This window comes from Sciurus carolinensis, chromosome X (genome assembly GCF_902686445.1).
Source record: "Sciurus carolinensis chromosome X, mSciCar1.2, whole genome shotgun sequence".
In the NCBI taxonomy this organism is placed as follows: domain Eukaryota; kingdom Metazoa; phylum Chordata; class Mammalia; order Rodentia; family Sciuridae; genus Sciurus; species Sciurus carolinensis.
Window position 1 is genome coordinate 28196565 of NC_062232.1, and position 72089 is coordinate 28268653.

The 72089-nt window shown below is 36.5% G+C and overlaps 1 protein-coding gene across 1 annotated transcript; it reads right to left on the reverse strand.

Moving 5' to 3' along the window:
• Positions 1-7793: 7793 nt before the first annotated feature.
• Positions 7794-35803, reverse strand: Tmem47 (transmembrane protein 47). Its single transcript, XM_047537154.1, has 3 exons — positions 35307-35803; positions 20814-20954; positions 7794-11185 (listed from the first exon to the last, which is right to left on the reverse strand). The coding sequence occupies exons 1-3, from the start codon at positions 35530-35532 to the stop codon at positions 11007-11009; spliced, it is 546 nt and encodes a 181-aa protein (XP_047393110.1). The 5' UTR covers positions 35533-35803; the 3' UTR covers positions 7794-11006.
• Between the last annotated feature and the right edge of the window lie 36286 nt (positions 35804-72089).

A 72089-nucleotide genomic window follows, 5' to 3' on the forward strand; every position in this document is an offset into this window, starting at 1 on the left:
ATGTCATTTTCCTGATGAAAGAGTCAGGAATGCAAAATTATTTTGCCCAGCATTGTTAGATCCAAATAAGAATGGAAAATAACAAGGCATGCATTTTCCCTTGACCCAGGAAATGTGACAATTGCCTGGTATTTGAAAAACAAATGGGTCTTGTTGCTCAGTTACAGAAAAGGAATGTGCTAAAGGATTGGAGTTTTTGTTAAATAAATCCAAGGATCTTTAAAGGCCTTGATAAATTTAAATAAATGAGAAAATGATGGTGTAGAGTATTTAGTAGTATTGAATACTAAAAGAACTAAAATGACTCAGAGGTCGCCCCCCCATATTGCTGAAATCTTTCATAAATTAAGTCTTAAGGGATTCTTTTTGAAGTCACAACAGTTGTCAGAACTGCTGTTCTGTCTCATGTGCTGAGTATTTGTGGCTTCTCTACACAATTTGAAGATATTGTACCCAAAAATGCAGGGATAGTGAATTACACCATTGGATGCTTCTGGTGATGAATCAATTAATCTTATGGCCATCTGCTGTCACACAGAATCAAAGAAAAATGTCTGTTGATACTGAAATTCACATCAATCAATTGAACTTTTTTAAATTAAATAGGATAAAATAAAACCTCTTAAAGTAGATTCTTTACTTAGTCCATGAATGAAAACTGCAGAAACGACAGATAATTTGACTGTCTATAATATTTGTAATAGGAATTAAATCACCTAACATATCATTCAACACTTATTTTTTTGTTTCATTACAGAATGAACAGTCCTTCCATTTTAAGGTGTTTACCTGTCATGATTGCACCTACGTTTGACATATATATTGCACATGTGAATTTTCATGAACAAGTCATGATATTTTATTTTAAAAATCAAATAGGTTTACCTTTAGGAGAACACAACAGCACAAAGTGGAGAATTTTACTTCACATGCTTTGTTTAACCCTAGGTTAAGATGTAAACACAAATATACAGAGGATTAAGTCCTTCACCTTTGGTTCAGGCCAAAGGATAATGCAAGAATAGTTGTAGCTAGGCATGGTGGCACACACCTATAATCCAAGTGACTTGGGAGGCTGAGTCAGGAGGATCCCAAGTTTGAGGCCATTCTCATCAACTTAGTGAGATCCTGTCTCAAAAACAATTTTTTATAAAAGGGGCCCTAGGGTTCAATCTCCCAGTGCCGAGGAGAGAGGAGAGAGAGAGAGAGAGAGAGAGAGAGAGAGAGAGAGAGAGAGAGAGAGAGAGAGAGAGAGAGAGAGAGAGAGAGAGAAAGGGATTATAACTGTTAGATCAACTTGTTTAAGCAAACATGTAGTTCAAGTCTCCAGGGGAGTTGAATGGATAGAACACTTCATCATAGTCAACAAATCTGTTCCCTCATATTTGATTCTCTCTGGGCATGATTCACTTGAGCCTAAAGCAGCACTGGAGTGAAGGCAATAGAAACCTCAGTTGATAGTGTTGTATGTGTGAGATATTGGTGTTCCAGAGAAGTCATTAAGTACAATGAAACTGGAGCTACATCAGATAGAGCACTAATCTCCAGAATATGTAGAGAACTCAAAAAATTTAACACCAAATAAGCAAATAACCCAATCAATAAATGGGCTAAGGAACTGAACAGACACTTCACAGAAGAAATACAATCAATCAACAAATATATGAAAAAATGTTCAACATTTCTAGTAATAAGAGAAATGCAAATCAAAACTACCCTAAGATTTCATCTCACTCCAGTCAGAATGGCAATTATCAAGCAACAATAGGTGTTGGTGAGGATGTGGGGGAAAAGGTACACTCATACATTGCTGGTGGGACTGCAAATTGGTGCAACCACTCTGGAAAGCTGTGTGGAGATTCCTCAGAAAGCTTGGAATGGAACCACCATTTGACCCAGCTATTCCACTCCTCGGTCTATACCCAAAGGACTTAAAATCAACATGTTACAGAGATACAGCCATGTCACTGTTTATAGCAGCTCAATTCAAAATTGCCAAACTCTGGAACCAACCTAGATGCCCTTCAGAGATGAATGGGTATTAGAAACTGTGTTATACATACAATGGAATATTACCCTTAAAGAAGAATGAAATTATGCCATTTGCAGGTAAATGGATGAAGCTGGGAGAATATCATGCTAAGTGAAATGAGCCAATTCCAAAAAACCAAAGGCCAAATATTTTCTCCATATGCAGATGCTGATCCATAATGGGGTCAGAGGTGGGGGCAAGGGAAGAATGTAGGAACTTTAGATTGGGCAGAGGGGAGTGAGTGGAGGGGAGGGGGATGGGGATAGGAAAGATGGTGGAATGAGACGGACATTATTACCCTGTATACATGTACGATTGCACAAAAGGTGTGACTCTGCACCGTGTATAACCAGAGAAATGAAAAGCTGTGCTCCATTTGTGTACAATGAGTTGAAATGCATTCTGCTGTCATATATAACTAAGTGGAACAAATAAAAAAATAGGAAAAAAAGGAACTGGTGCTACTTTAGGAGCTAAGGCAAAATGCTAATGTATCCTGGAGGTAAGATCTGGGATATCTTTCACACAATTTGATAATTATTGATCTTTCCCCTTAGCACATGACTTTGATTCTGGGAAAAATATACATAGAAGGAAGAGTTAACACAAAAATATTTTCATGTAGTTATATTTTAATGTGAATGAGGTAACTGGGAGTAGGATGGGAGACTATAGAGTGTTGAACACCCTGGAATGGGATAGGAAGTGTGTCAAGAAATCTTTACTTCCTTATTCTTTTTTTGGTGCCAGGGATTGAACCCAGGGATAATTTACCACTGAGCCACATCCCCAGCCCTTTTCATATTTAATTTAGAGACAGGGTCTGGCTGAGTTGCTTAGTGCCTTCATAAATTGCTGAGGCTGGCTTTGAACTTACCATCCACCTGCCTCAGTCTCCCAAGACTCTGGGATTATAGGCATGTGCCACTGCAATAGGCTACTTCCTTATTCTTTTTTGGAGAGTCAGTGCAACTTGAATATTGAGCCCTCTGTTGGAAAGATTTTTGTTAAGGTTCTCTTTTGTCCAACTGAAACTGACTTAATCAAAACAGGAAATTATTGGAAAGACACAGGAGTATTTCATAAGGCAGCTTGACCTTGTTAGTAACTAAGACTACCTCTTCTTTCTCTTTGGGTCCTACATGGCTCCTCTTGCTACTTCTCTCTATGTATCTGTTTTGTTCCTTTTTTCTTTGTTGTTTGTCTTCTTGCATCTGTGCACACGCTCCAAACCCCATAGTTTATGCATTTTATTACTAGCTACATGCAGAGACCAATTTCAAATTAATGGGCAAGAAAAACAGAGGGGGCTAGCTTGAGGCAGAAACCATCTCTGCTCTAATCATCTCTGACCAGGGGTTCAGGGATAGGTAGTGTAAATATGGCTTCCTGCCAAGTCCTCTATTGTTCTCAAAGAAATATTGTGGGTGGAACATAAATTCCAAAACTAATCAATGACAGCAACTGTTCAGATTGCCACTCTCTCATACCTACTGTCTTATAACATGCAGTTATGGCTAACTGGCAACTTTTGAAAGTCAACTGTTTGATCTACTTTTCCTGTAGTAATTTTCCCCAATCCTTATTCTGACTTCAACTTTGTATTTTCACAAACTGTAAACAATTCTAAAAATGTTCCAAATCCAAAACAGATACTACACAAACCAGTCTAACTACACACACACATAGAATTTATATATATTTATACACATAAACCAAAACCAGGCCAACTTTAGGAAAACAACATATTACATGCGTTTTCCCCATCCAAGCAGCACAGAAGTCAAACAAGCCTAACTGAAGCCAGTCTTTTTGTTCTGAATGGGCATAAAAAGCTTTGTCTCTCTTTTTTTTTTTTTTTTGGTCCTGGGGATTGAGTCCAGGAGCTCTTTACCACTGAGCCACATCCCCAGTCCTTTTTATTTTTCATTTTGAGACAGGACCTCACTAAGTCACTGAGGCTGGGTTTGAACTTGTGATCTTCCTGCCTCAGCCTCCTGAGTCACTGGGATTATAGGTATTTGCTACTGTGCTTGGTAGGATTTTTATACACACATACTCACCTGTGCAATAATAATAATTTTTGATAAACATATACAGTATTGACAGCATTTGAAATTATAGGGATTTTTTGCATTTTCCTAATAGCAATGGTGTTGAGCATCTTTTGAGTACATTTTTTTTTTTTTTGGTAGTGGGGATTGAATTCAGGGGCGCTTAACCACTGGGCCACATTTCCAGCTCTTTTCTAAAATTTATTTAGAGACAGGGTCTCACCAAGTTGCTGAGGTGGGCTTTGAACTCACGTTCCTCCTGCCTCGGCCTCCTGAGCCACTAGGATTACAGTTGTGTGCCACTGCGCTTGGCCTTTTAGAGCATTTCTGGCTGCAATCATTGGGAGAAGTAGGTTACTGTATTTTGAATCATACTTGAACATTTCAAAACTCATGTGCCTGGCTAAATATGTACTGTTTATTGACTTTTTGAGAGTGATAGGGAAGAAAAGTATTTCATGGCTTGCAAGTTGGCTGGAAAGATAAGTGCCAAGTATTGAGGCTTTCACAAAGACTGAGCAATGGATTTTCCAAAATTCTTTATTATGAAGAATTTTTAAATATCAAGGTCTTCAGGGAATGTAACCAAAAATTACATATGTAACTTTGTCACTGTAAGATTTCTGTACTATGTCAAATTTATGCCAACTATGTTATGATGATAAATATCATTCATAGCTTGGAGTCAAATGAGAAACTTGTTTTTTATAATTATGTTAAATGTTTATTTCAATTCCTTGTTTTGTGCCATTCACAAAGACCATATGTCTCAAGTAATTAACACAATCATGAGAACTAGAAAATGTTTAGAGGGATGTAACACCTAAAAGTTAATAATTAGAAAACTTGTGCTACGTGTCAGGAGTTGCCACACTCTCCTCAGCAGTGATATGGACAAAAGGGTACTTAGTCTTCCCAGATGCTCTGATACAGCAGAAATTTCCCTGGGAGAAGTTGCCAATCATGATAGCGCCATCGACAGTATCAAAGACCAGCAAAGTTGTATTTCTTCTCCACTTAACCCTTAAAATTTAACTTCTTATTCACAACAATCTCAGGAGAAATGGTTCCTGCTCAGGTTTAAAAGAATTTCTTTGAAGTCTTCCTTGGGAACTATACTTTTATTTAAATATTAAATATTCTCTGAATGATTGATATAAATTTCTTATTCCACCTTTATGATGATAAATTCAAAGCAAACTGAGGGACAGTTTTCAGTACCATTATCTTATACAGAAAATGTTTTACATTAACTCCATGCCTGGCTGCCTCTCAGCTACAGTAGAAATGAGGTCTTCTACAGATACATCCTCATCCATGCAAAAACTTGATATATATATATATATATATACATATATAAAATACACATGTATTTTATACACATATATGTATATATGGCAGGATCTTGTTCACTAATCCTCATTGCATGCAGGAATTGAAGTATTCAAGGTTTCCAGTGGTTTGATGACATGATTTTCCAGTACTTGTTCCAAGCTTCTTTTATAATCATTATTTCTATGAAGTCATTCAACTTGGAAATAATTGCTTGCCAAAACTGAGTTTCTCTGGTGAACCATTCAACACAGCTTTGGTTTTTACAAAGAACACCATTCTTTCTGTGCTGTTAATCTTGGCTTAGAAACTACATATTATCCTTTCCACTCGAACAGTTCAGCTCCTGTTCTTAGTTATACTTTGGAGCCATTAGATTTACTTCTGGAATATAAATGTGAGTCACCTACTTGGTGACTCTTTGAAAACACATTTCCTAAGTATAGCTATGTGGAACCTCTTCCCATTTAGTAGTTGGTAGAAATGTGAGGGCTCCCCAAACAGTTCCCAAACTCGCTTATGTAAGAAAGCTTCGCATTTTATTACATGGAGTTTTGTTACTTGGTCTCATTTTAAACTTTGTTTTTGGTACCAGGGATTGAACCTAGGGGGTCTTAATCAACTGAGCAACATCCCCAGCTTTTTTAATTTCTTTTAATTTTGATACAGGGTCTTGCTAAGTTGCTTAGAACCTCACTAAGTTGCCGAGGCTGGCTTTGAACTGGTGATCCTCCTGCCTCAGCCTCCTCCCAAGTTGCTGGGATAATAGGCATGTGCACTGGCACCCAGTTTCATTTTAACTTTTGAGATTAAGTTGCAATGATACCATGACCCAAAACTTGACATAGAAGCTAAATTATTAAAATTAGTAAATTAGTGCTTTTATTATTTTTATTATTAAATTAGTGCTTCCTATAAAAATACTAAACATTTAATTCTAATTTTTATTTGCTTTTTAATCTTACCTTATTTAATATTGCATTAACAGAATGTCATTAACAGAAAATCATAGCTTGAAAATTTGATAAAATAACTTAGGTAGCCAGTGGATTCATGTAAATACACAATAATTTCACTATCAATTTATTTTCTAAGTGACATGACTTAAAAATCTTTGAAATGAAACATTAATGATGTAGCATGGATTCAATAAAGCAGGCTGCTCACAGGCTGTATGTACATTATGGAAAAGGGAATTAAAATTGCTTTTTTGTTTTATGTTCACAATAAAATCTCTGAAGGTAAAGGATTTTCCTTTGTCAAATACTACTTTGTCAAATACTAGAAGCTATGTCTGCATGTCTTCCATCTTCAGAGAAACTGGGTCATGGATAATTACTAGGCAAAACATGTTTGTAAAGGTGATTTGCCCATAAGACTTCTCACATACTGAAAATGTATCAAATTCATGATGCTACTCCATCAAAATTGAATATAGGCCACTGGAAAGGGAAATGTTTAAAACAATAGAAAAGTTTATATAGAGGAGAGAGCATGATATTAAATACTCAGGTTTACAGGTGATTTACATTTTCTTCTTAACAGAAAAGATTAACTGAACCACTCAAAATTTGAAGGTTCATGAGATGAAAGAATGTCTTCATAACAAATGTATTTTATAATCAAACAGATTTTATCAATGCAAGAAAGTTTGCTCCCTTGCATATGCTTCTATTTATATCATCAAGAAAACTTTCTGGTATACATACAAATGAATTCTATTGCAGGTCTAATTTAAACTGCTTTCCAATGTACTTACCATTTATACACACCAAAGGGTGATGAGGAATTTTGATTTTATGATTTTTTTCACACACATACAAGCACACATATGTACATGTGCACAAGGACATGCGCTGAATTTTTAGTCTCTAAAATAGAATGCATGCCTGCTTTAACACTTGCAAACCCTGAAAACTACACAAGAACAATAAACACTATCAAATCCTTTTGCTACTCCTAATTGTGTGATTATAGAGTAGAAAAAAAGTCTATACTGCATCTCCTTTCTGTGCATTTTAAAACAGAAAGTTTAAAGAACTTTAATATTTAATATTCCTCACTTCTATCAATGATTGTTCATATAACTCAGGTGCAGAAAACAGTAGAGATCTTGGGGAAAAATTCAAACTTTTAAAAAATTCTAAATCCTGTTTTGGAGACTAGGGATGTAGCTGTAGTAGAGTGCTTGCACAGCATGTGTGAGTTCTTGGGTTTGATCTCTAGCACTTAAAAAAATTCTAAAAACAAAATAGATTTGTCACATATCCTGGGTTTTCTAAATACATTTTAAAGAGAAAAAGAACTGAAGACATGTAATTTAGAAGTCCTGTCTAAAGGGTTTACACAGTAGAGAAGACACAAACCAGACCACATCAGTGAAACCACTTTTATTTTTATTTTTTCCACATAGATAACTTCATGTCAACTACAAAAATCATGAAATGTACTGATCGTGAAACCGCAAACTCAAAATCACTGGAGTGATAAACAGGTTTCCCCCAGATGACTGTTAAAAAAAAGTAACCAGGATAACATAAATTCATATTTAAGTAGTAAACATGTCATATTTAAAAATAATAAATATAGAATAGCAGTAGAGAAATTAACAGCATAAACAGCATGAAGTATATTGTATTTTTTAAGACAGATGAAATTTCTAGGCACAGTTTTAGGCATTAAAGAGGACACAGAGGCATAGGTTAGTGTGCGCTGCTCTGTACAAAAATACAGTCTGAATAAATTACATTGCTAGCCATACAATTAGATATCACTTACCAGTCAATTCATTGCATGTTTAATAATATACAGGTACATGCTAATCCATATATATCATTTATATTTCAAACACATAGGTCTCTCTATTTATGACTTTAAAATTTACATGTTGAACTTACAAAAAGCTAAATACTTGTGCAAGAAATCCGAATAACTAGCCCTGCTGAGTACTTTTATGATATGCATGTGTGTATATATATTACTTCTCTAAGATAAACAATGGGTTTGTGGTTAACAATTTTGCTTATGAAAACATCAAACAAACCTAAAGCCACAAAGACATAATGTTAATGTAAGTGAAAACTTCACTCATGTTTATTCTGATAGACAAAATAGTTATTTCAGATGAGCGACAATTTTCTTGTTGTACTAAGCCTGTTAATAATGAAACACTCCCAAATATTAGTGATGGTAGAAATATAGCATAGGGCTATAGGGCTCTCACGAGGAAAGTAAAAAGTTACAGAAGAAATCTACTTTTCAATAAACAGCAATTATATATGCCTCAACCTATAACATAATTCTGTCACTATCCAGCCTGCCATACTGACAAGAGAATGAAAACTTGATTAGACTCTAAAAATGATATTGGTCTAACAGCACACTGCATCCTCCACTAGATCCAAGGAAAGTGCCTCATTGATGTCAGCACCGAAGTACTGTACTTCCATTATTCAGGAATAAAGACATCTCACAATAGAGCATGTTTAGTAGCTGAAATCCGTATCCAAATATATTTCTCATGCTGCTCTGACAATACACAATTAACTGCAAGACAGTCTGCCCCAGATTTTACTATTTCTCAAGAAAACTGCTTCAAAATACTTGATAATACTAATACCTTTCTGAAAATTTCATCTCATAGTTTCTTATGATTCTTTATAGAATCATATACTTTTATAAAGACTTCTCTCTAGGAAACATTTAATCACTTTTATCTATCACTACTAAACCTCATAATAATAAACCTGGTACTTCATATTTACTTTTTGATTCTATAGAAAATTCACAAGATGTGGCCTTTTGGCATTTGAATAATAAAATAGTTTTATTTGAAGGGAGGAGGGCTGTTATTTTGGCAGCCATTCTTAAGACAAGCTGAAAGCAGAACTCTGTTCTGGGAGGTAAAGCAAATTATTAAACACTATTGATGTGGTCCTACTTTTAATGGATTTTGCAATACAGTAGCACATAGGAACATTTTAAGTTTATTTTCCAATGCTTCTTTCTGCAAGAGGGCCAAACCAGAACATATTGTTTTAGTGTCTTTGTTAACAAAAATAATTATTTATAAGTTTTATAGTAGAATTGTATATTTTATATAAAAATAGGTTCATAATTAAACTATCCAAATTTGTATATTAAACAGAATTAACATAAGCTTGCAATGAGAGATTAGTTGCAAACTTAGTACCTAGTATTGATATTTCCTTCCCTTGAAATAGTCAGTAAATGATTCCCCTAACATAAACCCAATATAATTGTGTGCACAAATCAGTTAGCCCATCAGTTAATGTTAGAGGACCAGGTGAAAAATCAAACAAATTCTACTTCTCTATCAAGAAATTTATATAAATCTATCACTATTTTTTTAAATGAAGACATTTAAAATACTTGCAAAAAATAGCAGCCTTCTATTTTAATGAATTTTACACAAAGTGATCATTCTAATTGCTACTCTCTTTTAAACTACAGTGCTTACAGGAGAATCATTAATTTTGAGATCAACACCATTTCAATTTTTCTTCTTAGGCAATTCTATTAACACTTTCCAGTGAAACAGTACAGAACATAGAGCAAAAGCTTTAAGGTATATATAATTTTGTATGGTAAATAAGTGTGAATACCAATCTAAGCCTCTTAACAATGTGTACAAGGTTAGTGTTTCAATCCACTTCACTAGAGCAAATGTTAATTTTATGTGTAATTAGTAAATGTAGGTGGAGGGTTATGGAATAACTTATTACCATTTATACTAATGGTTCACGTTCTATAAAAATATTTAGGCTTGTTACATATACATAATTGTTTGCTGCAATGTTTGGTAAATGATTTAAAGGGTAAAAAAGCAACTCATGCATATTTCTTTCTGATTGTCCCAGGGAAAGCAGAGACCCTCGATTTCTTCCCATTCTAGATGGGGCTGAGGCACAATATCTAATCACATAATGAAAAGCATATGTCTCCAAGTCTTGACTTCCTTCCCAGGGAGATGCTAATTGCCAAAGCATAACCTCCCATTAAAAAGGTATTCTTGAAGGTGGAATGTGTACCATTAACCAGTTATATTCACAACTCCCATTAGATGCTGAAGGGCTTTCACTTTACAAGAGCTCACTCAAGCAAATAACCAACAGCCAATGTAATCATTGGGTGGGATAAGCAGGTGATAAGGACTCTAATAGTGGAATCCTTGTCAGCGCACAAAGGAACTTCTAAATGCTGTTTATGCCAGCTGCTCCCCTGCAGGCAATAGGAGATTCAGGCAATTCTCATTCCAACTAGTTTCTCACAATGGTTGCTGTCATACAGACCCTTCACTTTTCAAGAAAAATGACATGAACATATTGGAAGTTTGCAGCATTTGCCTACATCTAATCAGCTCTCTTAATTTGTGCAGGTCCCTAAAATGAATGTAAAAGCTGGTTATGATGTTGACAGCCAAAAGGCAAAGGATATTAAATCAACTGAGCAAACTGCTTGATGCTCCACAAGTGTTTTAGAAAATAGTGAGTTAGAAAAGATGCAGATGTAAATCTTTTGCTGGATGGTTGCTTTTTCTATTTTTTTTTTTAATCTGAGACTTGGTTTTAGTAGTAGTCTTCATAGTTCTTAGGGTTCAGGCAATAAAGAATGGCACCCCCAAATGAAAATATAGTTGCACCCCAAGCCAGGCCATAACCCCAGTTGAACTCATGGTAAATTTTCAAGCTCACAGTTTCAATGAACTTGATTGGGTAAAGGACCAGACTGCAAACCTGTAAAACAACTGAAAGAAAAGCAAATAAAAATTAGAAAATGTTACTTACAGGAAATAAAACAATATAAACATATAAATAGATACATGTATAATGACTACTTTTTAATCAAATAAATATAAAAGCCAAAACATTTAAAATACTGGTTATTCTACATGGTATACTTTAAAATATTAAGTTTTTTGTTTAAATACTCTTTCATAATACAGTAAGAATTACCCTATTAATAATTAGTGTATCATCATTAGTATTTGAAGATACAATTAGTACAATGTAATAATTTACCTGAGCATACAAAGTAGTGACTCTCTCCTTAAAAATACATATATAATTATCACTATAGTAGCAAGTAGTACTAGTTAAACTAAACTGTTCTACTATACAAAACCTGTAAATAGTACCCTAAGAACAGTGACCTCAATGCAAACTTAAACCTTTGTTATTTATGTATGTGCTTGAGGAACTAGGGAATCGAAATTCTCTTCCCCTGATTAATCAGTTACATTCATTCAGAATTCATCCAAGATGTGCCTCTGTTTTCATTGTTGCTTTGCATCCAACTCAGTCCAATACTCCAGAAAGTTCTACCTTGATGAGTTTCTTCCTATTACTTTGATCTGAAACTAGTTTCATTCTTTTCCTTTCATTTAGTTCATGCTTCTGATCTTTAAAAAAAGAGGCTCAAAAATCATCTTTGTCAAGAAACAACAACTAATTATACCCTTTCTGTTGGATCTAACAGATGATATTTACACATGTATTTCCCACCTACTTTCTGTCAGAGAATGCATAGAAGCTAATGTTACTGAAAACTTTGGATAATGATGGCTACTACAGAAGAGCACAAAATTTAGCCCTTATTTCCTAGTTAGCTCTTAGTTCCCAGCCAGGACCAAAGAGGAAATGTGATGAGTCATATCTAACAAAATAATATAAACAATTAATCAGGAATGGAAGGGAAGGAAAGTTTTATTTAAACTACCTAAAATTAAAATGGCATTTATCCTGTGGATATTTTTATATAGGAGATGCTGGATTATACAAGAGATGGTGTCATCTGTTTAAAATTCATAACTCCCTTTTGGATCCATTATTATATAATTTATATTTTATTTAAATTGATTTAATGAGAATTTATGGGCTGGATCTGCCTCATTCTCTAGTATATTATAGTTTTAACCCTCAAGAAATAGATAATCATCTCCTTAAAAATATAGGGTACTGTTATATATAATAGGGAATGGCAAACTACTAAATTTAGTCTAGTGCTTGATTTTTTAAAAAAAGATTTACTGGAGTATAGCCATGCTCATCCATTGATATTGATGTATTGTTCATATTACAATGGCAAAGCTGACTTGCAACAAAAATGAAATGGCCCATGAAGACAAAAAATATTTGTTTTCTGGACCTTCACACAAAAGGAAAGAGCTAACCCCTGATATATTAAGCAAATTTTTTAGCTAACATGAGTTTAATTTATCCTAAAAATGCTGTAAATTTCTCAAGTTCAAGAATAAAAATGTGAATAATTAAGGGAAAAATTAAGGAAAAAGAAAAAACAAATTCTGACATAGTTTTATACATATAAAACTATATATACATATATATAAAACAGATGGATATATCTTTTGAAATAGTTTATTAAACTTTTTTAAAAGAGCAGCAGTGTGGATAGCATGTTTAATAAAACTGAAATTTTATGCTTTATAATCTACTCTCATCAATTCTTAGGGCTTGTAAAGAATCATTTTGTCAATATGATTAACATTCCTAGAAAAAGCTACTTAACAAATATTGATCTCTGGCAGCATAAAACTGAGGAACTACAACAAATTCACAAGGACATGATTCCTCAAAAATATTACTTTCTATAAGAACCTGACTAGGAAATAAGGGGTCCATCTGGAACCAAATATATAATAATTCCAAACATCTTTGCCTTGTAGCTCAACATTGCTCTAAGCCCCTATCTGTCTGCCACACTTCCAAGTTACTACTGAGAGTGGATGGATAAATAGGTTCACATAAAAAGTGAATCTCTTGATATCCAAAATAGAAATCACATCCTGTTTTTAGCTTAAAAGTCTTAGAAACTAAATTTTAGGTCATTGTCAGGATTCAGTTGAGAGCATATTATATAACCCACACTTCACCTATTTCTAGTCATACAATCTATATTAATTTTAAAAAATCAGTTGGCTTTGTGCCTTTGTGAGGGAAAGAGAACTTTCCCATTTTAAATGCCTTAAAACTTACAAAAAGTCAACTGTTATTAACCATGAACTACAGAAAAAAAAATTCCAGTTACCAAGCACGTTTTTAAAAAGGCATTTCTCCTTTGGTTTCTATACTCTGATTATTAGTCAAATCATGGCTGATCCTTCTAGGATATGATTGAGATAGGAATGTGAGTTAGATATAGTAATTCATTTACTCATTCAACAAATTCATAATTCAATAAGTATCTGAATGTTTCTAAAGTGATACATTTAAAGGCATTATTGATAACAAAGGAGACAGATGCTATTGCCATGGGCAGGCAGCCCATTAGTATATAAATATTGATAACAATGGCAGGTACTGCTGGGAAGCGTGAAAATCCAAGTAGGACTAGACAGAGGGATGAGTGCTGCTCTTTTAGATCAATAAAGGACAAAGGGAAAAGGCCCCTCTGGGGAGGAACATTTTAGCATAGACCGGAATGAAATAAAATGGAGGCACAGGTCAATATAGCAAGAAGTGAGTGCTGCAGGTAGAGGGAACAGGCAGTGCCCAACTACCAACACAGCTGGTACACTGGAACAACAGGAAGGACACTGTGGTTGCAGTGCAGACCGAAAAAAGCCCCATGAGGGCCAGTGGGGTCACAAACAGCCTTGAGAACCATGGTTAGGGGGTCTGGATTTTATTCTAAATGTGACAGGCAATTGCTAGAGGAATCTGAGCACAGAAGTAGTAACTAAACTGAATTATATTCTAAAAGTATTACAATGCTTCTTTTGAGAACCAGCCAGTTCCTGAGGTAAGGAGTTTACCTATGCTGCATTTAATATTCATTTCAATGTGTTTTATTTAACCAATATTTGGCTTCCATGGTATAATATAATAATAACTTCCTTATAGTGAAAAAGCAGAAATACAACTGCATTAGTCTCCAGTGGCATACTTTCTTTTTCAGACCTTTATTGTGTTGAAGCCAGAAGAAAATTACCCTAAAATGTTTTATGCCTCTGAATTATTTTACTTTCTCTGGAATTAGAGAAAAATGCATGCAATAAAAAATACAATTCTGCATTGATAAATAATTTTCTCCATTTAATAAAATACATGGATGTAGTTAAAAATGCCTCCTTGTCTTTCATAAATTTTGCAAAGGGAACAGGGACTAGAGTTCAAAATTCAAGAAAATGCCATCAATACTAAATTTCTATTTTACCATGAATCAAAGAAACATAATAGGCACGGGCTGTGGTATTCTCTGTGTGTGGCCTCATAGATGACACAGGCAGTTATGAAAAATTTCAAAATTTAAAATGAATTTGGGGTTCATTCATGCTCTCCCTGGTTTTTTGAAAAGGGACAATGAAACTACTGGTTACAAAATTATATGGAGAGAAGCATGACAGGAACTTGAAGCTACTAATTCCTGTGTTTTTACGTGCATATTTTCAATATTAAAATATTCAAAACACTCAATATTGAAACACTCAATATTTTCTTCTATGGGAATATTTCAACAAACATTTATTAGGTGTCCACCATGCTTTAGGTGAAGAGAATGAAACAGAGAGGACCTGGTCCTTGACCTGGACATTTCACAATATGATAATGGGGACACACAGTTAAGTACAAATCAATGTGTTCAACAGCAGTAGTGGACATGTTTCTTTATAATCCATTCAACATACATCAACCAAGCTCCAATCCTGCTTAGAGAAGGGAGGGTTTCTGAGTGGAAGCACTGCTTGAAATGGCTCTGGAAGAACGGATAGGAACTGGTCAGAAGAGAAAGATGAAAAGACAACTAGGAAACAGAAGCAGTTTGCATGAAATCAGAGGTATAAGAGGGTGTACCTATAGATAATTCGTGTGGGTGGAATGAAGGATACATGCACAGTAATTTTTTGATTCAGATTATAAAAGCCTTAGTGTATCATAAAACAATAGACTTTTGTTTCTCCAGGGAGACATGTGAGATGTTATTTTAATTGTAAATGCTCTCACTACTTCAGTACATGCCATCCTGACTTCCAACTGTCAGCACTTAAATTTTTTTACTTAAGTTTCCTCTGGCCGCTAAAGCTACTTTGCCTGAGGGATGGATCAGAAGTTCTGGAAAATGAACACTGCTGTCCCTCAATTGCAACCAAGCCCCTTACCACGGACTCCCAGAATTTGGTGTACAAACAACCCTGCTCCCTAGTCCTCTACTGAGGTAACTTCTCCAGGAAGATTAAGCTCCAGCTGCTTCTGCTTTGAGTGACAACTGGCTTGGTAATGTTCCCTTTACTGGCTGCCTTTCCAACCCTGTTTCATTTTCCATATCCCTTACCATACCCCTCATTTTAATCTACCAAATAAAGTATTTACACTTGATCCCTTGTCTTGGGGATTGCTCTATGGAAACCAAAGTGGCAAATGACAAGACCAGATTTCAGAAATATATCAGGTGTTTTTGTGCAAGGCAAACTAAATAGGTAAGACACTAGAGAAGGAGGGACCCCTAGTGTGTCAGACAGTGCCTAGGTACCTGTGTATAGTGATTATTAAGGTGGCATCAATGGAAAAGTCAGGGAATATAAAGAGAGACTATAAGAAAGAAATGCAAAACTAAATTCTAGGAAAGGGAAAAGGAGTCACAGACATTTTAAGTCAGATATTAGTAGAGAAAAATAAAAGGAAGTAGGGGGAGACAAACTGAGATCTGAAATGTGTCATTTGAGGAACAGGTGTAGCTTCAACAAAGTCAATAATGGTGGTGTATAAAGACATGGTACAGACTTAAGAGAAAATTTTAAGGCAGAATTGACAGGCCTTTCCCGCCAGGTCCCTAAATATAGATTTACAAAAAGGAAATGATAATTTGAATAATAAAGAGATTTGTCCACAAAGCTATCTATTTCTTATAACTATTAAAAGTAGTAGTAGTTGTATGAAATTACTTATTGGGCAGTGATACCATAAATTGTACTAACCAAAGTATACCTTGATATTGGTACATGGAAAGCAAAATAGAATCTAAATATCTGTGAGTATAAATTCTCTAGAAGTTTGAAATCTAAGTTGGCCACTGACTTTTCTGCTAAAATCCAGACTTCAAGCGACTCTCGCCATCTTATATTAACTTATAGGATGGTAAGGAGGGGTGTGAGCACTTGCCTAGCATATGTGAGGCACTGGGTTTGCTCCTCAGCACCGCATGAAAATAAATAAATAAAATAAAGGTACTGTGTCCATTTACAACTAAAAATTTAAAAAGAAAAAGAAATAAGCTGCAGGATCCTGGAAAACAATGTCGCCATTCCACATAAATAATCATAGGAAGCTTTTACAGATACAACAAAAAGGAAGCATCTTTAATAATACAGTAATTGGAGATTATGTTATTAAAAATCTGAATCATAAAAGACTGAAAATATTCTGTAATTTGTATTAAAGGCTTTGGGGAAAAAGAAAACATCCTAAATCCTTGTGGGTTTTAAAAATGATCTCCAGTCAGTTCAAAACCAGACAATAAAAGAAGAGATCCAAGAAAGACAATCCCTCCAATTTTACCAAGTCTTTAGTAAAGAGAACTGGATGCCAGTTTTCAGAATCATGTCATATCCTGTCATTGACAGCTATTCTAAAAGAAAAATACTTTAGAGTAAACTATACTGGAAACACACAAAGCTTTCATTATGTACTATGGTTCAGTCCTGCTGCACTGATCAGATAGTCTTTGGACATCTCAAGTTGCTGACTTCCTTCAGGTGTTACTCCTGAGATGGAACAACTGGAGTTATAGGATGGACTCTATAGTACATAATTGGTAGCTGAATTTAAAATCAAGGGTGATTCTGCTCTGGTTTGTCTATATATGATACCCACCCAAGTAAAGATGACTGGTCAAAGGAAAAAAAAAAAAAAAGACTTGTCAATCTTTACTTGTGTTTTCAATTCAGATAGATGCCCTGAATGTAAACTGGTTCTCCAACTTACCAACTGGGTAACTCTGGGAAATTACTTCCCCTTTCTGAACTTGTTTCTTCATAGATAATATGGGAAAAGTAAGTACCTAATTTTAAGATTGTTATATCAAAAATAGCACATGTTAAAGTGTCTAACACTGTGGCATATGGTAGATGCTTAGTTTATTATTATCATAAGCATTATTATCATAGATAACATCTGGTTCTGAAATCTAGATTTCTAGGACTGGTAAGAGAGTTATAGAAAATGGGGCAATGGTTTAGATAGGCTATATGATGGTTTGCTCTTTCTCTACTAGGAACTTTTCAAGCAGCTAACAAGCTGCCCCTGCCCCACCCAACCCCTGCCACAATCAAGGACCTCAAGAACAAGAGGAGATAAAATCTTTAAAATTCCTTTGCCTGTCTTTATAAGATTCAGTCATCAGTTTTCAGGGGAAAAAAACCCTTAGAATTTATTATCTAATGTTAAGATATTATACTTGCATACTTTAGGTGCCTGACATTTGTTAATGAATGAATAAAATATTAAAAATAAAAAAAAATCTCTTTGATAACTATTATTTTTGAGATATTCTGGTACTTTCACATATGGTCATGTGAAAGTTGCTGCTTCATAAGTTCCAACAATAGAAATGGTTTTTAAAAACATGAATTACAGTTTGTTGTTTACATGTTTGTATTTCCCTACCAGATTATAAGTCACATGCCTTTGTCATTTTTTCAGCATTCATTCAGAAATGTTTTATCGAGTGCATCTGAGTACCAGGCACAGCACATGGTACAGGATTAAGTATGTAGCTTTTGGGCAGATGTTTCCAAGTGGCAGTGACATGTCTGTATTGAATTTATGTGCTATATGTCTCAGCAAAAGATGAAAAAAACATTTCTTTTTTGAGACAGAAATCATTCTCTATGTGTGTGACCACCAAAATAATGCTTGTTGTCACAAAGCTTGATGCTATTTGGAGACAAAAACATTTTGAAAAGAGAAGAGAAACAGACCATTTACAAATAGACCAAGATATGTAAAAGAGGAAAATGTTCCCAAATTCACATTCAGAAAGAATTATGTGTGTTTAATAAAAGGCAAAATTAAAAAAAAAAAAATAGACAACCATAACTTTAGCTGGCATTGTTTCAAGTAGGCAGATTTTCTAACTTTTCCCATCTTAAGCAGAAATCAATAATAGATTATTAAGCATAATGAATATTTTTCTTATCCAGAGATCAAATACAGGTAATTCTTTAATGCTCTTACAAATGGAAGAGAGAAAAATTTACATGACATGCTACAACAATCAGTTTTATCTTATATGTACCATGAACACTAAACTAATGGTTATTTCAAAATATGTCCATAGTCAGTGTCAAATGAGAAAGAGTAAATTAAACTCTCAGTACATGTACATTTTAAAAATGTAGTAATATAATGCTCATTTTAGGTCTCAGAGGGTAGAACAGCAATATATGAATTTTACTGTAGGAATTCCTCTCATCATTTTAAAAACAATACTATATGTAGCAGTTAGAGCTAAATCAAAATTTTTATTTTGGCCAAATCCATCACCTTTAACTTACATTCATTTACAATGTATTTTCTATTACACCCAGTACTTATTTTCATAACCTTTTCTATATTTGTAAAAACACACAGGTATTTAAAAAAAAATCTGAAAACTTCCAGTTAATATTCTAAACATGCTTATAATATGTGGTATCAACAATGAACTTTTTATAGATTGTGCATTTTCCATTATGCAGTAAATTATAGGTTAAATGGAACAGTAACTAGGTAACCACAATAATATTGGTATTTATAAAAGATTATAATATCTCTAATATTCTAAAATAAGAAATGTCTCCATATTCAAAAAATTATTTGAAACAGAATTCTAGTTTTAAAGAACTAGATATGAACTGAATTGACTTTATCATGAATACTATTATAACCAATTATCTAATCATTATGCTAATAAAGCCTAGCTGCAAAGACAAACTTATACTAAACTTGATAAATCTAAATTATTTCATTCTAAATAGAAAGCCATGTAAATCCATGAACCAAAAAATAGACTAGAGAATAGTGATGGCTCTTTAGGAGAATCTTCATGTTGTATTAAATCATTCACAATACACTTTCATTGCATGCCAGAGTAATAAAGTAATGATTACTATGGTCACTACCTAAATCTTAAAAATATTTCCCGAAATGATGCTTTTTAGGCTATTAGAAAGTATCTACAGTGATATTTTGGCCTATTTTACAGTTGTGTTAATACCATGTTTCCATAATAGGTACCCAAGAAATAGTTCAATGAATGCATGAGAGAGTCAGTAATGAATAAACCACTAGTTTAAGATTCACTAGTCTTCCAGCCCCAGCTCCGTCAGTAATTATTATGTGATCTTGAACAAGTCACTTAAATATATGAATCTGATGTAATTCTGAACTTCTTCAGCCCTTTGGGCCTTTGTTTTTATGACATCGACATTCTGACCATTCTTCATGTGTATAAGAAAATGAAGACAAACAGCAGGGGGCAGCAGAACACTTTGGATTTTACATTTTTAGCTCAAACTACCCTTTAAATATTCTGAGAAATTTCATCTATTCCAACCTTTAAACAGCTTTTAAAAATCCATCTAACAGTCTAGATGGTTTTGTCAGTGTCTTCAATATTGACAGCCAGAGGGGCTTATTTTTCAGTCTTCAAATCACATATGATTGACAGGGTAAATTGAAGGCACCACAAGAATCTCAGTTTGAGTCAAAAAGAATAATATATTCAAGGATATTATTATAAATGAAAATTAAAACTCATCAAGTAATGTACTGGGCTTTTAGTCCACAAGCCCCTTTTCTACACAGCTCTCTTGTCTTTTGGTTTACCTTGGTTGGTATTTCAATTCAAGCTACACTTCAGAGAAAGACGATTGTTAAATAGATGAACATAAAATTGACTTCATATAATTAACCTGTCTGATGGTTCAGGTTGTGTGGTGATTTTTCAGTATAACCATGGTTACTTCCAAAGAGGTGTATGCCTTTAAGGGTGCACATTTTGGAATTTTTTTTCCAGTTTCATGTCAGAAAAAAAATGATGCTGCCTTAAGATCACCAAGGGGGCAGTAGAAAGCGGAAAAAACTGGATGGAAAAAAGACTGTTGGTAAATACATCTAAGGCAATAGCCCTGACAAGATGTATTATTTATTCACATTTGAGTTCAAAGTTTAGAAATTACCACTGTGCTCTGTGAAATGCTTACCATGCTAAAAACTGATAATATGATAAGTCGTTGGCCAATTTACCTTAAAATATAACAAATGCTTCTCAATTTTTATGTCATATAGGAAACGTATACTGCTTCTATATGAGAAGAGATGATGGTAGAAAAGTTCATGAAACTTTAATACTGGTTTGAAAGTAATGAATATATTTACCTGCTGCAAAAAGCATGACAGCAACAGGTCTGTAGAAGCGCCTTCGAGATCCCACGCAGATAGAAATCAAACCCACCAGGAATGCAATGAGAATGATGGCAGCACCACCCAAGAGTAAAGCCAGAGTAGCAATCTGCCAGTCTGGAAGGAAAAAAAAGAAAGGCATTGCTTTTAAGCATTAAGTCCTCAAAGAATCAACAGAACTAACTTAGCAGACTTCACCTTGCTGCAGCTCAACAAATGTGATTTTATTGCACGCTAAGCATCCTCTGGGGTTTGAAATGTTTTGCAACAAAAATTAATATTAATGTCTTTATTCAGAAATGTCTCCTATGCTAAACTCAGCAGAGTTTTTAGATTAGGAGTTTGTCATGCTTTTTTTCTATGGACTCTACTAAGCGTTCATGTTAAAAAGAATGTCCCCTCCATGATCTATTTTCAGTATTAAGATTTAAATTTTTATTGATCTATAAAGCTCACGAATCTTAAGTCAAGAAAATAAGGATGAAGATTAGTAATATATAACAATGTAATGACCATCCAGATTAAGATCTTAAAGGACCAAGAAAGTTCCCTTGAGTCCCTTTCCAGCCAATAACTGCTATCCCACCTGGGTTAGTGATAACGTCTATTACCACGTATTAGTTTAGTTTGCCTGTTTATAAATAATGTTACAAACTCTTTTGTGTCTGGCTTTTAAGTCTCTGAAATTCATTCATGTGGTTGTGTGTGGCAGTAATACTTTCTTTTTTAGTGCTGTTCCTTCTTAGAAAGCTGCCTTTCACCTCATAAAAATTCTCCAAGTTTTTATTTGCCTTCCTGCAACCACTAAAACAATTCCCCAATTCAGGAGGATTTGTTGTTTGCTTGTTTGTTTGTTTCTCCTCTCTTTTATTCCATTCTTATCTCACTCTTAGATTTACTACCACAGGAATAGTTTCTGAAATTAAGTATTCCTCAGGAGCCAAAGTGGACTCTAAAATAGCTGCTCAACTGCTCTCTTCATGCATAGAAGAAACAGTAAGCCTATCTTGACCACTTACTATACGCAAGTCTCATGGATACATCAACTGAGTCACACACACACTTAGTAAAAAGTACACCTCAAATGAATGTTCTCATTTCTTATAAAAAATAAAGATGTAGTTATGGTATGACAGAAAACTGGCCCATTTTCCTAAGAAAGGTAGAATGTTCTATCAGAAGAAGCAATGTGAAACTATGAAAGCACTACACAAGTTAGCAAGCATCACATAAAATGATACTGTGCAAAGCAGCACACTGTACAGTGGTGGCTCTCAGTCTCAGCCTCCGTTCTTCTGGCCCTCAGTGTAATGTATATGCAGGAAATGCAAATAGATTTTAATCTATCGTTAAATTGCAACATCTTACAGTCAAAGTGCAGATTCATGATATTTTGATGCTTCCTTTTAAAATGATTCCTCTAGAAGTTTTCCCAAGTAGTCAGGCATGGTGGTGGGCTCCTATAATACCAGGTACTTGGGAGCTAAGACAGGAGGATCACAAGTTGAAGGGCAGCCTGGACAAATTAGTAAGATCCTGTTAGTACAGCTCAGTAGTAGAGTACTTCCCTAGCATGTGTGAAGCCCTGGAAGCACCAGTAGCACAGAGAGGGGATGGGGGGTGGCAGTGAAGGGAAAACTAACTGCCAAAGTATACTTTCCACATCCTTTCCTAAAAAATTCTGAATGTTTCACTAGCACTTAACTAGAACTTGCACAGCAACCAGGAAACAAATAAATAAGGAGAAAATAGAACAAATCCACACTTCTTAAAATATAAAGATGAATCACAAAAAAAGTAGAAAGCAGTTTTATGCCATCTATTTGTAAGAAAGCCATATAACTTCAAACAATCGTGTATCTGGCTTTCAACTAGAAGTTAAAAGGATAGCCATACTATGGTTTTTTTATTCCCTAACAGCATGTAGCTTTGAATTTAAAAAGCCAAAAGAATAATCCTTACACTTGGAAGTCTCTAAATTTCTTTGGAAGAGTTTATACATAGCACATTATTTAACATAATGGAAATTGTTCTGGAAAATTGTGTATAAGCTGAAATTTCTGAAAGAAAAAAATCAAAGTTTAATTATATCAAAGAATATAGGGTACAAAGAAAAGAATAAAATCTACCCATCCATCCATTCAGTGAAATTCCTGGAGAGTTTGGTTAAGAACACCTATGCTGGATACTTTTTTAATTAATACTATTACTTTTATAAAATGATTATCATTTTAACAACTTTCCATAAATTATTTTATGTAAATAAGACTTTTTAAAGAGTTAGTTTTTTTAAATCAATATAAAACCAAATACCCACCCATTTTAAAATATCTTAAGATAAAACTACCATAAGTTACTTTTTCCTGATGAGCTCTTTCTCATAACACAATATGCGTAAAATGTCATACATTTCATTATTTTCACTTCCAACCCCAAATCAGTTATAATTTTGGTCACTCTTCTCGATCTTAGAATAGACTCAAAGAATAGCTAAAACCATGATACACATTTGTTTTCAACTTACATAGCTAGACTAAGCAAAAAAATCATCAAACTTTCTCTATAAAGAGCCAAAAAATAAATAATTTTTGGCTTTTTTGGTCATGGTCTCTGTTGTACCTATTCTACTTTGCCATGTAGCATGAAAACAGCCATATACAATATGTAAACAAATTAACATTGCTGTGTTCCAATAAAAGTTTATCTACAAAAAACAGGTGGCAGGCTAGTTTTGACCACAGGCTAGGTTATTATTTGGTGCTTCCTGGTCAATACTTTCATTTTCAAATGTTCGACTTTTTTTCCCCAGGTAAAGGCCTCTCAAACAATAAAAACATCACATAATGAAGTCAATTTGGATAGATGAGTAATACAGAGTTACAAGGTGATGTTTACCCAAAATAGTAATGGAAAACAGCAAAAAATACATACTAATTTCACACAGTGTTGAATTTTCTCCAAATAGCAATACTTTATTTCATATGGAGACCCAATAAAATGCCACAGTAGAAAGCACCAGGAAAATAAAGTTATTAAAGGCACTAGAACCTTATTAGGAATCCCTTGCAGCACAGGAAATATTTCTAAAAAGTAGGTGAACACAAGCAGTTCGTGTTTTCTACTAAATGTTCTGTATTTTTAGTATTGAGATTGTGGCTAATGAGAAAGTCACTCTAGATACATCATCAACAAGAAAAGTCACCAGCATCATCACTGCTGTGGCACTGCTACCTACTCTTCCCTTTGATCTACAACCTGAGCTTCGGCTACTCAGAGAAGCTGTTTTATTTTCCGATAGAGACTAGAAATGGGCCATGAATGCCATCTCCTAGCCAGAAGTTGGGCTTAGACTGGAATACTGAGACTATATCACTAATGGACAGTGCTAAGTTTTAGAATTATTGTCATATACACTTGGAAGGACTCACTCAGGCTGGTTGTGCAGGACCAAAAGTTTAAATAGCTGCCCAGCTTAACCTCAATTAGAAAGTAAAGAATGTGGTTAAATAAGGCTATCATAGACAAGGAGGCCTAGGGTGCTTTTCAAGTTTCAGCCTGGGCATTTTGGAGCTGAGAACAGGGTTTGTGGCATCCTGTCTCTATCAGAATATAAACAGAATTCACTGTTCAAGCATTAGAGTCAGTCTGACAGGTGAACTAGAGTCAGAAACTGTGCAGATTGGATGGTTACCATTTTCCTCTTTCTTACTGAACAAAAGAAAAAAAAGTGAAAAATATTTTATAGACACCTAGTAATGGCCATAAAAATAATAGACTGAGCTTCCCATTACTCAACCAAAGCCCAATACTAGATTTAGCAAGAATATATACATATAAAATGTTTTGTTATATTCTATAGCACTTGGGGAATTTTACAGAAATATAATAATGACCAGAAAATGTATCTCTACCCAAAGGGATTCTCCATTAAGTTTTGCATGCCAGTATTTGCTACCTCATATTCAGTATTTGTAAAACAAATTAAAATGATATACAATTCTCAATTTTCACCCCCATTTCTTAAAAACGTCATGTATTTTAATTTCTCATAATCAATTCATTTCTGTATCAGTCGTAGTCCCCCAGTATTTAGTCAGATAAAGTGTTAAAGAGTCTTTACAGATTTATTATTCTGCATTAGTTTTCCATATTTCTTGTAAGTAATGTACTTACACTGTAGTAAAGCAGTAAACATAATCCAGTCTTGCAGAACATCAATGGCCATGGTGCTGTTTTGCAAACTGCAGTGTTCTGCACATTAAAACTGGCCATTGTTCAATGTTAGGCCAGCAGATTGGAAATCTAAATTTATCCAAGATGTAGGTGAAGAGGTGGTAATGAGTTCTGAGGAAATAAGATACTGCCTTGGTTTATAAGCTGGTGAGGGCTCGGAGGGGCAGGGTAGCAAGCATGTTTTAGATTTGGAAACCAAACCTGAAATGAGGCTGCCATATTACATGTCAGGTTCCCTCAAGATTATTTTGGCAAAACTGACACAGTATCACACCAGAGGCACTGGAACTGAACCTAGGGAAGCTGAGGTTAAAGATAAGTACATTTATAATATCATCCCACAATAACAAGACAAAAACCAGGCCATCCCTATATAACATTAAATTCAACATTAATATGCAACTCAGGAACTAAAGTAGAATCCTCTTTCCAGGTATTTGTATTAGCTGGCATAAGAGTTTTCAATGTCTGTAAATGTTTTAGTATTCTGCAGAATTAAGCTGGCTGACTTAGTATAATATGTGAGACTAGGTTGAAATAGCCACTGCATTATGAAAATTCTATGGGCTGCATTAAAAACTCTTTTTTCCTCAGGGAATTCAAAGTCAAAATTCACTCATTTTCGGGAAAGGCAAAAATCTTAATGAGGGTACATTTTCCACGTTTTGGAGTCAAGGTCAGAGTACCACACACCAGTGCCTAAAGCTTTTCTCCTCCATCCATCTCATTTCCAAACATTTAACTTATCAAACACTGGTTAATTTATTTATCTCTGTAGAATTGTTTATATGCTGAGATTAGTTCTGCTATATGTAAATCCCTAAGCACACAATTGATACTTCTTTTAGGAAATTAGATATAATTAAAAAGCAATGAAGACTTTTTTTAACCTATAAAAACAAGTTCCACTGTTTGGGTGGATGATATCCCTTCAGTGTATTCATGGTTTTAATGGCTGATTCTCATTTCTATAATTCCCATTACAAATCAAAACATGAATTAAAAAAAGTTTATAATCACATTCAAATTTGTCAGATAGGCACTTGTATCTTCATCTTTGACCCCCCTAAAGGAAATTACATTAATTAAAATGCTATTCATAACTGCAACTAAAATTATTCACTAGATCATCTCTACATATTATCTTGACACCACTCTTCATAAGTTATCCACAAATTCTCCCTAATTCACCTAACAAAATGGATAATTTTTACTCATTTCAAGAAAATATTCAGTTCTTCTAAATATCTTTATTCTCACATAGGACATATTTATAGCAAAACATTTCAATTTAATTGGTGAGAACTTAGAAAGCTAATTCTGTATTGCCAATCTGTTTCTATCATCAGGAACTGGAAATAATTAGGATGGTATTTGCTTAAGTCAGGGTGGGGGGAAGCTCAGTTACAGAATAATACTTCAGACTTAACATTCCCTAAGTTATCCATGTCTTTACTGAAGATCGTGTCTTTGTCCCAACCAGTCCATTTTGTCTAAAAGAATAGAATAGCATTTAATTATTTTTATCAAATGCAACAAGATTTTATTTTAGAATTAATGCTACATTAATTCTGATTTTGGATAGAAAGGTCATATACTCATGATAAATGAATCAAAATCAAGCTATTATTTTGTGTAAAAGAAGCTAACTATAGACTAACTCCAGAAGTATCAAACGATATACTTAACTTTTCCAAGTTAGTCTGAATGTGGCAAATGAAGTGGAAAACTGAATTACTAAGGCAGTTTAAATTTTGTTTTCTTGGTTAAGTTGCATTTAGACCTAAGTCCATCAATGTTACATTAATTTTCCACTATTTCATTATGTGGACACAAAGGCAGCCAAAAGAATTAGGATTTCAACTTTAATAATAATTAAAAGTCATCTCTTTTTTTCAAACAAATGATATCAAAATCACACTTTTTTCATACTAACAAATACTTAAGGCAAATAACTATTTGTATTTTATAAAATGGAAAACAATATGGATACCATATGCACTGGGCTACACAAAATGAAGTGGATTATTGTAAAAGCTGCTGCTTTAGATAACCACGTTAACCAAGTTGGCAACAATTTTCAGCTCTTCTCTTTAGGGCCATTCACAAACTAGGACTGCATCAAAAGTACAGTGTCAACCCGATTTTAAGCTATAAGGCAACCATTCAAATATGTGACAGAATAACTCTAATGACCAAAGTTCAGGTCAATTTTGCCAAACTTTGGGAAAATCCTTGCTGTTCAAAACTGCTAGACAGGGTACTAGTTTTTGACCCATAATAATTTCAAACCCTCCTTCACAGAATTCTATCGTAGAAAACTCAGTGGAAATGTAACATAAATACCATAACGTATTATCCTCCTCTGATAAAACTACTATATACAGAACTTAGCAAGGAACCTTGCCATTAAAGCATGTTATAATATTTAGACATAAAGAATACCATTGCTTCTAATGATTGTTGTTTCTTACCATGAATTATATTACAAAGCTTTCACTATCATGTAATGATAACATTACCTAATGGTACTGGTGTTTCTCTACAGTAATTTCAGATTATGGTATTTCTATAAGGTTGTGATGGGTTTGGCATATTGAAAATTGTTTCTTTCCCACTGGTTGGAAAAAACCCTAAGAGGGTTACAATGTGAAAAACTTGGTTATTGAGAAAAGCAGGAAGAAGAAAACCCACACCAGGAATAGTAGTGGGTGACCTTCCTCTAAGTAACTAAGATTTTGTGATGGGTATAGGACAGCTAATAATAATCAAAAGGGTAGATTGCCAGAGAGCCACCTACAGTCAGTATTAAGACACCCCTTTAGGAAATATGGAAGGATAAAACTGTCAAGCATGCCAGCTCCTTCTTAAACTTCTCTAAAGAAGTAAAACTTCTATTGCCTCCTTTTAGTATTTTGTACATTTATTTCATTAATTTGTTTACAAGATAATATTTGTTTCATTCATCCCCTTACTCTCACCACCCCACAGAACCTGGCACACAGACTGATGAGCTGGCTGTGTACCAGGATCATGTCTACCTGTTGCCAGAAAATTAATGTGTTTCAATGAAAGTAACTTCCTGGGTACATGTGAGAAGACAGGCAAATGGAGAGGAGAAGTCATTTCTATTTATGTCACCGGGTGGTGCTAAGAATAGATTCCAGGTTTCATTCACAGATCACTATGGCAGTGTTATGGTGCATGTTTGGCTTAGGGATCTTAAAAATGAGGGTAATACAATTTTTTTTAATAAAAACTTGTGTTTTGGGTGGGTGTCCCTTTTTTGTACAGAAAATGTGATTTGTGGGTCTCAACTTCTATTTTTCCTACATTATTTTATCTAATAAACATACATTCGAATGCACAATACCAATATTTGTGACATTATCATAAAACATGGCTCTTTAAACTATCATTTTAAGCCTCATAGTAGTTAATAAGCAGATAGAAACCAAGATGATCTACATGCTTTTTCTTGGTTCTCTGGGAGACCATGGTTGTCTTGCTGTTGTATTTTTTAAACAGCAGTCTGTGGTGCCCAAGGCAAGCTTAGAATAGGATAGAAAATTGATGATCTACTAGGGTCTCCAGATCCCACATAAACTTGGAAGCAAAAAGGCTAAGGAGAAATGTCTTTGTCTAAATTTCAAGGGAGATGACCCAATAATTTGCAAAGATTGGTAAAATTTATCTGTCAGTGCTTTTGACATGTAAGGCTGAAATTCTGCTTAAAAAAAAATCAATCTCTTTTGATAAATTACTATATATTTTTAATAAAGCCAGAATGCAATAAGTTGTCAAATGAAAATTTATAATCACTTCATCAATTCAGGATACTTACATGACTGACTTTAACATACTTGTAGAATTAATTTTCAAGTGAAAATGAAGCTGCTGTTTTACAGTACCCCATCATGGAGAAATTTAAAGTAAAAGAGTGCTTATTAAAGGATTAGTCAAAATAAAAAATTAAATCTGATGATAAAACATATAAATCTAACTGATTTGTCAACATATGCAACTGTACTTATATCTATTTGAAGACTCCTTAAATGCTATTTTAAATTCTTTAATTCTATTTTCATGTGAAATCAAAATATGGCTAATAATATTATTAAAAAGTAGATATTTCACAAATAGTCTTTAACATTTTCATCCAAAATTCCACACATGACAGTATTCAATGGTCCTTCAAACACCAAGAGATAGTTATCTGCAATATTACAGAAAAAAATGTGAAAACTGACCCTGTAAAAATACTATGGCTAAGTGCAATCTGTCTGTTGAGTCTTTAACACTGATGGAAAATAACGTTTTCCTTATTGATCCAATACATGTGATTTGATTAAATTATTTTAAAACTCCTTTCTACTCTGTGCTATGATTCTGCAATTCAATACACAGCAATTATCAAGAGAAGAACTGTGCTATTAAAACAAAAAGGAAGCAAACAAAACCAACTCTGCAGCTTCAATATCTCTAAAGCACAGCAAAACTTGACTTTTGTCGGGAATTTTAACGTTTTAGTCCTCCTGTACCAAGCACCTCATCAGACACATGCAAGACTTTCTTTAAAAAATGTAAAATGTTATCACACAACATGAAGAAACAGATTACAGTACAGATTATCTTTGTCACTGTCTGTCTGTACTTGTGGACAGGTTACATTGAGTTCATTTCATCCCAAATCCAAGTGATCCCTTGCAAGTAACCAATCACTAAAGCCATGTACTGGCTGAGGGTAGAAATTATGTGGAGGTTTTCTTTCTTCAGAGGTAATAAAGAATGCAGATTTGCAGCTAGACTCAGTGTCAGACAGACAGTAGGGATGGTACATTCCACAGACGGGTGAAGTCCAATTCCCCTCCCCCTTGAAACTGAGCTGGCTACAGGGCTCCTTCAAAATCAACAGAATGTGGTGAAAGAGATGCGTGATTTCCCAGGCTAGTTCAATGGGGCAGGTTCTCTTAGGACTCTTGTTCTGGGGAATATAACTCATCTTGTAAGTCTAACAATTCTCAGATCCCCATGTTAGAAAGAACACCTGTAGCTGCTCCAGCCAGAGTTCCAGTTGAGGCTACCACCACAGTTATTTCTACCAAGGTGACAAATCTCTGAGTAAAACTACTTGGAAAAGGTTTCTATGTTTCCAGATGTTCCATTCCTACACCACTAAAGTCATTCTTAGGAATGGCTGTGGACATCCTGGATCAGAGACAAACCATCTTTATTATGCCCTATCTGAATTCTTGACCCACCATAATTCATGAGCATAACAAAATGATTATTTTACAATACTAACTTTCATTATGGTTAGTTTCCTATCATTAGTAATTGGAACACTCTTGGTAACTCTTATCTCTATGGTCAATCAGTTGAGACCTTAGTAAATTTATAAAAAATCCCGGGTATTCTCAACAGTGTTTAGGGATTACATTAGCCACTATGCAAATTTATGACATTGGGAATAATCACAGTATGTGGGTAGAAATGGATAATGGTTTTGTGATCATGACATACCAAGAATATTATTAAATGCTAGGTAATACATATTGATATTTAAATTTGAAATTAAATGCAATGCAAAGAAATTTTACTACCTAAAGGGGGAAAGTCCTCCCATTAGGAAAAAAAAAACAGAGTCAATTTTTCTAAATAGATGATATGAAATAAATACACTGCTTCATATTTTAATCTTCATGACAAAACATTTGAGGACTTATATAAGTTATAGTAAGTCACATGATTGTTAAGTGGTCAAGTTCAGATCAGTTAGAACCCAAAGTCTCATGTATTCACCACAATAATACTCTCTGCCCTGCCACAGGATTATGTTATGATTTAGCACAGTTCATATAGAAGTTTACTGTAGTATTTAGGTAATCAAGGGACTTATTTTGAAACATCTACAATGATTTTCAATAATATATCTAGTAGTACTGGTTGTATCTATGGTCTCTCTACGGGTCTTACCATTAAACAGAAACAAAGAAATTCCTCCAATGTATTACTGACAGCAGATAAAATTTACTGCTTGAAATATGCTTTTGTTTGTTTTTGTTTTGATATGTTTTATTAAAGGCCAGGATTTTCGCACACCCATCAAATCCCTTTGCTGCCAAAGACTGATCTAAGTGGTTCCCTGGGGATTACAATCCTTCTATGAATGTGAGCAAAAGAGGAATTATATTTGCCCACAAATTAAAATGTCCTTTGTAAACGTAAATCTGAGGAATGTGAAATTCTAGAAGATATTTTTTTGTAAAAAATGAAGATCTTGAAATAAGTTACACTTAGTTTTCCCTTATATATTAGTTGAGAAAGTTTGGGTACTAACTAGTACTGCTAATTTTTCACCATCTGCGCTGTACAGGTTTAATGAAATTGCATGTGTCCTACTTGTGTTCTTTCAGAGGAAGTCAGAAGGAGGTTTAACTGCAGTGACTTCCAGGTTTGCTGAGCTATGTGTAAACATTCATTAATATCATCTAATTTCAAGTAACAAGCTGAACCTTCCCTGGGGCAAATAATATTGTGAGGTTTCCCAATAAAATTCCATTTTCTGACTTAAGGTACAGATTCAAAGCATGCACAGATGATACATGTCTGAACTGAGAATCACTGTATCTCAGATCTTTTAAGAATTGTAGGTGTTCAGGTAGTTCTGTTGATCTTAAAATACCACCTAAAATAGGTTTTCTTATAAATTCCTCAGAGTGGAGTTTTATACTAAAAAGTAATATTTACCTGTTATTACCCTAAATACACTGCCCTTTCAAAACTATCAGTGACTCATGTTACAAATGCAGCTATTTTTAGTATAGTGCATGAATGATGTTAACAATATTCCTTGAAAAAGGCACTATTTGATCAAGTACTTCGTGGATGGAAAGATGGATAAATGCACTTGTTATATTCCCAAAATATTGTCAGTAAAATGTGTTCATTTGGCTATCTGTATGCCCCTGTTTTTTGTTGAGTCGATAAAACCATACAGACATCAAAGTGATCTGCTTCATATGTACGATTTTTTAAAAGAAATGTAAAATCACCCCAGAGATTACACAGTGCATCTGATATTGAGTTCAGGGCATCAGCCTTCTGTACACACTTTGAGTCATCCTATTAGCACTAAGAATTCTCTTATAACTGCTATGGCTGTGAAACCCTAACAACTATACTCTAAAACAAAGTTATCAAAAGTAAACAAGAGTAAACAGAAATCTAAAACGTTGTTACCACCTTGAATAAGACTTAAGATTTATTAAAAGGCTGTCCAAAACAGCACTGGGGAAAACCATCCTTAGAAAGGAATTCTGTGGTCAGCAGTCATGTGTGTACTACATATTCTAAAACTTCCTAACAAGCTTACTTTATTTTTCTTTTCTTTTTCCACCATGAATGACAGTCAATTAGTCATTCTCTCATTTGTCTTTTGGAAAACTTACAACTTAAGACCAGTGTCTGCACTGTCCCTGGTACATTGAATTACTGAATTAGACGCCAGAGAAAAACATTCTGGCTGACTGACAACCAGATTACTGGTTCATACTAGAAGTGCTGACGCAACCTTCAATACACCAGGACACAAGAGGCATGGTTCTGCTTTCGCTTAAAACCATAAAATGGGTTATAAACAGCAAACGATGCATATTTGGTACCAAAATTAAAATGCGTGTTTAAATATAATGGCTTAGGGGAAAGTTTTAGTAGAAACTGGGCCTAACTAGGGCATACTGTCGTCAGAAGAAACATTCCCGAAAATTTCCTTCTGTAAATACAAGCTTGCCTCTTCCCGGCAGTTTTAATTCTAATTAAGACAAAGGTTTTTAATTAAGCCCTGAAGTTCCTGGTGTAGGGCCTTCAGTAAAACTGTCCTTGGTGGTTCCTCCCAAGGTAATTCATTTCAAAGGAAATGGATCTCTTACAAACCCTCAGAGAAAGGCATTTCCCCCTCCCTTCCCTTTTGCTACTCCATACAGCAAACAGACTGAAAAATGCTGCCTACCCTTTGGATCAGGCAAGCAAAACATTGCTGGTTTCGATTCAAGTGTCCCCTTTGTTTCAAAACACTGATAGATAGAAGTTTCAAGCACACATAACATAACATTTTAAGAAAGAACATTTTATAAGTGGGAACATGGCAATTTTCCATATTTCCATTCCCTCACTGCCCCCGCCCCCGCCACTTCTCTACCACCACTGTGGAGAACAAAACTGAACTGCTACTACATCAAGTCAAGAACTTGTTCCAGATAGCCTCCAACAAAACCATCTCCACTTGTTACCCATTTGCTTACAAACTACGTTTTCTGGGCTGAAACTATTTTTTCCATGAATATATGCATGGGGGTAGAAAAGAGTGCTGGGGAGGCGGTGGTCAGAAACTGCACCCGCCTCTTATTTTTACATTACAGAGTAAAAAATACACTATATTTGCATTAAGCTTGTGTCTCCCTATTTCTTTGCCTAGCGGAGAAAAAAAGCTGAAATAAATGGGTATGGAGGCAATTAAGGAAAGATTAGCAAACACTGCATACTGCTCAAACAAACTTGAGCTGGCTTCTCACCATTTCCCTACATTCCTGGCCAAGAGAAAAGGATAATGGCCTGAAAAGCAAATGGAAGTTGAAGCTGGTTTCTCTAACCTATCTGAAAAGTCTTTATGCAATCAGAGGGCTATTATTTCAGGAGACAGAGAGAAAGGGGCAAAAGATTCACGTTGCTAAGGAGACATGCTGAAGCTGGCATTCCTACATAAATTTCCATTTCTATTGAAGAGGGGAAAGAAAAGATATTTTCTCCAAAGTTTATTTGGATCTCCGGGTTACTGAAGAAAGGCATTTTACCGATTTATTTTAACTGTAGTTGTAAACAACCAACTCTGAAAGAATTAAAAGACCTAAATGTTGACCTCCTGCTGCCAACCAGTCCCCTCCTCAGTGAATTAATCAACAAAGGCGGAAACCCTTCAATGGGAATTCTGAGGTAAGAGCAAAGAAAAAGCTTTTGTAAACACAAAATTAAATTTATGGAAGGAACTTAACCAAGTGAACTAATCTCTCTTTTAACAAGAAATGAAAGACAAAGGAAAATCAGATTTTTGTGGTTTTTTTGTGCTATTTCAACTTTATTGGAACTTGAAACGGTTCCAGTAAAGCTTTATAAATGGTCTCAGACAAGACATGACACTGTCAGGAAGGAATTTAATGTTTCTCAGGTGTAGGTGTGTGTGTGTGTGTGTGTGTGTGTGTGTAGAAAAATCACAAGCTCTTGGTCCTCTCCCTTTATCCCCCACTCTCTGTGCAGACACCCAGCAGCTGAAGAATTAAGATTGGAAAGGGAAGAGTTTGCAGCAAGAAATCGGAAGTGGCAGATTTCTATTAAGGGCATAATTGGGGCGCTGGAGGCAACTAGAAGGTCTGAGAGGGAGGGAATAAAGCCATAAAATCCCCATGGGGCTAGCAGCTCCAGTGGCTACCTTCTTTGTACTCCACCCCCATCCCATCCATTTGCAGTTTTCTGAGCTCAGGTCAAATAAAGCACAACTTTCCAGGCAACTGTGAATAGAGGAAAGAGGAGTTTCTTACAGTGAAAGAAAAAAAAAGGGCAACTCAGAATCAACCACGGTGCCACCAAAAGGGAGGGGGGGGCTAAGCCTGTCTCTCTCCCAACTCACCACGACCACCCCAAAATTTAAGGAAATAAAATCTGCATCAAAATTCATTCGAGAAAACCCAGATACGGTGGAGCTGAGCAGGCAAAAACGTGGGCTCTAAGAGGTAAACTCAGGCAAATTCCTCTTTGAAAGAAGGGAGGAGAGGAAAAACTGAACCGGGAACCCACACATCTCGGGAGTTGGGCGTTTTAGCCTGTTTCTTTTTTAACGGGGGTGTGGAAGAGTTGCATTTTTTACACAGCCACATGGTTCTCGCCTTAAACGATAACAATTACCCAAAATAGCATACGTGTTACTCCAGAGCGGGAGGAATGGCCACGGGAGGAGGGAGAGGGCGTGGGACGTCGCTTTAGGCTTGGCGACCTGGAGCCGGGAGGGGAGAGGGGTGCAGGCAGGGACGCGCCTGGAGGCCGAGGCTCCCCTTAGGGCCGGGACTGGGGGACGCACGCGAGCAGGGGACGCGGAGAGGTGGGGAGGGGCGGTGGCCGTCCCGGCAGTGGGGCGCGGGACCGTCCGGGGAGGGGAGCGGGGGTCGCGGCGCGCCGGGCCCTCACCGCTGCTGAGCGTGGACTCGCAGTGCCAGTTGTCCAAGCTGGCGGGCTTCCGGCAGGACTCCCACAGGGACAGGTAGTACTGGTGGTCAGCGGTGACCCAGGCCGGGCTCAGCACCGCCCCCAGGTCCAGACACAGCGCCAGGAAGATGCACACCAACCCGACCAGCTTCAGCGGGGTCAGCACCGACACGCGCACCTCCTCCATGCCGCTGCCCGCCGAAGCCATCCCGGGGCGCCGCTGCCGCCCGCCCCGGAGGCGAGGACGCCAGGCGGGTCCGGAGAGCCGAAGCCCGACTCCCCGAGGAGCGAAGCAGCCGAGCCGCGGCGCGCGCGCGCGGGGACTCGTCCCTCGGGGCTTCGCGCCTTCAGTCGCGTGGGGAGGAAGGTGGGTCTGTGGAGGCGGCTGGCCGGATGGGGGTCGACAGCAGCCGCAGCGACACCGATCCCGCCGCGGATCTTCGCCGCGCGCTCTGCCAGCGCCCGCGCCTGCTCCGCCCCTGAGCGAGCCCCACTCGCTCCGCCCCGGCCCCTCCCCGGGCTGCGAGAGGCGGCGCCAAAGGAGAGAGGCGGAGGGTCCGCACCCTGGCGACTTCAAGCTCCGGGTCCTAGAGGCTCTTGCCCGACCGGCCCCGCCCCACCCTTGCTTCAGCCCCGGTGGTGCCCCTGCCGCTGCCCCTGCCGCTGCCCCTGTCTCCACCCCGCGCGCCCGCTGCGCTCCTCAGTTCCTCCAAGGAGCCGGGTCTGGAGCTCGTCCTGACCACTCTTGCTGTAGAGTCGTCTTGCTCCAATCCTCGCCCAATCACGTGGATTTCCTTTTCCTAAGGAGCCCAGTGGGTCGTTTTCTAGAAGGCGTTAGATATGGATTACTGTGTTTCCTAAGCGTGGCCTTGGAGCAAGGAGATGTCCCCTCTCTCTATGATGCAAAGCCCTCTTCCAAGGCCAGTTTCACATCCTGAAGGATTTGAAAGGTGGAGAAAAGTGATGAAGGGCATTTTGCCCTCTTTTCAAACCCAGGACGGCTGAGGAGCCGCGGGATCGCTATTTCCTCAGTTCTCCAAGCCTAGTTCTGCTTCTGTTCTCGGGGCTCGCCTGTTTTTGCGCCCCCTATGAAGGACGTTTGCTCAGGGCATGCAGAAATGAGAGGTTACGCAAAATGTAAAGAAAACCTTATTTGTATCTTCGCTACTCTGTCCTTTGCATGTTGACTAAAACCTTAATTTGTTCTGCTTTGAATTATGTCCAGCTAGATCTGACTCCCTACCCGAATTTTAAGTTGTCCTTGTCCCAAGCAAGCTCTAGCCCTGGGCCTGCAGTAAGAAAAAGTAAGGTATCTGTTCTGAATGGGAAGCTAATGAGTCTACAAATATTTATTGAACACCTACTGGTAGAGGATTCAGTCCAATAGGGCATTGTCCTGATTCTTAAGGACAATGTTTGGTTTTCCCCATATGTGGTGACTAAACACCCCTTAAAACTGAAATCGTGGCTCTGAATTTGGGTAGTTAAGCATGTGATTGGCGGGTTATGTCTTGGTTATTTTTTACCTTTCCGTTAAAAGACATTTATCGACTAGATAGATCATTGTCTGAGTTTGGGTTGTGCTTAGATCCTTCACCATCTCTGAAACTTGGTGGGAAACCCAAAATAGGAGTTAAGACCTGAAGATGAAAAAACACCCTCTCCCTTTTATGAAATACCAACCTTAATTTATTGGTAACAATTCTTTTTTAACCTCCTCTTTGCATAAATTAACACATCTTTATTGAACCAATGTTTTGTGTCTAACAAACAACGGTGTTGGTGTCAAATGACTTGAGAATAAGAACCAATCCAATGGAAAATAAAAACCCAAGATTTCCTTACCACTATCATTATCATGCTAATTACTGTAGAACCCTTAACAAAGAATGACAGGACCACTGTGAGCTCCTTAACCTGGAACTTCCAACCTGATTCCTTGCCTCCTCATGGGAAAAAACCCCAAGTGCCTCTCCTTGAGAACACTTTTTAGGGAATACTGAAAAGTGTAAAAACCGGGAAGATGATTAGGGGGTTGTGACAAGGTTTGTGAAATTTTTCTTTTACCTGGGCTTATCTTTGTGGGCTTACAACATATATTCAAAAGCAATCTTTAAGAAAATTTCTTGACCAATTTTCTCCAAGTTATAAGGAAATATTTTTCCAAGTTCTATCACTTTCTCTTTAATAAGTTACTTTTCTAGTTAGCTAACATTTTAATCTTTATTCCTTTTAATTCAGGCTTTCTTTTCCTGCTACCTAAAATATAAAACTGCTCCCCCTCCCTTTACACTGCAGCCATTTCTCCCTCTCCCATCTTACAACCTAGATTGTCAGTCTGTGAACATCCTAGTCAGTTATTGGTCCACTAGTCAGCCTGCGAGCCGCCTTCTCAGTCATTGGTCTGTCCTTAGCCTGCAAAATTCCACTACTTAGGAGAAGCTCCTGCGCCATTCTCTCTCCCTCTCTCCCTCCCTCTCTCTCTCTCTCTCTCTCTCTCTCTCCCCCACCCCCAAGAGCAGAGGCTCTGGTTGTCCCCCTAATAAAATCTCTGGTGTGAGTTTCTGTGTCCAGAGTGGCTTTCTGGGTGCTGTCGCTGGACAGCAACTCAGACTGGGCACCCCAGAGTACTTGCTCCCCTGGATTCAAGGGTCTGAACTGCCTTGGGACCGGGACTGAGCTGCATTTTTCTTACATTGATGCCCGTGACTTGGATGGGCTCTTCCACTGCCTCTTAGGCAAGTGGAAACCCATCTGATGCCCCAGTGCTCCGGACACGGCCTCACCTTTCATTCACCGGGACACTCTGTTCTGCATCCGTCACCAGCCTTCAGATTGGTGAGTTCCCTAGGTGAGTTCCCCTAGGCCTAGTTAAACACTCCTCTGCTGACCTGAGAAGCAATCGTTGTGTGTCCGGGGCCCTTGAGGCGGTTGAGAAGTGCGGGTACCCCCAGCCAAGACTTTTATAGTTACGGCTGGCCCCCCTTAGTAAGTCTTATCTGACGGGTGGGTTCCTGATCTTTATGGTGGAGATTCCCTCTTGGGGTTGGGTCTCCTTTTCTCAATTTTCCTCTTGAAATTCCTGGCGCCAGGTCCTCAGCCCTCTCGGGTTTTGCCCTGCACACACTGGTGTTTGGGTGACGACCCCATCACTGTGCTGCCTTTTCATCTTCAGTCAACTACTTTAACCTCGGGATGCTGCGGGCACTGACTTGGCTGTTTATCGGTCTCCACCATGGGATCTGGGTCCTCCATTCCAAGCAGATTCACCCCTGGGATGTCTACTAGACAACAACTTTAGAACCCTTCACCTGACCCCCGGCTTAAAGCCATCAAAACTTATTTGTTTGTGTAATGACATTTGGTCATGATACTCTTTAGATAATCAATCCAAATGGCCAATAAATGGCTCCCTGGACCCCGATATCTTATGGGATTTACACAACTTCTGTGAGGGATCGGGCGAATAGAAAGAGATTTCTTATATTCATTCTTTTTCTTTCTTGTGCACTAAAATTGATCTTTATTCTTCTTGCAAGCCTGACCACCTCCTTTTGGCAATGAAACCCTCACTTCCCACTGCTGCTTCTCCCTCTCTTGATCCCTCCTCCTCTTCTGAGTTCGACCCGGCAAACAAACCACCCCCATACTGGTCTTCTGCAGAGGAAGCCCCTCCAGCCCCTGCTTCTTCATCTCCTTTGCCCTGCTCTGCTTCTGCTCCTGCCCCTTTGCCCAGTCCACCCAGCCCACCCACCACGTGGTCCCGAGCACATGTTCTAGCCCCTCTATGGGAGGTTGCCGCTGTGGAAGAGGTGAGAAGAATCCATGTTCCTTTTTCACTCTCTGATCTTTCCCAGATAGAGAAGCAGCTAGCTCCTTCACCTCTGACTCTGCAACCTTCATTAAGGAATTTCAATATCTTACCCAGTCTTATGACCTTACCTGGCATGACATTTACATGATTATGTCCAACACCTTGAACCATGAGGAGCACAGGAGAGTCTGGGAACAGGCTCACAATTATGCAGATGAGGTTCACCAATAAACCCCAGCCCACTGCACTGGGGCTGAAGCAGTACCAGATAGGGAGCCCCAGTGGGAATATAACATGGGAGCCAGGTGATGGCAGCAAGACCAGTTCCAAACCTGTGTCCTGGCAGGTCTCCAAAAAGCTGCCATTAAAACCATTAATTATTATAAACTTCAGGAAGTAATACAGGACAAAACTGAAAAACCATCCGCATTTCTGAGTGGCCTCACAGAGGCCATGCTCAAATATATTAACCAGAACCCTGAAACTCCAGAGGGACGGCAGCTACTTTTGACTTACTATTTTCCCCAAAGCTACCCTGACATAAAGGCTAAATTGAGGCTGTTGGATAGGGGCCCCTTACCCCACAGCCAGAGGTTCTAGTAGTGGCATTCAAGGTTTATAATGGAAGGGAAGAAAAAAAAATTAAAATACCAAATGCTGACCAAAGCTTTACAGCCAGCTAGACCTGCCCAACTGGCCACCGCTAGAGGCACCCAAGCTCCCAGAAGACCTCTAGGCCCATGCTTCAAGTATGGAAAAGAGGGCCACTGGGCAGGAGCCTGCCCCAACCCCCGGTGGCCCCCAAGTCCTTGTTCAAAATGCCATCAACCAGGACATTGGGCAGTGGATTGCCCTGGTACTCAGAGAAGTGCCAGGTCACACTCGCTCCCTCCCCCCAGTGACTTACTGAGATTGGCAATGGATGACTGAAGGGGCCCAGGACTTTTACACCGGACGACCATCACTGCTCAGGAGCCCCGGGTGACCCTTAGGGTGGCAGGTAGGCAACTCCCTTTCCTTATAGATACTGAAGCCACCTTCTCAGTGCTGTAGGAGTTTTGGGGACCCACTTCCCTTGCCAAATCCTCTATTTTGGGGGTAGAGTGAAAACCATATAACCCCCTACAAACCCCTCCAATAAGTTGCCATATAGGACAAATTGGCTTTACTCATTCCTTTTTGATAATTCCTATGTGTCCCATTCCCCTCCTGGGAAGGGACATCCTAACCAAATTGGGTACCTCTATTTCCTTCTCACCCACCATGCACCTTCATCAAGACTCCTCTGCTATTCCTCTCCTTATGACTCTGCAGGAATATACAGCTCAAACGGAGTCTTCATATCCCCTTCCTCCCTCCCTTGTTGACCCCAAGGTCTGGGACACCCACACACCCTCTGTAGCCAAATGCTCACCTGTACTCATTCACCTGAAGGACCCAACATCCCACCCAGCCAGGCCCAAAATCCCCTTCCCCAAAGGAGCCTCTTAGGGCTTCAACCAGTTATCCAGGATTTAAGGCAGAAAGGCTTCCTGCACCCTGCCAACTTGCCTTATAACACTCCCATCCTGGCTGTTAGGAAACCTAATGGATCTTGCTGTCTAGTGCAAGACCTCCACATCATTAACTCAGCAGCAGTCCCCATCTTTCCCACTGTGTCCAATCCTTACACCTGCTTTCTTCTATCCCTTCTTCCACCACATACTTTTCAGTGCTAGATTTGAAGGTTGTGTTTTTCACTGTCCCTCTTCACCCTGATTTACAGGATCTCTTTGCTTTTACCTGGACTGACACTTTCACTCGAGTTTCTTCTCAGCTGACATGGACAGTTCTCCCACAGGGATTCCGAGACAGCCCTCACCTCTTTGGCCAAACACTGTCTCATGATCTCGCCTCTCTCACTTTCGTTTCCTCCTTTCTCTTACAGTATGTTGATGATCTTCTTCTGTGTAGTCCTTCTCTCAAGGACTCCCAAGGAGACACGGTTAAGCTTCTAAATTTTCTGGCTGACAGGGTTTGTAGGGTTTCTCCAGCAAAGGTGCATCTTTCCCAGTCTCAGGTTTACTTAGGAGTCAGCCTCTCACCTGGATTTAAGGCCATCACTGTAGAGAGAAAAGCATTGCTGCAGGACATGCCCACTCCATCCACCAAGGAAGAAATCCTTTCCTTTTTAGGGTTAGCAGGATATTTACAATCCTGGATCCCAAATTTTTTCATCCTGGCAGCTCCCTTATATGAGACTTCAAAGGGCGCTCCCACTGAACCTCTTTCAACATGGTGGAAGCCCCTTTCCAGATCCTAAGGAAAGCCCTTCTTCAAGCCCCAGCCCTACATCTCCCTGACATATCCAGACCATTCTACCTGTTTGTCTCTGAGAAAAGTGGGTTTGCTCTGGGGGTCTTAGGACACATGTTTGGTCCCACCTTTGGACTGGTAGCATACCTGTCAAAGAGGTTAGATCTCACCGTAAGAGGCTGGGCACCATGTCTTAGGGTATTAGCTGCAGCATTTGTCTTAATCCAGGAATCAAAGAAGCTTTCCTTTGGAGCTCCCACTGAAATGCTCTCACCTCATCATCTGTCCAAGCTTCTTACTTATAAGGGTTTGCAAACTCTACCGCCCTGTCGGGTGTTAGCCTTGCAAATTGCTCTTATTGAGGATTCTTCCATTTCCTTTAAGACATGTCCTCCTTTAAATACAGCCACCCTCTTACCCCTGCCTTCCAACGTACATGCTTCAGCAACCCATAACTGCCTTGAGACTCTGGAGGAGTTACTCCCCTGCCCCTCCAATGTTCAGGAGGGGGCCTTACACAACCCTACTTTCATATGGTTCACTGATGGGAGCTCTTTTCTCCATGAAGGGATCCAATGAGCTGGATATGCCATTGTCTCTCTGGAAAAGGTTGTAGAGTCAGGACCACTACCTAACAACACCACCAACCAACAGGCAGAACTAATCGCCCTCACCCGCACATTCACCCTTGCAAAGGAAGAATCCCTCACAATCTACACTGACTCCAAATATGCTTTTCACATTATCCTTTCCCATGCTACTATTTGGAAAGAGAGGGGCCTTCTTACTACAAAAGGGAACTCCATTACCAACTCTAGCTACATCCTAAACCTCCTTGAGGCTGTTTGTCTCCCAGTAACTATAGGCTTTGTACATTGCAGAGCCCATCAGACAGACCAATCATTCATCTCCTCAGGCAACAACAAGGCAGATGAGGAGGTTAAAAGGGCTGCCCTGTTGTCCCTTTGGACCCCTTGTTCAACTTTTTCAAATAGGAGACCAAGTTCTTATCTCTGCTCTTTAGGAGGCTATAGCCCCTCTATCTCCCAAATGGCAGGGCCCCCATACAGTGATCCTGGGTACACCAATGGCTGTCAAGGTGCAAGATTTACCAGGATGGCTACATATTTCTCGGGTTAAGCTCTACTCTCAATCAGGCTGAAGGCCATCAAGCCCTCCAGCCCCAAGAGCAGACGCTATGGTTGTCCACCTATTAAAATCTCTGGTGTAAGTTTCCATGTACGGAGTGGTTTTCTGGGTGCTGTCACTGGACTGCAATTCAGACTGGGCACCCCAGAGTGCTTGCTTCCCTGGATTCAAGGGTCTGAGCTGCCTTGGGACCCGAACTGAGCTGCATTTTTCTTACACTACCCCTACCCATAACCTCTAACCCCCACATCTGTTTTACTTATTTATTTTTTCCCCTGGGTTGTTCTCAACAGCTTACTTGAGTTACTCTAGTCTTCTTTGAATTCCCAATTTTTTCTCTATGTCATCTTCAAAATTAGGGGAAAAAACATTTTTTAAAACAACAAAAAGCTGAATTCTCATTAAATACTTCTTCCTCTTTTATTCATTTATAAAATTTGCACAGCATAATGCAGATCAACTATCTTTAGTCTTCTTCAAAATACATAAAGCTCTCAAAAGTATTTTATTTCTTTTTGTAAATATGCAACAAATTCATTTGCTGGAAAAACTTATTTTAAACATCATGGTTTTGATTTATCCCACTTCATGCAAATCAGTGTGCATCCACAGACCCTGTTGAGCACTGTGTGATTTACAGTATGAATACCATAGTATCCTTCAAATACCTGAAAATTTCCAAATTTTTCATCATAGCTGGCTAAACAAATTTTCATATAAGAGATGATAGACCAGTATTTACCATAGATAGTAAAAGTAGAGGGGTTATTCCAATGAGCAAGTACTGAATGAAAATCTACCAAAAAATAGTACCTGCCTATAATTGGGGTAGAAGATGGGTTGAAAGGTGAGAACTAAGACACACACACACACACACACACACTCACACACGATCAAAATAGACCTAGATTTGAGAAATGAGAGTCTACATTGAACTGAAGAAAATTAGAGCCTAAGGTTGGAGAGAATCGACTCAAGATCCCTTTATAGTGATGGTTTTGTTGACCATGCACTACTATCCTGTCAGGTAAAGGCCAGAATCCCCCTCTTTTGCTTAAGTCTAGCCTGGGATACTGTATCAACATGGTCACCTCTGTCTCTGAACCACAGCATGGAAGAGGCTATCAGTTATGGTCCTTAACTCTGTCTTTTGCTATAGGAACTCCATGAAAATTGGACACATGAGTTGTGCTGCTAGGGAAAGACAGGAAGGAGCGTCTGAAGTGGAGGAAGAGATCAGTCCAAGCTTGAATAAGTGAGACCAGAAAAACAAAACAAAACAAAACAAAAACAGGTCATCAATATGGGATGTGGAGTTGGATGGAAAATATTAGAAAGTCCACCATGAAAGTAGAGGGTGTCATGACTGTGGTAGATGAGATAGGGATTGGGTTAGGTTACAGACATTGAACTTGTCTTCAGGGAATAAAGAGATGTTAATAGCACACAATCAGCACAAAACCTATCAGCAAGGGAATCATCTTTATATTTGCTTGGTAGGTGAAATGCGCAACTAGTGTTTCAGTCATGTGGAACAAACACAGGGGATTTAACCAGGGAAAAAGGTAAAGGAAAGTTTACTGTTTTCAGTAATGAGCCCAACAAATTTCACACATTACTCAAGTCACTAACTTGTCACTATTGCAGCAACCACTGGGTGCCATCAATCTTAAACCCTTCTTTAGGTGGGCAAAGGGAGGTTTCCTCCAGCTTTTCCAAACTCAGATCACCATCCCAATGGAGTAGTCTGTCCAGAGGAGGTCCACTCTTAGTCAGATTCTCTACCCAGACCCTGGAGATATCTTTAAACTCTGGGATCTCTCCAGGAATGCACTGCTAAGATCTGACTGCTATCAGAGAGGAAGAAAACGAATGGAGGGATGAATTGCCTGGAACAAAAAACAATGAAGCAGTCATAGAAAGATAAGAAATACCCAACAACTACTGTTCCAGTGCAACAAGTAATAAGATTGGCAAAATATTTTAGGAATAAGAAACAGATGAGTTAATTCTGAGGTTTACTCTCTTTAAGTCCATTCTCAAGGGCACACCAGATGGTCTGTGATGTGAGTGAAACCATAATATAATGACCCCATTCTACTACTTACAATCACTAATGAGGTCAAGAGAGTTTCAGGTTATGGTGCATTCTGTATTGTACTTCTGGGATTTCTTGTTGTGTTGTGACAAAGTTCTTGGCTTGGCATTATAAGAAATAACCATGACTAAGGATTGAAATTCCTGCATTTATTTAAAAAAGTATTTACAAGCTGGGCACCATGGTGGTGCATGCCTATAATCCCAGCAACTCATGAGGCTGGGGCAGGAGGATCAGAAGCTCAAAGCCAGCCTCAGCAACTTAGGGAGGCCTTAAGCAACTTAGCGAGACCCTGTCTCAAAAAAAAAAAAAAAAAAAAAGACTAGAAAAGGGGTTGGGGTTGTGGCTCAGTGGTTAAGCACCCCTGGGTTCAGTCCCTGGTACCAGAACAAAACAAAAAAGTGTTTATAAAAATTAAGAGTAAAAGACTAAACACAGCTTATTTAAAATGTACTATATTATGGCATCAGTTAGATTTAAGTCAATAATAGTACATTCTCTATTCACATTTAGTAGTGATGTTTTGATTTCCAGTGAATTGATATTTCATAGTAGTACCCAAGACCATAATAATTTACTCTCCCACAAAGAAAGGAAATAAATCATGAAGTGAAAACACTAGAGGACACTGAAAGGGAAGGATGGTTAGTTTTAAAATAAATATGTTTATTATAATGAAAAAAGTATGCGTCAGATGCCCAAGAGGTAGGAATATGGGAAAATTAGATTATTCCCAGTGGGACTAATTCTAAATGTCTTTTCAATCTTTTTCAAGCATTTATTTCTTTAACAACTTTTCCCTATAGGTAAAAATCTTCCTCCACATTTATATTTTATTTGAATTCATTTATAGCTATATGGAGGAATGACCAAGTGAAAGCACATCGTGATTTTACTTTAAATCTTTTTGTTTCTGTCACTGCAAGTTTTGGTTATCTTGAAGCAAGTGCATGCTGTCCACCAACACATTCTCATGCTGATAGAATTTCAGGTATCCTTGGACAACTAAGAGTGATATTTCTTTTCCATATTTGCCGCTAAGTGCTCTATGCTTTGGAATTGAATTGAAAATGAAACAGCCTCAGAAATGCTTACCCTGAATAGTTGAAACTTAGTAGGATGAACAGGTTTAGCTTATGCTTGGTGGAACATATAGGGACTTGCTGTTGAATCCTGACTTAGGTGTTGACTTGGGTACAGACCAAGGAATTTAGAGTAACTATGGAAGGGAACATTTGAAGACATCATGGAGAGTTATTCATCCTTTATCCCTGCTCTCCTTAGGACTGATTAGATAAGCTTCTTCCATGACTTTAAATTTTCGTCTAAAGCCATCTTTGTGTACTTCTTGGTGAGTTATCATAAAGACAACTTTTCACAGAGACCTCTTACCCTTGGGTATTTGAATAGAGGTACTTGCAGCTAGATGGAAAAAGTCTAAGAAATATCTGCTTCAACACACTTTCCAAATGAGAGTATTGTACTATGGGTTTCCCAACTTTACAGTAGGTTCATCCATCATGATTGGCCCTGCAATATTCTCTCTCATGTGTTTATTTTGTAAAATAGAAAATCTCAAAACTATTGTAGCTGAGAGACCTTCTCCAGGGTTCTCTTGATAGGGATTTTATCTGCTGTGTCAAAAAATTCTCCTTCTACCTGTCTATTTTGGCACCAATACCATGCAGTTTTTGTTACTATTGCTTTGTAGTAGAGTTGAAGATCTGGTATTGCAATACCCCCTGCTTCACTCTTTCTACTGAGGATTGCTTTAGCTATTCTGGGATTTTTATTATTCCAGATGAATTTCATAATTTCTTGCTCTATTTCTGTAAGGTACGTTATTGGGATTTTAATTGGAGTTGCATTGAATCTGTATAGCACTTTTGGTAGTATGGCCATTTTGACAATATTAATTCTGCCTATCCAAGAGGACTCCCATAGCACAAGAAATAAAAGCAAGAATCAACAACTGGGATAGATTCAAACTAAATAGCTTTCTCTCAGCAAAGGAAACTATCAGTAATGTGAAGAGAGAGCCTACAGAGTGGGAGAATATCTTTGCCACTCATACTTCAGATAGAGTGCTAATTTCCAGAATCTATAAAGAACTCAAAAACTCTACACCAAGAATACAAATAATCCAATCAACAAATGGGCTAAGGAAATGAACAGACACTTCACAGAAGAAGATCTACAAACAATCAACAGATATATGAAGAAATGTTCAACATCTCTAGTAATAAGAGAAATGCAAATCAAAACTACCCTAAGATTTCATCTCACCCCAATTAGAATGGTGATTATCAAGAACACAAGCAACAATAGGTGTTGGCGAGGATGTGGGGAAAAAGGTACACTCATACATTGCTGGTGGGGTTGCAAATTAGTGCAGCCACTCTGGAAAGCAGTGTGGAGATTCCTTAGAAAACTTGAACTGGAACCACCATTTGACCCAGCTATACCACTCCTTGGCCTATACCCAAAGGACTTAAAATCAGCATATTACAGAGATACAGCCACATCAATGTTCATAGCTGCTCAGTTCACAATAGCCAGATTGTGGAACCAACCTAGATGTCCTTCAATTGATGAATGGATAAAGAAACTGTGGTATATATATACAATGGAATATTACTCAGCCATAAAGAACGATAAAATTATGGCATCTGCAGACAAATGGATGAAATTGGAGAATATCATGCTAAGTGAGATAAGCCAATCTCCAAAAACTAAAGGACAAATGATCTCGCTGATAAGCGGATGAGGACATCTAATGGGAGGTGGGAGGAGTTAGCGTTAGGGTTAGGGTTAGGTTTAGGGTTAGGGATAGGAGGGTGGTAAGAATGGAGGAAGGAAGGACCGTATCGAGGGAAAAGAGGGGTGGGAGGGGTGGGGGGGAAGGGAAAAAATAACAATGAATCAAACAACATTGCCCTATGTAAATTTATGATTACACAAATGGTATGCCTTGACTCCATGTACAAATAGAGAAACAACATGTATCCCATTTGTTTACAATAATAAAAAAAAATTCTCCTTCATTAGAAAGTATGGGTCCCTCCTCTTCTTTGTTGCTTGAAGGACTCACACGCACAAAAAAATGGGCCTCAAATTATACATCTCAACTACACTGAGACCCAATGTTAATTAAAGGAAAGGCTGAAGTTAAAAAGAATTAAGTAGAAAGGGTACCTGGGGCAATTTATACTCACACTTCTAACTAGAAGAATACAACTAAGCTATTACTCTCTGGGGTTTCCAAAAGGTGGTCTTAAATGTCAGCAGTGTTTAGGGATTGAGGGGAATGGAAAAAAGACCCTCCTAGGAATTTTATTTCAGTGCAGCTCTCACCTCTAGATTTCACCTTTTAAAATTAGTCTGTAAAGTGACTAAGTAGTATTGCAGGATACATCTGCAATCTGTCAAAATTTCAAATGTCAACTCATTCAGGTCCAAACAAACATGGGTGCAAAAGTATCAGAACAATATCAAGATGGGTGTTTTATGTCATTCCCTGAATAATTAATTTTTCCACTTTAGCTTACCTTGTTTACATTTTTTTTCCTTTCCTTTCAAGCTTTCTATGCTTTGGTATATAAGAATGGGAATTTCTTTTGATTCCATAAGACCAAGGATAAATTACTCTGGGACCTACTGACTATGTAACTTTGGTCATATCACCAACCTCAGTTCCCTTCTGTATAAAATAGGATGATACTTCATTGGGTTTTTGTGAGCATTAATGAGGTAATGTACATAAGGTATAATTCCTGGCATATGGTAAGCACTAATCATAATTATTATAATCCAGATGTCAGCTAAGGCCTCCTGGTCCCTGGGAGATTTAGGTAAACTTTGCTCAAATCTCTGATTTCATGGTCCTTCACAGTCCAAAGTCATTTTCTAAATTCTTGCTTCTTTTCTTCTCTGTATTTGGCTCCACATCTATTCAAATACATAATTCTGCCACTAGCAAACCTAGGTGCAAATGTCAACCTCTTCTCCAATTTCCAGAAGAAATAAGTCAAATGACACAATATAGGTTTGAAGTTACAAAACTTTCAGAGTACTTAAGAAGTCCTAAGGAAGGAGAGCTACACTAGTAAGAATAATACCTTCCATATCTTTTTTTTTCTTATAATTGATAATATAGTTATTTTTTAATTTTTTATTTATTTTATTTGTTCTAATTAGTTGTGCATGACAGCAGAGTGCATTTATATATTTTGATAGATCATACATGAATACAGTGTAATCTCTCATTTTTCTGATCATACATATTGCAGGATCACATCAGTCATGCAGTCATACATGTGCATGAGGTAATAATGTCTGTGTCACTCTTCCATCTCTTGCTTGCCTCATCAGAAGCCACATCTAGTTTCTCATCTTTGTCAGTCCCTTCCCTCTCTCTTCTCACCAACTGCTCTTTCAATAGTTTCCATTCCTAGCAGTTTGATTCCTTGCTATCAGAAATGTAGTACTGGAATCACTGGGACGTTCATAAGAAATGCCAATTTCTGGCCCAACCCCACACCTACTAAATTAGAATCTGTAGTTTAATGAGATCCTTAAGTCAAAGTTTGAGAAGTGTTGATCTACCCCATCTTCTCACGTGTTCCCAGGCTCATCCTCTATGGAAAGTGGCCGGACAGACAGTCCTTGACCAGGTTGTTTCATTGTTCTTCCACTTCTGCAAGCAATGATTCTCAGTGCTGCTGTGATACTGACAACATATTAACTTGCTGATGAACGAGGATACCTCTCCAAGTTCACTTTAAAAATCAACTTTTATGACTGAGGAATACAAAGAGTGACACCTGGCTTCTTGTGAATTTACCTTGTGACATTCATGCTGGTTCACAATGCATAAGTAATCTACTACAAATGTAGAAATAAGAGGCAGAAGTTCAACTATCCAAGTCGTCTAATAGAGATCATGGAACAAAGTAAAAAAGTGTAACTAATCCACACTGATAAAGACCATCCAATAGGGAGAATTACCTGGTTGAAAATGTATCTCTATGTAAATTAAGAGGATGAAGATATACTGTTCTGGTTTGGAACTCTGGCCACTTTGACATTTGTCCTCAGGGCTCCTTTCAAATTCCTTGTCTTTTGCCTACCCAGTTATCAGATGTTGGAATCTTATGTATAACCTTCTTAATTAACAAACAAAAAGTAGTGTGCCTGTGATCAGCAATAGAAGCTGCCTATTAATGCAAAAGCAAGCTAGACATGTCCTTCAGGAAAATGAATCCAGGGGGCATGATGTATAGAAATTGTGTATACAGTTTTTTGAGAATGATGGAGAGAAAATTAAAGTGAAAGGCAAGTAAAGTTTACTTTAAATGGAATTTAAGAAGTTCAATTCATTTGAATGATTGGTAAATCAGGAGAAAAATAGAATGGGATTAAAAGTTATTAATTATTACAGTTGACAAGATTGAAGAACAAACTAGTAACCCTTTTAGGGACCAATTTTTCATGGCTAGCATTGAATCAGGGTGATTGACATGACTATTCTATGTTCTGACACCACTGACCTACAGTGAACTAAGTGAACCTGTGATTTCTGATAACTCTATTATTTCTTTACAAGATATCAACAATTTTGATAAAGCAAGATAGATAAAACAGATTCTTAATCATTCAGAAGTACATTTTCCAATATATTCTATTCAATGCCTATTGCAATTTTCCTCATACAATTTTGAATCTTTTTACCAATTCAATGTCATTTCATTTCAATTTCTGGACACTCCTTTGATCATACATTTTAACACTTTGTGTGTGCCCAGGACAGGAATCACATATGTGTGTGCGCACACACACATACTTTGAGTCCTGTCATCTGTTTAACATATTTTTCATTGACTGAATTGATGCACACTGCTGTTGCTCATGCCTTTCCTGGAATATGTTTCTGTCTTAGAAACAGGCTTCCTTTTAAGAGAAAAAAAAACAAATCTGGTTTTCATTCTTTGCTCAAGTTTCTGTGTACAGCATCAAATAATATAGGAAAAAATAAATACATTGAAGACATGTTTTCTAGTTAGCAAAACTAGAATAGTAATTATTTTAAAGGGTATGGTTTTAATTATTAATAAGCTTGCTGCAAAATTCTTTCAGTTGTTCACTGCTTCTTAATTCTATATTCATTTGCGATATCCTTTTAAATTCATGATGTTTCCCTGATGGTTTTCAATGTTTACTCCCATACCCAAAATCCAAAGTAAGAGAAATGGAGAAAAGAGAAAGAGAGAGAGAAAAAAAAAAAACAATCAAAAGATATTCCTAAATATGTATGCACAATTTACTTTTCCTCATTTAAAAAAATCTCACCCTGTGGGGAGTAGCCTGGTGGTACAGCACATGTCTAGCATGTGAAAGGCTCTGGGTTCCATTGCCAGCAACACACGCACACACACACACACACACACACACACACACACACATGCACGCACAAATCTTAAACCTTTTTATTCCTTTTTTTTCTTTTGTCATATTCAGTCTCTACATGATCCACATTCTTTTTTTAATAAGAAAACAATGAAACAAATTGAAAATACACATACATGCATATATACACACACATAAACATATACACAGCCCATATTGTATTGTTTTATGACATTGTATCTTTGTAAATGTCCTTCTTCTGCCCCAGGAAAAGTGTAGAATTGGTTTTTTGTTGATATATAGTTGCATTTCACCGAACTGAAAATGATCTACATATTTTGGGATAATGTTTTCTACTGACATTTTACTTAATATGATGCTGGTTTTTCTATTACAAAGTCAGAACCATGCCAACCAGCATGTTTATCAAACATAAATTTAGGATACAGAGTCTGACAAACTGTTCTGAAGCAACAACTTGACAAAATATTAAAAATCAGCACTGTCTTGCAATCCTGGACATATGTTTGCTTAAACTGTCATGTAAAATCCTCACTCTGTCCTTGATCTCTGGTTTCAGTTAGACATTTTTTACTATTGAAGCCCACACACATGACTTTGTCACCAATCCATTTTGCCTTTACTCTTTCAAATGGTTTTCCAACTGTTTCTGAGTTTCCCATCATACCCACCAATGCTGCACTATTTAGTCTTAGAAGATGTTTCTTGCCTTCCTTATCATTACTCTGGGAAGTATCAGAACAATGCAAGATAGAATAGATTAAGTGCATAAAGGAGGATATTTTGGTAGTTTTAATTAATGATGCTTTAAATGCAAAGAGATCAGAAGTAGTCTAGAATTGAAGTTAATCTAGTTTGAGTTAGATTTCACTGTACAACTCAATGATTGATTCAACAAAGATCCAATAAGAATGAAACATTGGGAACAACCATTGTATTCGGATACTAAAGAGTAAAAACTTTGAAGTGATTTCACCATTTATGAGTAACTGGTCTCTTTGAACCATCATGAGTCAAAAGCTAACTTTATATTTTCTTTATCTTCCAAGGTCACTCTAAACATTTTTAGCATTGGGTTAATCTTCCTCCATTTCTTATTGAAATCTCTTTTAGAGCTCATGGGTATCTGTTCACTTTCATCTAATAAAGAGTCCTGTGATCAAATGCAATCTCAAGTCGGCAATTAGAATGTCTTGCTGAGAAAGAGAGAGGATAGTATGAATACTGTTCAGATGGCTGGTCAAGGACTGTCAGAGACTTAAAAGTCATCACACAAATGGATTATTAATGATGTAGAATGTAAGAGATGTACACAGTTCCAAATCAGATTTCACTACACATCACTTTACTATTATTATTAACTATAATTTATTGAATGCCTACCATTTGCCAGCATCTTCTAGGTAATTTACACATGCTCTTTTATTTATTAAATGAATATGAGCACACTAAGAAGATACTTGCCCTTTTTTTCAGGTGAGAGAACTAAGTTGCGTAGTTTGAGTTTACCTAAGGCCATGTAATTAAGTGGTAAAGTTGAAATTTCAAAATTACGCCTTCTGAAATTGATAGAACATCAAGAATGTTTCTTTATTCTCAGCTGTGTTTTAATTTTTACTTTTTTTATTAGGAGAAATAAAGGAATGTTATACTGAGGGAAGAAGGAGTGACAAACATTGCTAATTGCCTTTTGTTTATATCTGCTAGTTGACTGCAGCTCAGGACTGACCCCCATTCACCCTTTTTCTTCCCTTGGCATCACTGATTACCTTTCTCTCCACATTGAGACTTAGTCTTTAAGATTAAGCAGTGTTTACAAAAAGCACACACCAAACTAACTTTGTGTAAAGCATGATCTGAATACAAATACAGACAAAATATTCGTAAAACTACTAAATTAACCAGAGATTAATGAATGGATGTGTTTGAAATGAAATATAGTGTGGGGGCACCTGTGTCTCCCAGTTCAGATTTATTCATATTTTAATACTTTATATTTCATTTTAATATAGCATAATCTCATGTGAAAAAAAAAACTGTTTCTACTCAATCAGCTCCCCAAATTAATCAACATTCTCTACTGCCTCTGTAAAGCAAGCCAAAGCATACTCAAGACCACTGTAGGTTCATTCACTCATGGAGATGATGTTTATCAAGGACAATTTGTGTTTGTTATGATACCTGTTTGTGGTATTTGCACATGTTCTAGTAATTTTCAAATCAACTTAGGGAGAAAAACAGATAAACATTTGGAAATAATTGAATAAAAATCTACATGCAATTCAAAACCAGAATGACTCCTAATGATCTAAGATCTCTTTCTACTTAAAAACCAAACAAACAAATAAAAAGGATAATTGTTTATTTATGAAGTCTTATTAGGAAACTTCTATCAGTGGACCCTTATCCAAAGGAAGTTTCTTAGGCCTATAATCATAAGACTGACGAAAAGATACTCATTCTCTGAGAAAGTCTCATTTTACTTAAAACTCATTAACAGCAAACAAGTCCAAGTTGGTTTAAGAGATGGGCCAAAGACCTTAACAGACTCCTCACCAAAGAAGATACATAGGTGACAAATATGCATAGATAAGATGTTGAAAATTACAAGTTATTGGGGAATTGCACATTAAACAATGACACACCACAACACATCTATAGCACAGTCAAAATCTGGAACAATGATAACACAAAATAATGATGAGAATGTGAAGCAACAAGACTTGTCATTTACTGCTAATAGAAATGAGAAATAGTTCTTCCAATTTTGAAGATATTTTAGGAGTTTCTTTGAAAACTAAATCTACTCCTACCATATGACTCAACAACTATACTTCTTGGTATTTTCTTAAAAGAATTGAGAACTTATGTCCACACAAAAACCCGTGGGTCATGTTGACGATATAGCCCATCCCGTAGGGTGCTGGCTTTGGAAGCGGAAAGGCAGGGGTTCAAATCCCTAGCACCAAGAGAGTGGAAGAAAAAAAGAAAAAAAAATTCTGAGGGTACAAACCTTCTATCCTCTCAAAAACTCGTGGGTGGATATTTATAGCAGCTTTGTTCATAATTGCCAAAACTTTGAGCAATCAAGATGTTCTTTAGTAGGTGAATGCATAAATAATAGTACATCCAGGTAATGGAATATTATTCAGCACTGTAAATAAATGAGCTATCAATCCCTGAAAATACATACAGGAAAAAAATGCATAGTACTAAGTGAATGAAGTCAATAAAATAGTTGCATACTGAATGATTCCAACTATATGGCATTCTAGAAAAGGCAAAACTATGATGATGGTAAAAAGATCAGGGGTTGGGGAGAAAGGAGGAGTGAATAAGTGGAGCATACAGGATTTTTAGGACAAGGAAACTATTCCTATAATACCAGAATAATGGATACATAATATATTTGTCAAAATCCACAGAACGTACAACACCAAAAGTGAACCCTAACATAAAGTGATGATGATGGGTCAGCATAAGTTCATCAGTTATAACAATAACATTCAGTACTCTGGTGAGGGATGTTGGTAATGGGGCAGGATTTTCATGTGTAACCCAAGGGGTATATGGAACTTACCGTACTTCCTTTCAATTTTGCTGGAAACTAAAATTGCTCAAAAAGTATAATTAAAAATTGTATTACCATTCATTTCTGAAAGATATTGAGGAAACTTTCATCCATTGAACCCTTATTCGAAGGAAATATCTCTGGTTTATTATCATAAAATTTGTAAATAGATATCCATACTCTGAGGGGGTCTCATTTACTTGGAAGAACAAGGGCTGAGAATGTGAGTGTGAAGTTAAACACGCACATAATGATACAGTTGGAGTCCTGCGTCAGGGTCTCCTTGTACCTTCTAACGTGTCCAGACCACAAAGACCTCACCTCAGTAATGAACAAGCAACATTAGCTATCAGAGAACAGGAGCCCAGCTATGACTCCACATGAAAATAACACAATGGTGTTAGAACTGGTGTGCATAGCACTGAGGAGGAAAATTGATTTCTTTGGACCAAGTAAACTCTACTTTTCTTGGTTAATGCAAGATAAAGTCCTCCAAAGGATAAATTAGGTATATTGCTAATAAGGATATGTAGGGTTTTAAGCAATCAATTTGTGAAATGAGAGATATGAGCTCATTTGCCTCTCAATTGAGAAAAAGGTCATAAACATGAAATTTGATTTTAGGATTGTTAGATTTAATATAAAGTGATGTACTTATCTTTTCAAGGCAATAAATAAATTTCTATAGTATCACTTAATTTATAAATGGGAGAAGCTGTAGATTTAGAAGGATTATGATTTTTTCATAATAAACATTATAATTTCTCATATTTAAGGTTATTTTCTTGCTTTTGATTCATCCAATAATTTTACTTGTAGTTACATACTCTAGAAACATTCTTTATAGTTCTATCATTAACTTTATTGTTTTGACTGTTGCAGTTGAACCAGTATTTGTACTCAGTTCCATGCAGGTTAGTTGTTTCTTTGTATCATAAAAGTCTGTAAATATGCAGCTAAAACATCTAAGTTAATGTAGGTGCATGTGCCTCTTCCTCCTCCAAGAAAAGGTGGGTCAACAGTTATCCCACTCCTTGGCCTATACCCAAAGGACTTAAAATCAGCATACTACAGAGACACAGCCACATCAATGTTCATTGCTGCTTAATTCACAATAGCCAGATTGTGGAACCAACCTAGATGTCCTTCAATTGATGAATGGATAAACTGTGGTATATATACACAATGGAATATTATTCAGTCATACAGAAGAATAAAATTATGGCATTTGCAGGTAAATGGATGCAGTTGGAGAATATCATGCTAAGTGAAATAAACCAATTCCAAAAAACCAAAGGTTGAATGATTTCTCTGATAAGTGGATGATAACACATAATGCGGGGAGTGGGGAGAGGCAAGAATGGAAGAAGGATGGATTGTATAGAGGAAAATGAGGGGAGGGGCAGGGATGGAGGAAGGAAAAATAATAGAATGAGACACACATCATTACCCTATGTACATGTATGATTACGCAAACGGTGTGACTCTACTTCACGTACAACCAGAGAAATGAAAGTTGTACCCTATTTGTGTACAATGAATCAAAAAAAAAAGAAAGAAAGAAAGAAAGAAAAGGTGGGTCACAAAGGGCTCTGGTATTGGGCCAGAGCATTATTTGTTCATGAGCAGTTCAGTGAATGCAGATAAAGGAAGAAATGCAAGGGGCTACATTCTGGGGAGAAGCTAAGCAGATCACATAAACTTATTTTCAACCCTAAGATGCCAAACCAAGAAGTAAAATCCAGATATATGGCAACCATATGGTACTGAGGGAATGAGATGATCTTGAAGATTCACAGTAGAGAGGAAAGAGGTAGAATGCAGGAAAAAAATCTCTGAGAAGTGGTGACTGCCATGGATCCTTAAAAGGTATCTAAGGCCTTGTTCAGGAAAGAATTTTTATGAACTCTCTCATGGCCTGAATTGTGGTTGGTGATTTTTTTAGTGAAAGACATTTTGGAGGGGTTTGTGCACAATCTTCCAATTCTGTGAAAACTTTATTGTGGATGCATGAGGTGGGGATTCGTAGTGCAGCCTGGTTTTGTAGGTTGATCCCTAGAGGGTGTTATACCCAAATCACTGTGAATATTGCAAATGAGTTTCTTCACTCCAGAGAAGTAATTCCCCATCTGAAAGCTTTAGCCTTTGAGCAAATTGCCAACCCTAAAGTCATTTTTCTTCACAATTACACCTTTTATTATGACACATAGCATACTTATGAAGTGGGTATATAAATACAACTAATGACAATTAATTGAGCACTCATGCACTCAACCCAGATTTAAAATAGGGTATCGTTAGCACCTCAGAGCATTATATGCAAGTCACTGTTCTCTTTTCCCTCTTTTCAGTGTAGATGTACTTGTGGTACAAAAATATATATTAGTCTCTTGCTTTTACTTTATATTTTTTTCATAATAACTGTTTGGCTTTACCTTATTGAGTGCTGTGTGAATATAATCCTTCAGCATAATTTTATGTGATTCATTTCTGGCCATTTCTGAATTTTATTCACACTGACACAGATAGCTACTATTCATTTTTTTCTGTTGCATAATATTCCAGTGTATATTTCTACCATAAATTAATATGCATTCACTCTCCTAAAAAGGCTATTTCGGTTGGTTCCATTTTTCACCTTTAAGAACAATACTGCTAAGAACACACTTGTATATATGGCTTAGGGCATATGTGAAAGTGTTATGTACTTAAGAGTGGAATTGTGGATCATAAAGTATGCACTTGTCTATTTCTATTAGACAATACCAAACATTTTCTAATTTCTACTTCCAGTTCTGCAGGAAATATTTTTTTTTGTCAATCCATCTCTTTGTGATCATTTGGGTTATCTGGGGAGCTTTGAGAAAAACATCTCAGAACTCCACCTGAGGGAAACAGGAAGGAAGCATTGATTGGTTCTCTTTTATCCTGCTAGTCAAGATGAACTCAGGAGCTGTTAACTACCCTGTACTTTTAGGTTTCACATGTGTGAATGCAGGTGGGTTCATGTAGGTAACCTTTGACAGCATGATTCAAGAAAGGGAGAGGTAAGGATGCAGATCCAGGGGAGGGAGTTCCTGAAGGTAGCTCCTGAACACACTCATTAAGAGAGCATGCAACAGGGGATAAGGGTTGATATATAAGAGGGCATGCAAAACTTTTTATGATTTTTATAGCTCTTTGGGTTTCATAGATGGACTTTTTCTTTATTGAAGTAAAAGATAGGGTAAAATTCATTGATTTTTAAGAGCACAATTTAATGAGTTTTCGCAAATGTATGTATAATCACGTAACCTCTACCTTCATCATGATATGAAACATTCCCATTATCCACAAGTTCCCTTGTGGGGATGAGGCTATAGCTCAGTACCAGAGTGTTTGCCTAGCAGGTGTTAGACACTGGGTTTCCTCCTTAGCACCACATAAAAATAAATAAATACAGTAAAGTCATGCTGTCCATCTACAACTACCAAAAATCTTTTTTGAAAAAAGCAATTTGGAACAAATGATCTTTAAAAAATGAAAAATGTTCCCTTGTGTTCCTTTTTGTTTAATACCAGTTTCTCTTCCCTGCCCCAGTTGTCTAGGCCCTGGCAACAGTTGATCTGCATTTCACAATTAATGATAGAGGTTAATGGGTCCTTTTTATTCCTAGTTTTCTAAAAATTCTTAACAGGAAAGGATGTTAAATTCTATAAAATGCTAAATTCTATAAAATGCATTGTTTGCTGGCCTCAGCAACTTAGTGAGGCCCCACCCAACTTAGTGAGATCCTGTCTCTAAATAAAATACAAAAAAGGGCTGGGGATGTTGCTCAGTGGTTAAGTATCTCTGGGTTCAATTCACAGGACCAAAAATAAAATTCATTATGTTCACCTGTGTATATTATCATGTTTTTTTCCTCTTATAGTCTCTTACAGTAGTGAATTACATTAATAATTTTATTAATATCAAATTAGAATAATTCCTGTGATATCAATTCAGTAATGATTTATTCTTTTTGTCAACAAGAATGTATTCAGATTGTTGATACTTTCTTTATGAGTAGAGCGTCCACATTCACCAAATGTAATTGTAACTTTCCATACCATACTATTTTGGGAAAAGTTACTAGACACAGTTAAGGAATGATCTACCACTTGAAGAAGGAGTATTTACACAATACTTATATAATAATGGAAATAATTATGGAATTCCAAACAGAAAATTTGGTTATTTCCCCACAATTATTTATTTATTAAATCATTTATTTGTATCACTATGGACTCATGGATATTTATTCTATACTTTGGGTTACAATTCTTTGCTACATTATGTATTTTGTTGCTCAAATGTTGGTAACCTTGATATGCATAAATATACACATACATATACACATATATATATATATATCTTTTGATATATAGTATTTATTGTGCCTTTTTTGTTTTGCTTTGATTTTTCAAACACTTCCTTGCTTTCTGGCAATAAAAGAAGTTCCAGGTTCATCTTGCATATTTCTAACCTCTTCCTGATAGTAGTCATTTTTCCAAAAAATCCATTCATATACAGTTTTTGTTCTTTATAAAATTTTACTCCTAAGGTTATTATGTATCATTATCCAATGAGATGAAACAGTCCTTTTTCTCTACTGGAAAATTCGGTTTTTGAATTGTTGTTTCATGTTTTCTGGAACTTACTTATTAAAGTCACATGATTCTACCTTGTTTTTGGTAGGATAGTTTAAATTATTGATTCTGTATTTTAATAGTTTACTGTATTTTCAATTGAACCAGTATACATGTGTTTTATTTTTTTATGTTTTTCCCATTTCATCTAGTATTTTAAATTTACTAACAGAATTAGTCATGACATTGCCTCATCTTTTTATTACTGCAATATCTTCAGTTATATCATCTTTTTCACTCCTAATATTTTTTATTTTGACTTCTCTATTTTGTTTGGTTTGTTATTATGTCCAGAGATTTATTAGTATTTTCAAAGAATTGTTTATGGTGGCTTGAACTCTTTGTTCTTATTTTATTTGTGTATGACCTTTATTATTAACTCCTTGCTATTTTGGTGAGTTTTATTATATTTTTATTCTTTTCTTCTTTTTGTATTTTTATTTTTTACAGACTGCATTTTGATTCATTGTACACAAATAGGGTAAGTTGGACTCCTGCTTCATTATTTTTAAAATATCATTTTCTAATATACACACTGAACTTTAAAAGTTCCTCTAAGTACCATTTGAGCTACACCTAACCATTTTAATTTATATAATTTTGATATTTAGTTTTACATAATTTATAAGTTCATTATGATTTTTCTGACTCAAAGATTATATTAAAGAGCTTTTAAATTTCCAAATTCATCTGGGCACGATGGTGCATGCCTGTAATCCCAATTACTCCAGAGGCTGAGGCAGAAGGACCAAAGTGCAAGGCCAGCCTGAGAAACTTCATTAGATGCTATTTCAAAATAAAACTTAAAAGGGCTGGGGATGTAGCTCAGTAGTAAAGCATTTTCCTGGCATGTATGAAGTCCTAGGTTTAACCCCAAGTACTGAAAAAAGAAAAATCCAAATTCATACACACACACACACACACACACACACACACACACACACAGAGCATCAGAAAGAGTCTAGTCTTAAGTCACAGAAAATAGAATAAAAACTGTAGGTTCTAGGAGTTAATGTAGTAGATAAGGTAGATATATGATAAAATAAGTAATAGTAATATTTTAGATGGTGTGAAATGTCTCAGGAAAAATAAATTGAGGTGGAAAAATCTGAATTGAATTATGAAAAGGTTCTTGGTGAAAGCCTCAGTAAAAGTAGCATCTGTAAAAAGACCTAAAGTGCAATCAGACTCAATTTGTTCATAAAATAACAGAGGCTAGTGTGACTGAGGCCAACTGAGTGAGGGAAAGAAAAGGAGTTGAGGTCAGAGACACAGACAGGATGCCACTGGAAGAATCTGAACAGAGGTGTCTCATCCAACTCATAGAATTACTCTTGTAGAGTTGAGAATAGACTGAATAGGAGTAAAAGGAAAGCAAGACAAAAAATGTATTGGCATTTTCTTTGTGGAATATTAACATGGTTAATATTCACATTGTTCTTCAAGTTCTCGCAGAAAACCCATTCTTCAAACATTGCATTCTTCAAAATGTAATGTTGCATATACATTGATTAGATCAAAAGTATTTATGGTGGTTTCCAAATATTAAGTATTTTGTGGTTTTTTGTATCTATTTGATCCATCAACTACTAAAGATATGTTAAAGTCTCTCAATATGATAGTATCTTTGAAAGTCCCCAATTAATTTTGTCAATTGTGCTTTATATAGTTTGAGGCTATATTATTAGGCACATATGAGTTAAGAATCATTATTATCTCTGGAAAATTAAAACTTTTCATCATTATATGGGGCTCTCATTTTACATGCATAATTTATTTAATCTCATTCACATTTTTCAACAGTTTATCTCTCTGAGATGCATTCTGGAGCATTTTTATGGATTTATTTTTCATTTGTTTCTCCTCTAATCAATTGTTCAAATTGCTCTTTAACTCACTTTAACGTTTTATTTTAATTATTATAATTTTCATTTCTACAAATTCTTTTTGTTCTATTTCAAATCTACTTAGAAGTTTGTTTTATTTCTTATTCCTCATTTAAATTTATAAACTCTATTTCATGTATATAAGTTTGTTTTGTTTTGTTTTGTTTTGTATTCTGGATCTGTTGATTCCAACATTGGATTTCTTTCTACATTCATTTGCTGCCTCTTAGGTATAGTAAGTAATTTCTTGTGCCTTTTTATTTCTATTTCTATGAGCTCATGCTCCTTACATTATTATCAATGCAAATTCTTTGTGGGCTGGGTTGCAATTGTTTCCCCCAAAGATGATTTATGTGGTTCTGCCAGTCATTTGGGGGTCCAGACAGTTATCTTTAATATTCCTCTTGAGGTTTGTGGTTATGTGAATTTAGGTGCAAGTTTGTGTGAAGACTGATTGTGTTTAAAAACTCTCAGAGAGAATTGTTTATCCCCCATACCCACCCAGCCCCATCCAAGGTGCATATCAAGACAGGCAAATCTTTCTGCCATCCCTTGTTGTGCCAGGTTTATTTCTCATTACTGATACACAGAAGGTCTATCCCTTTTGTGTACTAGCTTTATCCTGGGACTTGTATTAGAGGCCGGCCTTGGGTAAGCCTTAGGCTCTGCTCTGGTCCCTATGCCTTTCTCACAGGCACATACTGTTCTACTCAAGGTTGCCAAGGTATACAGATGCCCTGAGGATAAAGGTTGCTTTTATTTCTCCCTTACATCCCAGGATTTCTGTTTTCATTTTATTCTTTGTCATTTATCTATTCTTTATTTCTTGCCAAATCAATGGTGATATTTTAAAAAGATGTTTATATTTTATGCAACATTTTGTTGTTTTCCTTAGAAGGGATATTCGGGTTCTGAAGTTGACCACACTACTTCAATTAGAAGCCATTGCACACAAGGTCTTTTTCTTTTCATATAAATTATTTTCATCTTTTTTAGTATGGCCCATGTAAATATGAAATAGATTACTTAATCCTGACTCTCTCCCAAAAGATTATGTACTGTCGAGAAAGAGGCAATTGTGCTCATAAATTACTCCTAATAATTTGATAATTGTTGAAAAAAATTAGAGACAAATAATATTTTACTATGTCACAGAAAATTATATCATTATCACTCAAGTATACTAGAAAACAACCAAATGTAAACCACAATTATTAGTATAAAATGTGGACATTTTCCTGTTAGTCTTATAGTAGAGGTAAAAGCCACTTGATATAATCTCTATTTTTTTATTGTAAACAAATGGGATACATGTTGTTTCTCTATTTGTACATGGAGTAAAGGCATACCATTTGTGTAATCATAAATTTACATAGGGCAATGTTGTTTGATTCATTCTTTTATTTTTTTCCCTTCCCCCCACCCCTCCTACTCCTCTTTTCCCTCTATACAGTCCTTCCTTCCTCCATTCTTGTCCCCCTCCTTAACCCTAACCCTAAACCTAACCCTAACCCTAACACTAACCCCTCCCACCCCCCATTATGTGTCATCATCCGCTTATCAGCGAGATCATTTGTCCTTTGGTATTTGGAGATTGGCTTATCTCACTTAGCATGATATTCTCCAATTTCATCCATTTGTCTGCAAATGCCATAATTTTATCATTCTTTATGGCTGAGTAATATTCCATTGTATATATATACATACCACAGTTTCGTTATCCATTCATCAATTGAAGGACATCTAGGTTGGTTCCACAATCTGGCTATTGTGAATTGAGCAGCTATGAACATTGATGTGGTTGTATCTCTGTAGTATGCTGATTTTAAGTCCTTTGGGTATAGGCCAAGGAGTGGGATAGCTGGGTCAAATGGTGGTTCCATTCCAAGCTTTCTGAGGAATCTCCATACTGCTTTCCAGAGTGGCTGCACTAATTTGCAACCCCACCAGCAATGTATGAGTGTACCTTTTTCCCCACATCCTCGTCAACACCTATTGTTGCTTGTGTTCTTGATAATCACCATTCTAAATGGGGTGAGATGAAATCTTAGGGTAGTTTTGATTTGCATTTCTCTTATTACTAGAGATGTTGAACATTTTTTCATATATCTGTTGATTGTTTGTAGATCTTCTTCTGTGAAGTGTCTGTTCATTTCCTTAGACCATTTGTCGATTGGGTTATTTGTAGTCTTGGTGTTGAGTTTTTTGAGTTCTTTATAGATTCTGGAAATGAGCACTCTATCTGAAGTATGAGTGGCAAAGATTTTCTCCCACTTTGTAGGTTCTCTCTTCAGTTACTGATAGTTTCCTTTGCTGAGAGAAAGCTTTTTAGTTTGAATCTATCCCAGTTGTTGATTCTTGCTTTTATTTCTTGTGCTATGGGAGTCCTGTTAAGGAAGTCTGATCCTAAGCTGACATGTTGAAGATTTGTACCTACTTTTTCTTCTATAAGATGCAGGGTGTCTGGTCTGATTTCGAGGTCCTTGATCCATTGTGAGTTGATTTTTGTGCAGGGTGAGAGATAGGGGTTTAATTTCATTCTGTTGTATATGGATTTCCAGTTTTCCTAGCACCATTTGTTGAAGAGGCTATCTTTTCTCCATTGCATATTTTTGGCCCCTTTGTCTAGTATGAGAAAATTATATTTATTTGGATTTGTGTCCGTGTCCTCTATTCTGTACCATTGATCTACCTGTCTATTTTGGTACCAATACCATGCCGTTTTTGTTACTATTGCTTTGTAGTAGTATAATCTCTATTTTAAAGTTACATTTCTTCTGCCTTTTTCCAGCAATGCCAGGAAATTGGACAGGTGCTTTGAAAGAAAGATGGATAAAACATAATCCCTGAGTTCCTTTCTGATCTTCCTATCTATTCATTGATTTCCATTCTAAGAACCATGAAATATATGCCTAAAAGTTTATGAAATTTGATTATTAAAATCATAATGTTTTGTAAAATACTGTCAAAACAAATTTCTAGATAAGAAAAATCTATTGTTAAGATGTCCATACCACCTAAAGCAATATATAGATTCAACATAATCCCTAACCAAACTCCAAAATTTTTCACAGAAATAGGAAAAAATCTTTCTAAAATATGTATGGAATTACAAAAGAGTCAGGCATAACAAAATAATTTTGATTTAAAAAAATCAGAGCTGGAGGTATCATACTTTCTGATTTCAAAATATATTACAAAACAGTAATAATCAAGGCAGTAATAATTGGCATTAAAATAGAATGAACAATGGAACAAAATAGAGACCAGACATAAGAGCAAGTATATTTGGTCAACTAATTTTTGAAAATTCCCAAAGAAGACACAAGGAAAAGATAATCTCTTTGATAAATGTTGTTGGTAAAATTGATGTCCACAGGCAAAAGAATGAAATTGTACCCTAATCTTTTTATTTAAAAATTTAATGGGACTTGCAAGCACAAGGCTCTGGGTTCAATACCCAGCACTGCAAAATAATAATAATAATAATAATAATAATAATAATAATAATAATGGGAAAATAAGAGTTTATATATTCATTATGTACAATATGACATTTGCAATATGTATATATTATGGAATGGATAAATTGAGCTAATTAGCATATACATTACTTCACATACTTACCATATTTTGTAGTGAGAACATGTTTTTTATCATGATGCTGGGGATGGAACCTGGGGCCTTGTTCTGTTGGGAATGTACTCTGCCACTAAGCGACACTCCCAGTCCAGTATGTGAACACTTAACATCTACTATCTTAGCAATTTTCAAGAATATGATACATTGAAACTGTAAACTCCAACAGAAAAATGGAGGATGGTATGGGGGGCAGTGCTTCTTGAAATTGGCTTTGGCAAGGAGTTTATGGATATAACAGCAAGAAAGGCACAGGCAACAAAGCAAAACTAAAAAAGTGTGACTACATTAAACCACATTTAAAAAATTATAACTGTGAAGAAATGGATGTTAATTAGCTTGACAATAGTAATTAGTTCGTTATGTGTATGTATTTCAAAAGATCATGTTACGTTCCTTAAATATACACTACTTTTATGAAAAATTAAAATTGAAAAAGTTGGGATTAAAAGAAAAGCAAGGGGACGGGGATATAACTCAGTTGGTAAAGGGCTTGCCTCGCATGCACAAGGCCCTGGGTTCAATACCCAGCAACACACACACACACATACAAAGCAAGATATGATCTCAACAGTCATAGAGCTCACTAGGTAGAAGTTCATTCTGATTGACAAAAACATAAATTATGTTGGTACAATGAATAGAGAATTATAAAAAGTACTGTGATATCACATAAGAAAAATCTCTGATCTAGTGTAATGCGCTAATGTTGAGCCACAATTGACTTCATCAAAAAAACATGGAGGCTAGGTAGGTGAAAAACAGTGAGTGCTCACTAATTATCTCATCTATATTTTACTACCTGCTTTGTAGTTTGGTTTGGTCATGTGACTAGTTCTGGCTAATAGAGATGAATGAAAGCAGTACAAGTTACTTCTTAAGAGCATTTAAGAGTGGGGTTGTTGCCATGACTTGGGAAACTGTGTGTCCCAGTGGTGTGGCTACAATATGTCTTGAGAAGGACTGATCGGTCTTTATTAGACTTCACAAAAATGAGAAACAAATTTCGATTAGTGTTTAGTGATGAGATTTTTTGAATTCTGGCCGTAGTGTCAGTAATTTTAATTTTAAGTAAGTAGGTATTTTAGTTTGGAGTCTCCCCAAAACAGACTCCCACTCTAGGATTCAAGAATAGGTACTTTTTTTGGGAGGAAGCATGAGGACCCATCAAATGAAGAAGAAAAGTGGTGAAGAGATGGGGATTAATAGTTTGTTTTTAAGTAGTTATTGTGAGTAACTTGAGCCTGATTCTGCTGGGGAATTCTGGAGGACAGTGCGGAGTTATTGCTAAGTGATTCTTAGAAGGGGAGGGAACTGTAGTTCCAGTTCCAGTTCCTATTAGTCAACAATTGAGTATTTCTCCTGTGAGGTATTGATTCCTCAGCAATTTTGCTTACCATGCAGGTAAGAAAATGGGCCCTAGTGGCTAGAGAAAGTGCTCAAAGAAATGTAGGTGGACACAGCATGGTTTCACATAAATGAAGGCACAACGTAACTGCTATTGGAATGTAACATGAGAGGCTGAATGGTATGAGATAGGACTGAAGAGGGAATATGGCAACCAGACATGCAGGCTCTTCTTTTGCTCCTTTTTGTCTTGCTAATGGTAAGAAGCTATAGACATATTTTAAAAGAAGTGATGTGGTCAGACTTGCACTGCAGATTGATCACTCAAGGATATTTGGAATTGAACTGAGCCAATTCAGAGATTGTTGCAGATCATCACTGATGAGACCACAGGGCTTGAAATTACAATAATGATAATGGGACAATTTTGATAATAGCTAGTATTATTTAGCAGTCTGCACCAAACCCATTGTAGCTTTTTACATATTGTTACTTCATACAACAACCATATCAATAGCATTATTGTTGTACCCATTTTTAGGAACCTGTGTCACAAAAATTTAAGCAGTTTGCTGAAGATCACTGTTAGGAGGATGATGAGCTTGTACATAACTCCAGGACATATTGTTCCAGAGTATATTGTCTTAATGTGCCCAACACCAGCTGTTTGTAAAAAAAATGAATTTAATAATGTTATTTGATGAACTGAGCAGAACATAATGATTTCTTGTAAGGAAGAGTGTGAAGACTCCTCCATCATGGGTAAAAGTTATAATGCATGTTTACAAGCAATATTTTTTAAAGAGGAGAAAATTCTTTATTGTATAAAATGCTTCTAAGAGGCTTGTATTTTACCAGCAACAAAATAGCTTTTGAAGTTCAATTTATACCTACAGTTGTAATAAAAGAAACAAACCCTGAATTGTACTAATTTCTTCTGAGAAACTACAATACTAACTTGTGATCAACAACTAAAATATGAAATAACTCAATTGAAGAGAGAGTATTCTGTATACTACCAATTTGGTGGATAAAATCTTCTGACCTAAGAATAAATGGCTGTCTATTGAGGAGGGGTTTATTTTTGTGATGTGAAAAGTAGACCTAACCACGGAAAAGACTAGTAGCCTTATTTACAGTGGTCTCTTCACAAAGATTTAGAATTTTTAAAAATTTTCTTAGAGACAAAGATGTACCATATTCCAAAATTTCTTCTCTAAAGAAGGCTGAAAATGGAAAATGAATGCTGCTTTTCATGGTACTGATAGCAAAATAACCACTCAGTTTTGTGAGTCTACTGTACATACCAAAGGAAAAAGTCATTCATTTTTCATTTGAAGGTACATTTCCTGAGATCAATGCTCTAAAAATATATTTCATAGGCTAGGTGAGTGCTATGGATAAAACTTACTAAATGATATTAGGAACTGTATTCCCTTGTAAGAGGATAGTTGAACAAAAAATATTCTCATCAAATTATTATAGATATATTTTTAATTGCCACAAATCCCACAAAACATAAAATGTATCATCTTAACCATCTGTAAGTGTACAGTTAAGTAGTCTTATGTATGTTCATATTATTTTGAAATAGATCACCAGAAATTTTCCAACTCACAAATCTGAAACTATATTCATTAAACTCTCCCCGAGTCCCTGGTAATCAGCATTTCACTTTCTGCATCTGTGATTTTGACTACATTAAGTACCTCACAAAAGTAGAATAATACAGCATTTGTCTCTTAGTGACTGGCTTATTTCACCTAACATAATGTCCTTTAGCTACATCCATGAATCTTGTAGGTTATGTCAGAATTTCCATGGTGTTGTGAGTATAATACGCCCAGTGGTGGAACACATGCTTAGCATGCTCAAGGTCCTGGGTTTGATTCACATCCCCAAAGAAAAACAATAGCAAAAATAATTTCCTTCGTTTCCCCCCAGCTTTACATATAAAACTTGCATATATTCAAAGTGTACAATTGATTTATTTTATCTATAAACTTTGTAATGATTATTATGAAATTTAACTATCACATTCATCTGTAGTAACCATTTCTAACCTGTGTGTGTAAGGCGAGGACAATTAAAATCTGCACCCTTACCTAATTTCAAGAAATCAATATAGTATTATTAACTATAGTTATCATACTGTGCATTAGATACCTATTTACCAATTCTGTTCCTGGCTAATAATCATTTATTCAAATGTCCTCCAGTTTCATTCATTTTATCAGAAATGGTAGGCTTGTCTCCATTATATTTGTGTGTGTATTTCATTTCATTTTCTTTCTTTTCTTTCTTTCTTTCTTTCTTTCTTTCTTTCTTTCTTTCTTTCTTTCTTTCTTTCTTTCTTTCTTTCTTTCTTTCTGTACTGGGAAATGAACCCAGAGGCACTTTACCACTGAGCTACAACCCCAGCCCTTTTTATTTTTATTTTGAGACAGGGTGTCTGTAAATTGCTGAGACTGGTTTTGAACTGGTAACTCTCCTGCCTCAGCCTCCTGAGTCATTAGAATTACAGGGTGTGCCACCACCTGACTGTATCATACTTTCTTTATCCATTCATCGTTTGATGGACACTACAGTTGTTTCCAGATCTTGGCTATTTTGAATGATGTTTCAATGAACATGGGGATGCAGATGTCTATGTGATTTTATTTCCCTTGAATATAGACCCATAAGTGGGATTGTTGGATTGTGGGGTAGAACAATTTTAATTTTGTGAGGGATCTCCATATTTCCATAATTGCTGAAACAATTTACATATCAACCAACTGTGTGTAAGGATTCTCTTTCCTCCATTCACTGACCAACACTTATTTCTTGTTTTGTTGATAAAAGTTATCCAAACACACATGAGGTGATATCTCATTGTGGTACCGATCTGCATTTTCCTGGTGATTTGATCAGCAATGTTGAGGACATTTCACATTCCTGCTGACCATTCATATGTCTTTAGCGAAAATGTCTATTCAGATTTTTTTGCTCTTTTATTTTTCTATTGACTGGTAGGAATTCCTTATATATTTTGGATTAACCCTTTATGAGATATATTGTTAGCAAATATTTTCTCCTACTCTGAGTTGCCTTTTTACTCTATTGATATTATCTTCTGATGCACACATTTTAAAATTTTTCATGAAATCTGATTTGTGTTATTTTTTGTTTTATTACCTGTGTTATTGGTGTCATATCCCAACAAGCATGACCAAATTCAGTGTTGTGAAAGATTTGTTCTGTTTTCTTCTAACAGTTTTATAATTTTAGGTCTCAACATTTGCCTTTGATACATTTTGACTTATTTTTTATACCTTCTAAGTCTATCAGTGCTATGTTGAATAGAATTGACCAAAGTGGATATTCATGTTTTTTTTTTAATTGAACCTAGAACTTCATACATGCTAGGCAAGAGCTCTGCAACTAAGCTACATCCCCAACTCTCCATGCCTTGTGAATTCAGAGGAAAAGCTTTTGCTCTTTCCTCATTTAATATGATACTCACTATGACATTTTCATCTAGGACTTTATTAAGGAAAATTCTTCTATTCCTAATTTGTTGAATAATTTTTATAAGAAGAGGGTGTCAAATTCTATTTTTAATTTTTTGAGAAAATGTCATGTTGTTTTCCAAGTGGCTGTTCCACATAACACTAATGTCAAAAATGCACAGGCATTCCAATTTCTTCACATCTTATTTCTATTCAGTTTCTATTTCTTACTATTGAGTTTCAAGAGTTCTTTTTATATATTGGATGACTATGCTTCAGTAGGTATATCTTTTGTAAATATTTCCTTCAAGTTTCCTCTTATGGTTTGGATGTGAGGTGTCCCCCAAAAGCTCATGTGTGAGACAATGCAAGAAGGTTCAGAGAAGAAATGATTGGGTTACCAGATCCTTAACCCAATCAGTGAATTAATCACCAGATGGGATTAATTGAGTGGCAACTGAATGCAGGTGAGGTCTGGCCAGAGGAGGTGGGGCACTGGGGTGTGGCTTTGGGGTATATATTTTTATTTGCCAAGTGGAAATCTCTCTCTGCTCTCTGATCATCATGTGAGCTGTTTCCCTCTGCCACACTCTTCTTCCATGATGTTCAGTCTCACCTCAAGCCCCAAGGAATGGAGTCTGCTGTCTGTGGACTGAGAATTCTGAAACTGTGAGCCCCCAAATAAACTTTTCCTCACCTAAAATTGTTCTGGTCAGATCAGCAGTGAAAAAGTTGACTAAAACACTCCCCACCTTTTGGTACTGGGGATTGAACACAGAGATGCCTAATCACTGAGAAACACCCCCAGTCTTTTTTTTAATTTTAAGTTTGCCAAGTTGCCAGAGACTCCCTAAGTTGCTGAGTCTGGCCTCAAACTTGCAGTCCTTCTGCCTCAGTCTCCTGAGTTGCTGGGATTACAGGAGTGCATCACCATACACTTCTCTTTTTATCCCTTCATATTGTCTTTCATATGGCAGAAATTTTAATTTTAATTAAATTTAGTTCTTCTTACTTTTATGAATTTTGCTCATGGTAATATCTAAACAGTCATTCACCAAACCCAAAGTCATGTAGATTTTTCTCTTATCTTATAGGAATTTTATAGTTTTGCCTTTTAAATTTAGGTTTGTGAGCCATGTTAATTTTTGCAAAGGGTGTTAAGGTCTGTGTGCCTCTATGTGCAGATTTTTTTTTTCATGTGTATGCCTGGTTGTTCCAAATCTTGTTAAAAAATGATCTTTTCTGCATTTTATTGCCTTTGCTCATTTGTCAAAGATCAGTTGACTATATTTACATGGGTCTATATTTCAGCACTCCGTTATGTTCCATTGATCTATTTGTCTATTCTTCCACCAATAGCACACTGTTTTAATTATTGTAACTTTATATATTAAATCCTGAAGTTGGGAAGTGTTGGTCTTCCAACTCTTTTCTTCTCCTTTAGTATTGTGTTGACTATTCTGAATCCTTTGTTTCTCTATATAATCATTAGAAACATTTTGCTAGTATTTATAAAATAACTTTATGGGATTTTGATTGGGATTAAATAAATCTAAATCTTTGGATCAAGTTGGGAAGAACAGATGTCCTGAAAATACACCTAAGTATTTCAATTTTGGATTTCTAACATAAATGATATTGTATTTTAAATTTCAAGTTACTATTGTTCATTGCTGATACATAGAAAAATAATTGACTTTTGTATGGTAAATTTCTATCCTAAAACTTTTCTATAATTGTTTATTGGTTCCAAAGTTTTTTTTTTTATGAAGGTTTATTTTGGGGCTTTCTGTTCATTACATCGTTCTATTTTTCTGTCTTTATTATAAGATCATGCTTTCATTTATTACTGTTGCTTTGTAATATGCTTTAAAGTCAGAAAATGTGAGTCTTACTTTTCTGTTCTGTTTTTTCAAAATTGTTTTGCCTACTCATGATCCTTTGAGAATTTTTCTATTCATCTTAAAAATGCTGTTGGAATTTTGATAAGGATTGCATTGAGTTCATGCACCTCTGTGGATTATATAGATATCTTAACAATATTAGGTCTTCTAGTACATGAACACAGGATGCCTTTCTGTTTCTTTGTATCTTTAATTTCTGCAAACAGTGTTTTATAGTTTTCATTTGTAAGTCTTTTATCTCCTTGAGAATGTTTATTCCTAAGTATTTCATTTTTCTAATGTTATGGAAAATCAAATTATTTTCTTATCTTCCTTTTCAGATATTCAATGTTGGTAAACACACAACTGTTTTTTGTGTGTTGATTTGATAACTGCAACTTTACTAAATTCAAAATTCAGTAAAATTATTGTTTTAACAGGCTGCATTGTGTGTCTGTGTGAGTGTGTGTGTGTGTGTGTGTGTGTGCGTGTGTAAAAC

Bases quoted from the DNA above. Each gene is read 5' to 3' on its own strand.
- Tmem47 (XM_047537154.1), bottom strand. From the start codon at position 35,532: ATGGCTTCGGCGGGCAGCGGCATGGAGGAGGTGCGCGTGTCGGTGCTG. The intron at 20,955-35,306 runs GTGAGGGCCCGG...TTTTCCTTCCAG, and splicing joins CGAGTCCACGCTCAGCAGCG to ACTGGCAGATTGCTACTCTG. The intron at 11,186-20,813 runs GTAAATATATTC...CTTTTCTTTCAG, and splicing joins TGTCATGCTTTTTGCAGCAG to TTGTTTTACAGGTTTGCAGT.